This window comes from Macaca fascicularis, chromosome 8 (genome assembly GCF_037993035.2).
Source record: "Macaca fascicularis isolate 582-1 chromosome 8, T2T-MFA8v1.1".
NCBI classification, from domain to species: Eukaryota; Metazoa; Chordata; class Mammalia; order Primates; family Cercopithecidae; genus Macaca; species Macaca fascicularis.
Genome location: NC_088382.1, coordinates 2,394,123 through 2,466,211, shown reverse-complemented (window position 1 = coordinate 2,466,211; position 72,089 = coordinate 2,394,123). Strand labels below are relative to the sequence as shown.

Here is a 72,089-nt window from a genome sequence, read left to right as displayed (position 1 = left end):
ACCTACCTACAGATAAAAAGTAATTTTAATTACAGTGGATTTGTCCCTGGAAGTCATGGAGACCAGAAGGAAGTATCACGTTTCTCAAGTGCTAAAACATGTGTAAATTCAGTTACAACACATAACCCAATTACATGCTGCCTACAAGAAACACACTTCAAATATAATAGAAAACTGATGTATCATGCAAGCATTAATGAAAGGAAAACAGGAGTGGCTATATTAATCAAGGATATTAAAGATTGATAAAAGGGTCAATCCACCAAGAGGATATAGCAATCTTAAATGTGTATGCCCCAAACAATAAAGCTGAAAAATATATTAAGCTAATATATTTTTATATAATCTAACTGAAAGAAGAAATAGACAAATCCACATTAAAGTGAGAGTTCAACATCCTTCACTCAACTAATAAACCAATTTAAAAATAGCAATGATATAGAAGAAATCAACAATGGCATCAACCAATGGGATCTAACCAATATTTATTATCTAACACTCCAGCCAAAACCAAAAGAATAGACATTCTTTTAATGTGTTGAATGGAATATTAACCAAGATAGACCATGTATGAAACCAATTTTAAAAATAGAAATCATACAGAGTGTGTTCTCTACCCAAAAGGAAATCAAACTAGAAATTATAACAGAAAGATTACAGGGAAGTCTCCACACACTTGAGAACTAAACATACATCTAAAACATTCAGAATAAAAATGGAAGCCTCAAATACATTTTTAAAAGGCAGAACAAAAATTAAAAAGAAATATATCAAAACATGTAGGGCAGAGCTAAAGCAGTGTTGACAGGGATATTTGAAGCTTGAAATAAATACATTCAAACACAGAAAATGTCTCAAATCAATAATTCAGCTTCTACCTCAAGAACTTAGGGGAGAATTAGCAAATAAAGCCAAAACAATCAAAAGGAAGTAAATAACAAAGATAATAATACCCCAATGCCTCAGCCAAAACTCAACCAGTGCAACTTCATCTAATTCACCTATATCTTGCCCATCCCAGCCCCACTGAACCCAAATATGTCATGCTTTCATATAACAGTGAGCCCATGATTGTGCCACTTCCTCAACTTGGAATGCACACCCACCATTGTCTACCTGGTTAATTATTCATCAACCTGCAAGATTTCAGAGTCCTCAGAAGTGTTCTTTATCACAGGTTACAGCTCTCTGCAGAGTAACTGATTTCTTACCTTTTTCTTCCTCTTTGACTCAAAGCCTTCTGAGAACAGATATTACTGTCAAATTTATTAAACAAGAGATAAATATTGAAGCATATAAATACATTAGGGTGTGGTAAGTGCTTCTGAGCAAAAGCTTCCAGATGCATTAGATACACTTAATAAATTATTATTGAAATAATTGCATTAATGATACACTTTGCAGTCATGCAAATTGATACAATGATAAGGAGGAGCATATGTAAACACAAAATTATAGTTTTGCCAAAGTTTCTTCATAATCATAAGTAGATTTTTTCATACACAATTACCTTCAATCTTCATTTTCTTGTCAAATTAGTGTTTAAATATTTAAATTTAAATTTGAATTTTAAATTGAAATATAAACATGTTGAATCCTATTAATAATATAATTCCCACAAAGAAAATATCACATATTTCCTACATACACACACAGAGCCATAAAACATTTCTAAGGAATGTATGTAAATATCGATGCTATCGTTGTGTATGTGACTGTATGTGCATATTACAGGCTCACATAGCAAGGCAGAGACCACAGAATATAATGGTGCACAAACTAGTTTTGAGGATCTGGAGTTGAACCCCATTTCCATTATTTACTATTGATAGAACCTTTCTGAGTATGATTTACCACCTGAAAAAAGTGAGCACAATACTCACTGCCTATTTTATAATATTATGAAAACATTTTAAAGATGACACCCGTGAATTTTTTTACAAATTATTATACTGATGTCACATGATATTACTGGAACTATGTTTATTGGTAAGTGAAGCTCCTTTCAAACTTTATCCAATTTCTCTCTCACTCGCACTTATTTCCAACTTGTTTTGTCATATTATGATGTAAATTAGGTGATCAAATCTTTTTTCACTTTGAAAAATATGATGAGTCATTTACAGAAACATTTGTAAGATTGATCACTGGGGTAGCTCATAAATAATTTCTGGCTTACACTTCTTTTGTCTACCCATCATTTATAGACAATTTGAAATATTACTGACCAATTTAGCATTTATTAAATAACCCAACACCTCATCATTAACCTTGAATGAGAGTGGGGTAACCTTTTTTAATAGGAATGTTAGAAATTCCCGGACCCATAGTTCTTATTTACATTTACCTAGCTCATTTAAAAAGCCTAGAGAAATAGTTGCTTTAAAACATCCTATTATTGTATCATATTTTGAAATAGCATTAAGAGGACATTGCAGATACACCTAAGAAATGACAAACACAATGGAAAGAATATTTTTGAGAATTTTTATCCCCTTAAAATCTTATCTTAGAGAAAGAAGCTAAGAAAATCATCTCTCAAACTTTTATCATTAATAAAAAGTATCCTTATTCACTTGACCTCATAAATGCATATTTCAACCAAATGACTATGTTGCTTAAGGCTGCAGAGCTAAGATGCTCTGGAATGTCCCATATCAATCAACCTCAGAACTGTCCATTAAATTTAGAATGCAGAATCACTATCACTAGTTTTTAAATCTGAGAGAAGAACAGAGCTTGAGTTTTCAGATTGCAGGTTAAAACTCGGGAGAAGTCTTTTCATTTATAAGCTAATCTTTGAAATTAAATTCAAGTTAAATTGATATTCACCTTTGCACATGAGTATGCTGAATGTTTTGGTTGCTTTTCCTGGTCCGCCACGAGTAAGCGAGAGAAGACCTCTGTTTTGCAGGTCAGGATTTGCAATCACATGAAGCCGACCACTCTGCACTGCGCTAAGGACTTTTGGTGCAGCAGATAACTAACAGCCCAAAAAGTTGAGGGTAGGAACAATCCAAGATTTGGCTTTAAAATATATATATATAATATATATATAATATTTATTATATATATTTATATAAATATATAATATGTATAAATAACATATATATATATTTCCTTTTTTGTGGACCCTGCAAATGTGAACCCTCTAAGCTCTTTTTTTTTTTTTTTTTTTTTTTTGAGACGGAGTCTCGCTCTGTCGCCCAGGCTGGAGTGCAGTGGCCGGATCTCAGCTCACTGCAAGCTCCGCCTCCCAGGTTTATGCCATTCTCCTGCCTCAGCCTCCCGAGTAGCTGGGACTACAGGCGCCTGCCACCTCGCCCGGCTAAGTTTTTTGTATTTTTTAGTAGAGATGGGGTTTCACCGTGTTAGCCAGGATGGTCTCGATCTCCTGACCTCGTGATCCGCCCGTCTCGGCCTCCCAAAGTGCTGGGATTACAGGCTTGAGCCACCGCGCCCGGTTCCTCTAAGCTCTGAATGATTACTCTTATAAATACTCTTCAGTGAGAAAATATACCTTTTATATAAAATGATACTTTCCTTTATTGCACAAAACGTACTTGTCATTGCAAAACTATAATCTAAAATAAGCACCGAAAATGGAAAGAAAGCATCCTCCTGTTTCTGTGCAGTCTCAGTGCCTTAGTGTCCCCTTTATCGTTTCTCTAGAGGAAGACACACGGTGTTGTACTTATCTGCTCTATTTAATTAATATGTTGTGAACCAACAAATACGTTCTTAGTGATGATTTGGGAGAAGTTCTGGGACAGAGAGTTTTTTGAGTAAGTATACACGGGGCTAATGGGTCCTCATTCATGTCATTATTTTTATCCTATTTGTGCTGTCCTACTAGGATACTCGGCCTGTGTTTTCCTCCAGAAGAAAGTCAAGGCAGAACAGCCTGTCTTTCTGCCTATATATACATATAAATACATATATATATATATAAAATTATATATATAATATTTAAAATATCGTGTTTTCTGAAACTTCTGCCTTTCTGACACCAAGGTCCTCACGCCTTAGATACCCCGTGTCTCCCTGTATCCCCTCACTCTGCATTATCTTGTGGTCTTGCTTCGTTTCTCTTGTAAGTTTTGCTTCTAACTTTGCAATGTGCATCTTACACTCCCTGTGCCTGCAAACTGCCCAGCCATCCTTTCCTCATTGCAGCTGATAATGGGGCATGGCTGTTCCCACGGAAATGCTCCATCTTCCCGTCGCTGACTGACAAGCACAGCGTCTTTCTATTCTGCAGTAGGATGAAGCTCTCTTCCTGTCACTAACCATAAATACCCCTTCGCACCTCCTCTCCCTGCCCAGTGACTTCTCTTCCTCAGTTTCCCCTCTTTCCTTCACTGACCTCTCATCCATTAAAGTGTCCCACCTAGTCCACAAACAGCTCACTCTTCCCCAGCCTCAAATAACAGCCCTCACTGATGCCCACGTGTGTGCAGATATTAATCCAATCCTCCTGCTACAAGCTTCATGACTCAGCCCCCACCACACTGTGTCTGGCACAGAGAGCCCAGGCATGGACAGATCCCAGCGTGGACAACCCCCAGCATGGACAGCCCCCAGCATAAACAGACCCCATCATGGACAGACCCCAGCATAGGCAGCCCCCGGCATGGACAGACCCTGGACATGGACAGCCCCCAGCATGGAGAGCAAGTCTGAAATCTACAGGGCAGATTGTAGGCTAGAAATGTAGGCAAAGAATTGATTGTGCAATCTTTTAGGCAGATTGTGTTCTTTGGGAAACCCCAGTCTTTGGTTTTCAATTAATTGGAGGAAACCTACCCATGCTATGGGGGACAATCTGCTTTACCCAAATTCTCCTGACTTGAAGCCAAGTCCCTTTCACATGGTAACTTCATAGCACATCCAGAGACTGTGTGACGGAACCCCAGGCGCCACCGCCTCGCCAGGCTGATGGAGAATCAGTCGTACACTTCTGAAAGGAGCCGAGTCCGCTCCCACAGGAGATGATCCTTCCCAAGCTCTTCCCTTAGAAGTGCAGGATTGTATTCATCCCGGGCATATGGTCCCTAACCCAAATGAGGTCTCCAGTGTCTTCAAATTTGGCACTTGTTAAATGAAACATGCTCCAACTCATTTTGAAGCAAGGTAGGGTCCTTATTTAAGTTTGATTCACGTGTCTACGTTAGACAGATTTCAGGGAGCATCATGCTCTGTTTCTGTGTATCTACCAGATGTGTATCTGCTAGAATAATCACTAGATTATCATTTTGCCAGGAGATATAAGGGAAGGAAAATAAAAGGATAAATCACATGCTTAGATAACAAAAGAATGGGAGGTGACTTGGTTTTAGGGGAACATTTTGGGCTTTAAATCTCTGCAGACAAGCCAGCTTCCAGCAGAGGTTCTGCAACTCACTTTCTGCATGGTCAAATTACATGATTTACTCATATCTCAGCATCCCTGAGCATAGAAAATAGCTTGCTTTCTTTTCTTGCCTAACTCCCAAGGATACACAGAAAAATCCTCTAACAGTTTCAAAGCTTCTTGAACAAGATGGAAAGGGGTAAACAATGAAATTTTAAGACCTTTTGGAAATTCAAATCCAAATTGTTGATTGACATCAAACTCAGAGAGAAACAAATTAGGTTCTGACTACGAAGCAGCTTATTTTATACATTCTCGTCCAGCATAAAGAAATTATAATTTGACCTGGCTTCATATTGCCTATCAGTAAAATACATAAAACAACTTCCACTTAATCATGTTTAGGAAGGAATAGGATTTAGTTCCTTTGAAATTATATATTTGATTTTTAAAAATTGATGTATCTTCACTTGCACATTTGAATAGATTGCTTTCACAGTTATATTTTATAGGTATTTTGGTTCATGGTAAGGAGGGGATTAAGCTATCTTCCCTAAAAAAAGGATCCATTTTACACTATGTGTAAAGGGAATGGGCTGGAGTTGATATTTCTAGTTTATGCTATTAAAACAAATCGTTGTTTACCATCTGAGATTTCAAATTCACACTTTCAGTTTGTATTATTTATAATTTAGGAAATCTGTTTGCAACATGATTCACTGCCCTACAAAGGCATGCCTCTTGCTAATGAACTGGTGACTCCTTCCTCCTCAACAACATGTGTTTAAAAATTAATGTTTAATTTTCAATTTAGAAAATGTGTAAAGACAAAAAGGAAATTTAAAAAACAGCACGAGAGATTTAGTAGTAAACATTTTTGCCTTAAATTGATCTCCCCAATGGTCTCCTCTGAAAAGATTAATGCCATCTTAATAAAGGCATTGAAAATACCTCAAAGACAGTAGTACAATTTTCTAAATGGCTGTTTAATATTCATGTAATCTTATCATAAGTCATTTTCCTTTAAACTTCATGAACATTTAACGTCATTGAACATTTAAATATGAAAAACGTGACTCATTTTGAACACGTGATTTTTTAATACCAAGCATCTTCATGTTTTTCCCGCATGTGAAAGAAGAAAACATGTTTATTACTATGTGCTAGGATCTATTATTATTTAAAATCAAAGTTCCTTAAGGTTGTAGTGTTACGTATTGCAGCAAGGACTGCTTCAAGTCATTTTGTGAAAATCAGTTGAGACTCCCCCACCCACACCAGCCTCAGAGGCTCATAGCGGCCCCAGGCTCTCGTGACAGCAGCACCACGCCCTGTTCCTCCAGGTTCCAGGGCGAACGCAGGACCAAGACAGCCAATCACAGACCTCGGCCCCATCCTGCTCCCCGTGGTTTCCACTCACAGTGAGTCCAAGGCCCTGTTCCTCCGGGTTCCAGGGCGAGCGCAGCACCAGGACAGCCAGTCACAGACCTCGGCCCCATCCTGCTCCCCGTGGTTTCCACTCACAGTGAGTCCAAGGCCCTGTTCCTCCGGGTTCCAGGGCGGGTGCAGGACCAGGACAGCCAATCACAGACCTCGGCCCCATCCTGCTCCCCGTGGTTTCCACTCACAGTGAGTCCAAGGCCACACCTAAAGTCAGGGAAGTAGGAATGATGATGGTCTATGGAAACGGGAGAACTGGGGATTGTGAATCTCAGTCTCGCCGACCCCAGCCCAACCTCATAGCAGGGCAGAGGCAGAGCCGTGCAGTGGTGAGGGGCACACACTCTGCAGACAGATGGTGAGGGTTGGAAGGTGGATGCCTTCAGCTACTTCCCTACAATATTGGGGCAAGTTGTTGAAGCCCTCCAGACCTCACAGTCCTTGCCTGTAAAGCTAAGTATAGAAAAATATCTGTCTCTGGGGTTCTGCTGAGAACTGAGTTAACAGATGGTAAGCACTGAAACAGTGGGTGGGACCCGTGAACGCTCAGTAATTGCTGGCTAATACTGTGGCATGAGTCCACCAAAGACCCAGCTGTGCCCTACCAAGACCATGTTTACTTTAAGCGCAGTAAATAGAAAAGCCCATACCTAGTTTAGAGCTTCCTCCATCTCTTTATGATAAAGAGCTCAGCATAAGTTTCATTTGGTTTTAGCCCCGAATATAAGATGTCGAAGGGCAATAGGCACAGTCCTCTTGGGAGCCTCTCCTAGGGAAGAGTTGAAAGGAATCCCCCAGGTTCCCAGGTGTCTGCAAGAGGTTGGGGCACAGAAGAGGCAGTTTTGCAGAAGCAAGTGTATTCTTAGAAGAGATAAAATGTTGCCCCAAATATTCCAAATGTTTGCATGGAAGAAATTAAGAAAAAAAGTAGAAGATTATGCTACCAAGCAAAAGACCTCTTTTCTTTTTCTTGGGATTGTATCCATGTTTTAATAAAATGAAGGACCAGCATTTTGCTACTACTCCAAGCAAACATCAAGAAAGCGAAGGCTTTCCACACCTCCCCAGTCCCCGACATTCCAACCTCATTCTCTAGAAGCCACCAGAAGAAGATTAGCATCAGCACACGGCACAGTTAGTAGATGTGTGTGTTGTTCAATTTTCCGTATTTGTGGATCAATGCATTCAAATGTGACATTTATTTTAATGCACCTAGTTTTTCAAAAACGGTATTGCTCTTCTTCAATACTACATAGGGCAATTTTTGTCTTTCAAAACTTCTATACTTTGGTGTAGCAGAATACATCTAGAAAAACATAATAGAAGATCATTTGGATGTAAAAGGATATAACAATTTTATTACTTTTGTAAAAAAAAAAGGACTGGATTTTTTGCATAAGTATTATATCATTATTATTTAAGTAATATTATCAAATAAAATATTGCAACAGGAACTGCTTAAAGTCATTTTGTTCAAATTACTTAAGTTCCCTCAGCTTATGATCTGCCTTAAGTGATTTTAATAATATTTTTTAAATACCTTAAGAAATATATAAACATAAAATGTTATTTAAAATAATGATTTGTAGTTTCATAACTGAGAAGTCTCACTTTAATAGAAAGTGATTTTAATAGAAAGCCTGCCAAAATAGCTTATTAATATATACATTTTTCTGAACTAAAGTCTAAATATAATTTTAATAATTTTCTTAAGTCTTTAATAAATAGTGATGTCTCCTTTTCTCTGTAGGTGGTCTTCCCATTGCAATTTGCATTTATTTGTTTATTTGCTTATTTATTTATTTTATTTACTTATTTTTGAGACAGAGTCTCACTCTGTAGCCCAGGCTGGAGTGCAGGGGTGCTACCTCAGCTCACTGCAACCTCCACCTCCAAGGTTCAAGCAATTCTCCCACCTCAGCCTCCCAAGTAGCTGGGATTACAGACACTTACCACCATGTCCAGCTAATTTTTGTATTTTTAGTAGAGACGGGGTTCCACCATGTTGGCCAGGCTTGTCTCAAGCTCCTGACCTCAGGTGATCCATCTGTCTCGGCCTCCCAAAGTCCTGGGATTACAGGCATGAGCCACCACGTGCGGCCACATAGATGTGTTTTTAAGGCTGAATCCTGTTCTGTTGCACATAGATGCCACATTGTGTGGATCCATTCATCCACTGATGGACACCTGGGTTGCTTCCACTCCATTCATCCATTGATGGACACCTGGGTTGCTTCCACTCCATTCATCCATTGATGGACACCTGGGTTGCTTCGACTCTATTCATCCATTGATGGACACCTGGGTTGCTTCCACTCCATTCATCCATTGATGGACACCTAGATTGCTTCCACTCTATTCATCCATTGATGGACACCTAGATTGCTTCCACTCCATTCATCCATTGATGGACACCTGGGTTGTTTCCACTCCATTCATCCATTGATGGACACCTAGATTGCTTTCACTCCATTCATCCATTGATGGACACCTAGGTTGCTTTCACTCCATTCATCCATTGATGGACACCTAGGTTGCTTCCACTCCATTCATCCATTGATGGACACTTAGATTACTTCCACTTCATTCATCCATTGATGGACACCTGGGTTGCTTCCACCCTCTGGCTGTTATGAATGGTGTTGCTATGAATGTGGATATAAAGTATCTCTTTAAGACACTGATTGAGTTCTTTTAGGTACTTACTCAGAAATGAGACTGGCGAGTCATATGATAGTTCTATCTTCAGTTTTTTTGAGGAACCACCATACTGTTTTCCACAACCACTGCCCCATTAACTTGTTTGTGGTAATCATTACACAATGTATATACATATAAAATCATCACATTGTACACCACGACGTTCTGGTGGTCACTCACACAGGTGCACAGGGCAGGAAGCTTCAAGGCGCCCAGCTGAGGTTGAACGAGCTTCACACAGTGAAACAAGTGTCCTTTTCCCAGTGGATTTAGTGCCCTGCTTTTGCATGTGTGAGTGTGTATGTTGCTGATTTCACTGTTTAAATGGCTCCCAATCAATACTGAAGTGCTGACGGCTGCTTCTAAGTGCATGAAGCCTGTTATGTGCTTTATGGAAAATACATGAGCTAGAGCAGGCAAGAGTTATAGTGATATTGGCCATCAGTTCAAAGAAAATGAGTCAACAATAGATATTAAATCAGGTGTCTTTAAACAGAAATACACATTCAGCAGCAACTTCCATTTCATCCTCCAGCCCTTGGAAGCCACCATTCTATTCTCTGCATCCACAAGTTTGAGGATTTCAGATATCTCAATTAAGAGAACTCACACAGTGTTTTTCTTATATGACTGGCCATTTCACTTAGCATCATGTCCTCCAGGTTCTCTTCAAAGCCTCACTTACGCAAGATGAAAAAGTTCCAGACATCTTCTGCACAATATTTGGCTTTTACTTAATGATACCATACTGCACACTTAAAATTTTGTTAAAAGGATATATCTTCTATTATCTGTTCTGACTACAATAAAAAAAAATAAAATAATAATTATAATAAATGGAATGGTGGTTGCCAATAAACAGGAAGTAAAACAGAAACACATTAAGCAAACTTGTGTGTTGATCAGTGGAAGAAAATGTGACAGAAGCTGAGAGGAACCTAACCTAGTATTTCCCTTAGGAGCAATGGTTTGGTGTTTGCTAATCCAGTCTTTGTAGTGAGTCTGTAGGAGATATTTAACACAAATCATGAGAATACACATAAAATTAACACATAAAAGTCAAAAGCCTTTATACACCAAACTATAATGGGTCAGAGAACACAATGGTAGAAAAAAAAACAGCACAAAGATCAAATACAAAGAAATAAACTTCACCAAAAATACACAAACCAATAGCAGAAAAACTTACAACAATCCCAAAAAGCACAAGAGTCTTTAAGCCTTGAGCCTGAACCAACCCAAAGCCAACCATGCTGGCACCCTGAGCTCCAACCCCAACATCTACAAAATAAATGTCTGCTCTTGACAAGTCACCCCATGTGTAATACTTTATCAGAGCAGCCTGAACAGACTAAGAAGAGGCTGATGAAGAGAGGACTCTGCACAAAGGCTTAGCTCTGCTCAGTGGATTTGCTTCTTAGAGGAGGATACATCGGCAATTCTGAACCCATTTTATGTCTATGCCAGGAATAAAACAAATAAGTAAATATATTGTGGATAATGAGAGTCCGGTTCTCACTGTCAGAGAAGGAAGTTATGAATAAGGAAGGAGGCTTGCTGGAATGATTCCTCTATTGTCAGATTAAAATTGGAGGTGCCAGTGTTGACTCACTCTCTAATACGTGGATATAGATACAGACATAGATACACATAGAAATAAATATGGAAGTGTGTGTATGTGTACAGGTTAATAATATACATGCATTTATTTCCACAACTGTCCACTGAGCAGCCTAGAAATGATGATACCTCAGTAGCAGTGGGCACACCTGTGGAAAATTCATGATTTATAAAAGCCATTCTCTAATAAAAGGGATCAGGTCTGCTTGGAGAAGTGGCTGACTCCACGACCTGAGTCTGGAAATAATGTGTGGTGCTGCAAAGTAAGTATGTACCCACCCCCCTAAAAAAGGGGGAAAAAAGAAAGGCTGGGAGAATGTTAGAAAAAACACTGGAGTCACTCCAAAGCCAGAGGGGCCCCCGGTCACCAAAGCTGGATCAATTGGAAATCAATAATGATAGTATTGCATCATAACCCACAGAATAAAATAAATACCCACAAGTCCATGCCTAAAGTAGTTAATGGAATAAATGTACATAATTGAGTAGAAGAGGTAACACTTCCTTATAAAACAATGCCAAGTAGCAGGTGTAGAGGAAGGAGGAAAGAATGAACTGACCATAACCAATCATCACATCATCACAGCAACCAGGGCAAGACCCGCCATGGGTGCCACTCCCTGCAGGGAAGCTGCCTTTATCTCCAGCTGCCTAAAGAGAGAGAACGGAGGAAGTAAGAGAAAGGTGATATTCAAATTAGAAAGAGCTCAGGATGTCCAAGAGTTGATGAAAGACATTGATCTTTGCATGCTTGGTGACCGGCGTTTCCATGCCCCCCCTCCCACCCTCTGTCTCTCTCTTTCCACTCCCCTGCTCCTGTCTCATCCCAAATGACAGGACCTGTGCAAAACTAAAGGCTTGGACTAAAGCACAGTTGTCCATAACTGTTGCTCTAAATTGTTTTTAACCCCACAAGGTTGGCACTAATATTTCTATGCAGTGTTTATGATATGGATGTGTGTATGTGTATAATAAACATTATTCAGATATGTGTGTCTGTACACATACACACTTCCATATAATAAATGGATTATTTATTATTTTTAACCCCACAAGGTTGGCACTAATATTTCTATGCAGTGTTTATTACACCCAATGTGCTCTATTTTTGTTGCCTTTAAAACTTATTTTGTAGATTCCTTTTTCTGTATAAGTATATCATTTAGAAGATTATGTCTTTAAGTGAGCATTTGTGGTCATTCTATTTATCTAAAATGTCTTTATTCTTGAGACGTAGGATTACTTTTTTTTCATTGCTTGATTGACACATTTCTTCAGCCTTTATTGTTGTGAGGAACTGGGCTGCAGAGCAGGAGGTGAATGGGGGCATCCTCTGTATTTACAGCCACACCCCATTGTTCATATGACCTCCTGAGCTCCGCCTCCTGTCAGATCAGTGGCAGTCTTAGATTCTTATGGGAGTGTGAACTTTATTGTGAACTACACCTGTGAGGGATCTAGGGTATGTGCTCCTTATAAGGATCTAATGCCTGATGATCTGTCACTGTCTCCCATCACCCCCAGATGAGACCATCTAGTTGTAGTTGCAGGAAAACAAACTCAGGGTTCCCACTGATTCTACGCAAAGGTGAGTTGTGTAATTATTTCATTACATATTACAATGCAATAAGAATAGAAATAATGTGCACAATACATGTAATGTGCTTGAATCACCCCTAAACCATCCCCCTGCACACCAGGTTCATGGAAAAATTGTCTTCCACTAAACCAGTCCCTAGTGCCAAAAAGGTTGGGAACTGCTGGGATAAAGAAACAAAAAAAACATCCAGAATTTGAGAGGATTTCAGGGAAAGACTTGAATGCCTGGGAGAGCCAGATTCCTGTTAAAGCAAGTAGGTTAAAGTGTTTCGCTGTGCAGAAGCTTTTTAGTTTGATGTAGTTCCACTTGTTTGTTTTTGTTTTTGTTACCTGTGCTTTTGGCATCTTCTCTAAAAAACCATTGCCAAGACCAATGCCAAGAAACTTTCCCTTAATTTTTCTTCAAGAAGGTTTGTGATCTCAGATCTCATACTTAAGCCTTTAATCCATTTCCAGCTGATTTTTGTGTATGATGCAAGATAAGAGTCCAGTTTTGTTCTTCTGCATGTGGACATCAAGTTCCTGCCACACTATTTGTTGAAGAGATTTCTTTTCTACACTGTGTGTTCTTGGTGCCCTTGTCAAAAATTAGTGGACAGCATACAACTGAGTTTGTTTCTAGACTCTCTATTCTATTCCGTTGGTCTGTGCATCTGTTTTTATGCCAGTGCCACACTGTTTTGAATACTGTAGCTTCATGATATGGTTTGAAATCAGGAAATGTAATGGCTCCAGCTTTATTCTTCTTTCTCAAAATTGCTTTGGCTATTCGGGGTCTTGTGTGGTTCCATGCAAATTTTAGAATTTTTTTCTATTTTTTAAAGAATGGCATTGGAATTCATGATGGGTGTTTTAATTAACTTGTTTGTGGTAATCACTACACAATGTATATGCATGTCAAATCATCACATTGTACACCTTAAACATATTAAATCTTAATTTGATTTTAAATCAATATTTTAAAATACAAAAATATTTAACAGGAAGTAGTTTAAAGGAAATTCCAGAGATTCAGATGAGGAGACTTTGAGAGTCATGATGATGGTCCACATGGTGGAACGGCAAGACCTAAGCAGATGAGTCAGTGGGTGAGATGGAAGCAAAAGAGGTTGATGGGAGGGCTTATAAAGCTTGCAGGATACAGGAGCAATGCACACACAATAAGTTACTAGTGTTGGTAAATACCCAAGCCTTGTATATTTCTTACCTTGGGCCAGGTGCTGTTCTAAGTGTTTTCATACATTTTCACATTTAATCCTGCAAGTGACCCCTTGAGCAAAAGCCAGCCAGTGACACCTGCATCTCAGGCAGCAGGGCTCCAGAGTCCACAATCTTGAGCTCTGCGAGGTTCTCAGTCATGTGCCAGGAAGGATTCTAGTGTGAAGGACAGCATTGATTTTAAAAATCCAAAACTTCAGCCGTGAAAGAGTTTACAGTTTATTAATGGATGCACAGTGGATGATTTCAAACACTGAGAAGACACCGATCAACAGCCCTGGATGTGGAATAGGAGCACTCTTTTATCCTGGCCTTCAATTGGGGCAGGTGTTCAGTCCAGTGCTGAGAAAACATGTAAACAGAGTAATTTTGGACAATTACCCTGCTTGGATATTTGATTTCTCTTGGCTATCACAAATAATAACAGTGATAATTTTGCTTAAGGATTTTTCTTATTTGATCTACAAATACAAGCACAAATTTCTAATAAAACTCTCTTACAGAAGACAATTACATGTTATACAAAAAAATTGTTCCAGAAAGTCAAAACTTTCTTTTTAATAGCACCACAACTACATGGTTGCTGTATTTCTACATTGTGAGAGCATGAGAAGATGGGATTTTGTGTATGTAAATTTGTTTTCCAAATATTCATGTTTAAATGTTGATTCATATCACTTGTTGGCATATCAAGCATGCTCATTTCTAAATTGCCATAATATATCCAATAAGGTAGAATATTTCTGGAAAGCACAATTACCATACACATATTACTAGAAAATGTGATACCATATTATGCTCTGTTGTCATTACAGTGAGAATATGGCACTATGAGGAGATTTTATCAGTGCAAAATTGCATTATGTTCAAATTTATCCATGTGTTAATTCACATTAAACCCCTTCTATTTCTTCAGATGAATGTAAATTCTAGGATTTGCTGGCCTGTATTTTACCTGGAAATTGGTGCAGATAAGAGGCAAAGAAGTGAGAAGGATTGCTGTCTAGGAGCTTTGAAACGAGTCAAAATTATGTTTCCTGGTAGCTGCTATTCTTTTAAAAAGCCAAGATTTAAGGAGAATAATATAGCAATGTAATTTATTATAAATAGGGATGAGGAAAACCATAACCAACAAAACCCTTGAAAATTGGACTCTTCTTACGAATTATACTAACAATGGGAATCAACATTCCCATCAGAATTTGTAGATTTCAGATACTTCCATCAGGCTTGTTTCTTAATTATCAAGGTTCTTTGAAGAAATTTCCTATTTGAATCCCTCAAAATAATGACTTTGGGGTTTATTTTCACATCAGCTATGGGTGCTGTTTTGACAAAGCCTTAGCTGAAAACTTGAGGCCATCAGTATTCCTTTCTCCCCAATACAGTTCCCGCAGGCACTCTTTCTTCCCCACCCATCTTGTGCATAACACCTTGATTTTGCTTAGAGTTCCCCTCGTTATCTCGATGTTTATTGGTTGGTTGGTTGGTTTTGTTGAGTTGGTTGGTTTTGTTCCGTTTTCACAGCCTTATTAAGAAGGAAATTTACATTCCATACGATTCACCCATGTAAGCTGTACAATAGAATGCGTAATTCTAGTATATTCACAGAATTATGCATCCATCACTACTACCAATTATAAAACATTCTCACTACCTGGAAAAGAAACATGATACTCAGCCACAGTCCCTCAACCTCTGGATCCCCCACCCTAGTCCTAGGAAACCACTAATCTACTTTCGTTCACTATAGATTTGCTAATACTGGACACTTGATATAAATAGAATCACACAATACAAGGCCTTTTGTCACTGGCTTTTTCACTTACATTATCTTTTCAGGGTTTATCCAACGTAGCACAGATCTGTATTTTATTTCTTTTCATTGCCAAATCATCTTCCATTCTGAGGCTATACCATGTTTTCTTTATCTATCCTTTCATTATATGCTGAGCATTTGGGCAGTTTCCACTTTCTGGCAATTATGAATATTGCTGCGTATGAACATGCTTGTACAAGTTTTTGTATGGAACTGTGTTTCCTGTCTCTGGACTACACATCTAAGAGTGAGTCATTTCTTTAACCATGTGGGGGACGGCCGCAAACACCTGCATACACTGCGGGACTCTCTGTCCCCGGCGTCGGTCCTCACTGACTTTCCTGTTTTAACTTCGTGACAGGTCTTGTGACTCTCTGCTTTATTCTTCTTATCAATATTATCTTGATTATTTTTAACCTTTTACTCCTTGTAAATATTAAAATCTGCTAACATCTATATGAAAAACATTGCTTGGATTTTGGAATTAAATTAATCTATAGATTATTGGGGGTACACTTGAAAGCACTTTAATATTGAGTACTACCCATGGAGGTGGAATATCTTTCTTAAGATAATTTTTAATGCTTTTAAATAAATGTTTGGCACATTTGTGAACAGTTTTGCACGTATATCATTAGTTTTATGCCTAGATATTTGACAATATTGTCGCTCATAGAAATAGTATTTTTAAATTATATCTTATGATTGCTGTTTGTTTGCAGAAACACTTGCTAGGCCCTCCAATAAACTGTTACATGGGTACCATGAAAGCAGACTTTCTTGTTTGTCTTCCTTACTTAAATAAATGCATCTGTATTTTCTATCAAGACTCTTTTTGTTGTGGGACTTTTATAGTTTTATTTTACGAGGTTAAGAAAGTCTTCTTGTACTAAGAGCTGTCTTTTATTACTTAATAAGTGTCACATGTTATGAAAGCTTCTGAATCAATTGAGATAATCAGATTTTCTCTTTAATCTGTTATTGAGCTGAATAACTTTTCAATGTTTTCTACTACTCATCCGTCTTTGCATTAGAGAGCCAAACCAACTTGGAAATGTGCATATCTGTAATATGATGTTGATTTCCCTTCACTAACACTTTGCTTTTGGTTTTGGAATTGCACGTATCATCGAGGTTGTCCTGCCATTTTCTTTTCTACTACTGTCCTGTGGCTTCGGCATCAATATTGCAATGCTCATTAAATTAGGTGAATAAAATGCCCCTTCCTTCTGTTCTGTTTTGTTTTTCCGCTTGTGTGAAATTGGAACTGTGATGTCCTTTGGCTGTGTCCCCACCCAAATCTTGAATTGTAATCCCCATAATCCCCACATGTCATAGGACGATGTGGTGGGAGGTAATTGAATCATAGGGGCGGTTTCCCCCATGCTGTTCTCATGATAGTGAGTAAGTTCTCACGAGATCTGATGGTTTTATAAGCATCTGGGGTTTCCCCTGCTGGCACTCCTCTCTCCTGCCACTGTATGAAGATGTGCCTTCCACCATGATTGTAAGTTTCCTGAGGCTTCCTCAGGCAGGTGGAACTGTGAATCAGTTAAACCTCCTTTCTTTATGAATTACCAGTTTCAGGTATTTCTTCATAGCAGCATGAAAACGGACTCATACAAACTGTCTTTAGAAGCTTGGTAGAAGTCGTCCATGTAATTATCTGAGTGCTAGCACTCACCTGTAAAGTTATCTGGGGCTGGAAAATCCCTGTGGCAATCTTTTAAACTACTAACTCAATTTCCTTGATAAAACTATTCAGACCGCTACGCACTTAATTCACTTTTGGCAAGGTATACTATTTAACAATTTTTCCACTTTTATAAGGTTTATATTTTATCTGGGATTTATAGAGTAATCCATTTTATCTTGGATTACTAAAAACTAACAAAATTTTTCATATTTTCTAATTTTGATATCTCATACAATTGTGATTATCCCAACACGTTATTCTCTAATATTGTCAATTTTGCTTTCTCTTTTTCATCTTAATCAACCTTGCCAAAATCATGCTCCTTTTGCCTATCTTTTTTAAAACATCTGGCTTTATTAATGCCTTGCTTTATCTCTGCTATTGATGAAGCTTCAGGGCCTTTGTCATAACTGTTGCCTTCTTCCAACTTTTATGAGGTTGGGTCTTGCTCTTTTTCTTACATCTGAAGGTGTAAACTTCATTCATTAGCTTTTAACTTTTTTCTGTTCTTATATTTGTTTCTAAAGCGTAAAATTCTCATATAAGTCCTGCTCTACTGGGTCCTCTGAGTTTGGATGTGTTATTTACTTCTATTGCCTTCTGGTGGCGTCAGTGGGCACAGTGAACACGCCCCACCCTCTTGACATGAACATGTGATGTCCTACTGATCACACCCCAGGGTCCCCACTGTGCTTTTTACTTAACTTTTGTGTGGAACGCATAGATTGTATTATAACCATTATATATAATTATAACCATTGGTCTACATGTCTCAAAACTAGAACTAGAATTTCTTAGGAACACAGTTGTGTTTCTCCCATATATGTATTCAGAGATCCTAGGCCAGCATTGTGCTGGCTCAAAGCAGGCACTTAGGAAATGTTCCTGGAATATACATTTACAATGTAAAATGGGTAAGACAAAGTGTACGTTGATGCAGGAGAAATAAGATGTTTGGTTATAAAGGCACAGAAATGTGTATAAACCACTTCGAAATGTATATTTCTTAATTATATTTAACTTGAAAAGATGCACTTTTTTATATTTAGTGCAAAATGTATATTTATTAATTATATTTAACTTTAAAAGAAGCATCCACTAGGATGAACGGAAATTACACCAGCGTTTAAATTCAGCCATCAACCTGGTCCTTCTCACAGCAAAGTCAAAGGTCAGCACATAATGGTTGTGCATTATAATTTCTCAAAAGCAGCCATCTCACAGGGATGCTGTTTGAATTAGCTAATTGATGACTGCCAAGGGCTTTGGCAAGGCAAGGCTCTGCGTAACTGACAATTACTATTATTATCACAGAGACTAAGATGTTCTGCATTGCTCTGTGAACAAAGGGCCAAGAGATGAATTTGCTATAAGATATAATGTAGCTAACAAAAAAGAAGTGTGAAAAGATAGAACACACAGCATCTCAAGTAGCTGAGATTTGTTTAGAAAGTTGTTTCTGCTTTGTGTTCCTGATAAGGACATCAAAACAGGCAAATAATGGACTTTGTAGATACCCACAAAGACATCCCAAAAGATTGCTCATTTCCTTTGTGTTAAAAATGTGAAACTTTGCATGCAGAAAAGAGTTCTCAAGATTGCCAGAGACTGAGCACAAGTGTTCAGAAGTTAAGACAATAAAGGGACATCTGAAAGACCCCTGAGACAAGATAGAGAAAAATATCCTGCTTTAAAGGTGTCATATCCAATGTGTGTATTTTCCTGGACCAAGTTTTTTTTAAAAAATGGCAAACAGATTATTTCCTTCAATAAATTTGAGACATTCTCACCAGGTGCGGTGGCTCACACCTGTAATCTCAGCACTCTGGGAGTCTGAGGCAGGCAGATCGAAGCCAGGAGATCAAGACCAGCTTAAGTAACATGACAAAACCCCTTCTCTATAAAAGATACAAAAAATTAGCTGTGTGTGGTGGTGCACACCTGTAGTCCCAGCTACTCAGGAGACTGAGGCAGGAGGATTGCTTGAGCCCAGGAGGCTGAGGCTGCAGTGAGCCATCATGGTGCCACCTAGCCTGGGTGACAAAGCAAGACCATGTCTCAAAAAGTAAAGGTAAAATAATAAATTTGTGGCATTCTTTCTGTCATCCTGGCAGAGAGGATTGGTTGGTTTGATTTGGTTTTATTTTTTCCCTGGGTCATCGGATCATGAGAACATACTCAAGTCTTCAGCCTGAATGAGTGGCTCCATCCCACCTACTGGTGAGGTCAGTTTCTCAGCGCAGCTCATTCCAGCTCGCAGGCCTCACCCTCAGGCCTGTCAGGATCGCTGCAACCTGTCTGGAAGATGAGCTGATGAGCTACTGGCTGGGTTTCCAGTGATACCAAGTTGAGCCCTTTTGTCTGACACCACTGTCTGAAGCAGGGAGACAGGAGGAGGATGGAGACCAAAATGGGGAATCCAAGGATGGCACAATTAAAAACAAACACTGCGAGGCCACCACGCCCCACCATGCTGGGTCATGGATCAGAGGGTCGGAGAACTGCAGCTGGGACGGTGACATTATTTTTCACGTGAGCTCACATGGAAGGAGCTGAGCATGGCTCCTGGGGGTCCCGAATCCTGTGCTGTGATGACTCAGGGGAGCTCTCCCTCCTGCCCCAAGCTCCTGAGCCACCCCCACTGAGGACCACTTTACCAGTGTTCTCCTGCAGTGTTTCCGTGGATCCTTTTTACTTTACCGGGCACTAACAGGGATAGGAATGGGAGAGAGAAGAGAGAAGAAACAAAATCCACGACAGAGCCTTCGTCAAATTCCATAATTTCAGAGGCTTCGGGGCTTTCCAAAAGGTTATTGTTGGGGGAGCAACGGCTGATTCCGAGAGCCCAAGCCGAAGCTAATTCTACAGAAGTGTTTGCAGCGATATCGTTGGTCTGATTGGTTCGAGAAAAGGCAAATAAAGAAGGCAACAGTTAAGATCTCCGCTACTAACAACATGGAAACGTCGCTTTCCCACACCCTGAAGCTGTGGCACATTTTCCTCTCGGGGTAGCCAATTAGTAGCATTAATGGGACAGGACTCCGATTAATCATGGCACAAGCCACCCCCTAATGCATTCCATCCATTATTCTCGGCCTTCACTCATCCAGCAGAGTCTTCCAGCTTCCAAGGAAATAATAAAACGGGGCGATCTGAACGCCTCTCATCTCCCTCTTCATCTCATCCACCTCCGGCCGGGTAGTTAAGGAGCCACAAAATGGACAAATGCCAGGGGCTATAAAGGAATTCGAGAAGGATCAGGATAATGGGCAAACTGGTGATGGGATTAATTACAGAATGCACTTACTTTCCCTGGGTGAATTAGCTATAAACCATATGCCTTCTGCCTGCCGCCATGGCCTTCACCTATTTTATCCTCAAGAAGAGATAAGCAGAGAAAATTGCAGCTTTGCAAGAGACATGTGCCCCTTCTTTGGCACTAAGGATCAGCAGGTTGCAATAACACACTCCAGACAGGGCTCCTCAGGCTGCACAGTGCATGTGAGTGGCCAGGAGAGCCGACAGAAATGCAGATTCCAAGGCAGTGAGTTGGGGACCGGGCCAGGTGCCACATGTCTGTGGTCTTTTAGCTGCAGCACAAACCAGACTGAAAGTTCTACAGCTTCCAGTACATCCGTACACATACCATGTCTGGAAAATATGTATGGAACGGAGGAAAGAACAGTCATGGAAAGAGAGCCACTGGCGACTTTTACTTCTCTGTGCAGAATCCTGTAGCCCAGCCGAAGACCACGAAGAGGTTCCTGATGAGAATGTGTGGCTCTATCTGCCTGGTCACTGCTGAGCTGACAATGAGGATTCCCATCCAGCACCCAGGGCATGATGACACCACGCTCGCGGAAACGCCCCAGAACTCCTTCTATGTCCGTGGCAAAGGGCAGGGCTCACGTTCCAAAATGACTCTGGATCCAAGGGGGCTTCTGGTTCACTCCAATGCTGATTTGTTCCCTGGGTTCTCACAGCCTGAGTTACGTTCAAGAAGAGTTGGGTGCCCTAACTCCTGCACATGGGGGCTGCTGGGGGCCTTTCTAACCCTTTCATTCTTGTGGTTTCATAGCCCAAAGACATCGGGGATTTCCCATGCTCACTCGGATGAAATACCTACCATTCTTGGGTTTCGGTTTTTTGTTGTTGTTTTTTTGGTTTTTTGGTTTTTGGTTTTTTGGTTTTTGTTTTTTGTTTTGAGATGGAGTCTCGCACTTTCGCCCGGGCTGGAGTATAATGGCGCAATCTTGGCTCACTGCAAGCTCTGCCTCCTAGCTTCAAGCGATTCTCCTGCCCCAGCCTTCCAAGTAGCTGGGACTACAGATGCCCGCCACCACGCCCAGCTAATTTTTGTATTTTTAGTAGAGACGGGGTTTCACCATATTGGTCAGGCTGGTCTCGATCTCCTCACCTCAGGTGATCTGCCCACCTCGGTCTCCCAAAGTGCTGGGATTATAGGTGTCAGCCACTGTGTCTGGTCCATACTTGGGTTTTAGGTGGATTATTTCGTAGAAGAAAGGTGAAACTATTCTTAGCATTTTATCTACTATAGACAAACTATTATTTTTATGTCTTTTGCAGACCTAATTACCATAGTAAACTCTTTTAATAAGCTTCCTGTTATGGAACATATATTTAACCAACAAGTAGGTTATTTAAATAAGTGCCAAATAGATATCTAAGCAAAATCATTCCATACACAATAAATAAATACATAAACGGGACCCAGTATTAAAAATGCATTTAGCCATTTAAAGCTTTTAACTAGTATTTAAAATAACCGAGAATTCAAGTCCCTGTCTCTAATTTGGCTATTTTTATAAATTTACATCTTTAAGCAAAATAACATTTTCTCCTGCATCGAAAATCACACGTAATGGACAATATTAATCATGTTAATACCACAGCACCGCAGGCTGAAGCAGAAATTCTACCATGCCTTTAAGACAGGCTCTCGGCGCAATCGATTATCGTGTGTGTTTGTACAATGTGTCCCTAATGACAGCACCATCTCTTCGGCCTGAGGTTCTCTTACTCTCCACCACACTTGACACCTTTGAAGGAAGTAGGCTTCAGCCCTGAAGGATGGTGTTCAAGACCCCACACTCCAGGGGCCGCATTCAGGCTGGCTGTGGCTGTGGGCACCTTTCCTGGGGCACCAGGGTCCGTGTTTCCCTGAGCTGTCCGGGGTGACCGGCCCCTGAGCTGTCCGGGGTGACTGTCCCCTGAGCTGTCGGGCATGTCTGGCCCCTGAGCTGCCCGGGGGTGTCCGGCTCCTGAGCTGCCCGGGGGTGACCAGCCCCTGAGCTGTCTGGGGGTGTCCAGCCCCTGAGCTGCCTGGGGTGACCGGCCGACAGCCACTGCTCGGGAGTCCTGCTGTGGACTCACTGCCCATGGCCCCAACCAGCAGACCAGGGTGGAATGAGATGATGGGTATCTCAGCCAGGGACTCTGTTAGAGATTAGAGACCACAAAACCCTTCATTCTCCCCCAGGACCTTCCTGAAGCCCTGTCGCCCCTCTGACAAGACAGCGAATTGTCCTTCTTGGCGCACTCCCTTCAGGAATTCCTCTTCCAAGCTGAGCCTGACTGTCTCCACCTGTGGAGGGGACACAGACTGCACCCCCTGTCTCAGGTTTCCGGGGCTCCTGACTCTGGATCCTAAGAGAATGGGCGAAGACGGCATCTGCTTCTCTGGCACCCTGAGCTGTAAAACAACCCAAATTCTTAAGTTAACAATGTTTCAGAAACTAATGAAATAAAGTGATAATTGAAAAAAAAAAAAGGCTTATATGAACTCGGAGAGAATTTGTTCTATTGATATTAGCACAGTGCCACCTAATGGAAATGTGAAATTAATGTATAGTCTTGAAAATTTAGAAGATCACAAAACACCCTATCAAGTTATACAGAAAGCACTTTTCCTCCATTTGTGTACTCTTTTTCAAGAAAATAATGATCTGTATGCTTTAAATGTTTACAATTTTAGTTGGACAAAAATATACACAGTCCAGACATTCACAGAATTCTTCTAAGCCACCATGAAAAGATACTCAGAATTTTTATTTTTGTTTTGCTCTTTTGTAAAACACACAAATATAGAACTTGACATTTTTCTCCATGTTTTAAAAATACTGGGCTGGAAGCGGTGGCTCACACCTAGAATCCCAGCACTTTGAGACGCCAGGGTGGGTGAATCTCCTGAGGTCGGAGTTTGAGACCGCCCTGGCCAACATGGTAAAGCCTGGTCTCTACTAAAAATACAAAAATTAGCCCGACATGGTGGTGGGTACCTGTAATCCCAACTACTCAGGAGGCTGAGGCCGGAGAATCGCTTGAACCCAGGAGGCAAGGGTTGCAATGAGCCGAGATCATGCCAGTGCACTCCAGCCTGGGCAACAGACCAAAACTGCTTCTCAAAAAAATAAAAATAAAAATAAATACTATCAATGGGGTACTCTAGTATCTTAAAAACTTTATTTTAAGAAATACCACAATTAGACAGGGCATGGTGGCTCACGCCTGTAATCCCAGCACTTTGGGAGACTGAGGTGGACAGATCACCAAGTCAGGAGATTGAGACCATTCTGGCTAACACAGTGAAACCCCATCTCTACTAAAAATATAAAAAATTCACTGGGCGTGGTGGTGGGTTCCTGTAGTCCCAGCTACTAGGGAGGCTGAGGCAGGAGAATGGCATGAACCCAGAAGGTGGAGCTTGCAGTGAACTAAGATCACGCAACTGTACTCCAGCCTGGGTAACAGAGCGAGACACTGTCTAAAAAAAAAAAAAAAAAAAAAAAAAGTATCACAATTAATTTAGCATAAAATGGCATAGTTTTAAACTGAGTTTTTATTAGAAGTAGATTTTCAAAGATGTTGCAAAAGATTTAGAATGAATTTAAGGATATCTGTCTTTACCCACGTGTTATATAAATGACGATTCTAGGTGAATGTTGTAAAGATCAAGATCATCTGTCACCAAATCTTTACCAGATTTGACACATCTGTCTTTAATCCATTTTAAACCTTCACATGGCCTAGGTGACTCAGAATAAAATATACAACATTTTATTGCATATTGCGTTATTTGTAATTTTAAGCCATTTCCTTTACATTTCAGCAGATATTTCCTGATCACTTTTGGTGTTTAAGTACCTGTGTGAACATAATTATGTGTTAAAATATCTCTCTATGATATGATCACTCTTTAAGGACAAGAACTCCTTTAATACACCTCAGGTTTTCCCAGGTATGAAAGATTCTATTAATCACTGGAAGAAGAGTGTCCGGCCAAGTGCACGGCCACTCTCAACTCAGCTTCACACACAAGGCACATTCAGGACAAACATTCTACCTAAAGTGTTTCTATTTAGCCTTTCATGACAAATGTTCTATTCAAAGAATATTATTCTATTTAAATATTAAATACATAAATTAGAATATTAAGTATTCTATTTAAAGAAATGTTCTATTTGAATGCTCTATTTAAATAGCACATTCATGGCAAATTTAAGGTATCTTTCTATTTAGCCTTTCTATTACTAGAGTTAAAGAAAAAATATAAAAACATGAAATTCTATTTTGGTATCTAAACCTCTTTATCTGCTTACTCAACACACATCCACATAGAATCACCATGGGCCACCCTGTGCAGATGAGACGAACCCCATAAAAAAATTGAAGAGTAGAAACATTGAAATTGCAACAGAAAAAAGGAATGATTACTTCAATTGTATCGTTATTAAAAAAAAACTTCTGTGACAGCAAACATAAAAGTTTCCCAGGCCAAGATAATCTGCCAGAAACTAAGCAGATGGTACTGAGCTGAATTACTTTGTAGTTACTTCTTCTGAGGCAGGTTGGAGCTCATCACAGTTACCTAAAAGCTCCCCATATTGTCAAAACATAAAAATGAGACGCACATTGTCGGTCGGTAGTAGCAGCCTCTGCCAACCTTTAATTAAGAGGCTTTCATGTTAAGAACTTTCTATTCCATGAACAATGGTATCCCATAGCTGTTACATGATGCAGATAAAATGTGCAGAAAGATCATGAGGACAATGTATACCATTAATTTGCGTAATAAGAGCAGGAGTAAGTAGTTCCTATAACACTAGAATGTTTCTGTAAAATACACGGTTTACGTTCTGAAAATTCTGCCTTTAATCGCAGTTTAGTATGGCCTTCTAGGAAACAGGGCTCCTCATACGAATTTTGAAGAATCTCACAAATTTGAAAAAGTAAATAAAAAATACACATTAAGCATAGGAAAAGTTTCACATCTAGGAAAAAGGTAAAAGGTAATTCCAAGATGTGTTTTATTAATACAGCAAAAATTTAAAATGTGCTGTAAGCTCAAGATCTAAATGTGGGAGGACCGCTATATTGAATAAACTGATAAGAAAGAGACTGTAATGCTCATTCCATTTATTTATTTTGGTTTTTTTTTTTTTATGAGATGGAGTCTCCCTCTGTTGCCCAGGCTGGAGTGCAGTGGTGCGATCTCGGCTCACTGCAAACTTTGCCCCCTAGGCTCAAGCAATTCCACTGCCTCAGCCTCCCAAGTAGCTGGGATTACAGGCACATACCACCAGACCCAGCTAATTTTTGTATTTTTGGTAGAGACAGGGTTTCACCATGTTGGCCAGTCTGGTCTCAAACTCCTGGCCTCAAGCAATCTGCCCACCTCGGCCTCTCAAAGTGCTGGGATTACAGGTATAAGCCACCGTGCCTAGCCTCTAATGTTCGTTTCAGAGAAATAAAATGTAACACCACAAAATTCAAAATCAAATCTCATCCCCCCCTTGGGGGATGGCGAGAGAAGGACATTTCCCGTTGCAGAACTTGTCCAGAACAATTGGTCAGTTTCAACCTTGCTAGCCTGGTGTAATCGTTTTTAAAGAGTTAGAGAGGCCGTATCTCAACTCGCGTTCATTCTGAAACATCTACCATAGACAAAGCTGTTCAGAGGAGCCACTTAACCTTTTTCACAAAATAGGTCTGATTTTCCAAGTGAGACCTTGGAGGAGAAGGTGGTAACTGGCAGCCATGTGGTCCCACGGGAAGTACCTGTAGAAGAGAGGCTGTCAACCATGAAGACTGGCCATCGGGGTGCCCAATGTCTCTAAGTATTACGATAACACAGACAACAGGCTTGTGGAAAATCTCTAGAAACAAATGTTTTGGTTTTTCAGAAATGGATTTAATAAAAATGTCCCAATTCTATAATTTAGCATGTCATTCATTGCTTTAAACAACAGATAGGTCAATTCTGTGTTTCCTCTAACATAAAATACATGGAAACACACAGGGTAAAATTTGTGTTGTACTTGCGAGCACAGCAGGCTGACTTCTCCATGTGTTCAACAGCACAGCGAATGCCTTCCTTTCCACTTTTATCTTTCTTGTCAGCGCTAATTTATCTCTTCTGCCAGATTTCTCCCGAAATATGACTCTATTCCACTTCTAATCTCCCAAACCCCAACGTTTAATCCCATTACTCTTTGAGTAAAATGTGTTCCTTTCAACTGAATACTCAGTTATATTTTCATGAGATATTTTCTTGTGTTTTTACCAAGTGTTGCTAACAATTGTGTTGAAAAAAAATCAGTGCCGTATATACTTTAAAGTCAATTCTAGTGGTTGCTTAGTTTTATGTGTTGCAAATTTTTTAGATTCCCCAGAATTAGTGTTTGGTTTTAAAACAGAGTTCAGTAGGTCAGAAAAGAGAGATTTTCATGCAAAAATACAACAGATTCAGGAAATCTAACAATATATCTAAATTCTGACTCAATTCAGGCAACGCAGTTACATCGAATGGTGACATAATCAAAGCTAGAGACGCAATGAGGAGTTAGAGAAATGCTGAGCTCTCCAATCTGCTATCATGAGTAATCACTGAGAAAACAGAATGCTCGATTGAAAGATGCTGCGGCTCTGTGACCCTTTCAAAATTATCCAAAGACAGTAAATTAAAGAAGAAATTGCCTTCAGAATGACGGTAGCTCTCACACAAAGAGTCAGGTGTTTTGGCAAAAGCCTGTGGAAACCAGGGATTTCACCCTTTCCTCAGCAAAACTCATGGTCGTCACCACCCCCTTGGCATCAGCCTCAGGACGTGGCTACAATGAATGTCCAGGAAGACCTGGAAGAGCCCAAACCAGGGTTTATTTGTTTATTGTGACAAAATACACTAACACAAAATGTATTGCTTTAATCATTGTAAGTGCACAATTCAGTGGCACTAAGGACATTCACATTGCTGTGCGACCGTCACCAACATCCATCTACAGAACATTTTCATTTTGCAAAACGAAACTCCTACCATTAAACAATAACTCCCCATTCTCCCCACCCCCTGCCCCATGTCACTTCCATTCTGCTTTCTGTCTCTATAAATCCAACGACTCTAGGAACCTAATATAAGTGGGATCATACAGCAGTCATCCATTTGTTCCTTTTGTGACTGACTTGTTTCACTTCACACAATGTCTTCAAGGTTCTGCCCTGTTGTAACAAGGGTCAGAATTTCCTTTTTATATAAGACTGAATAACATCCCATTGTGCCAGGGGATGGTGGCTCATGCCTGTAATTCCAGCACTTTGGGAAGCTGGAGTAGGAGAATCCCTTGAACTCAGGAGCTTAAGACCATCCTGGGCAACATGTGAGACCCCAACTCTACAAAAAGCAAAAAAATTAGCTAGGCATGGGGGTACACACCTCATGTCCCAGATATTCAAGTTGAGCTGGGAGGGTTGGTTGAACCCAGAAAGTCAAGGCTTTAGTGAGCCATGATGACACCCCTTCACTCCAGCACCTGGGCAACAGAGTGAGACCCTGTGTTTAAAAAAAACTCATTGTATGTACAGACTGTATTTTACTCATGCATTTACCCATCAGTGCACACTGGGCTGTTTCCATGTTTTAGTTATTGTGAATAATGCTACTATGATATTTGATATTTGGTCTGCATCTGTATACCACATGATTATTGTAAGAATCTGGAAGCATGACATCACGTACACATGCATTAATCCCAGAAATACTTCCAATCAAACCCTTGAATCCTTGGGATTCTGAGAGGGAACAGGTAAAAGGAGAAGAAGATACCTAATGCACATTGCAAGCTGGGCGTGATTGTGAAGATAGCTAATGCACACTGCAAGCTGGGTGTGATTGTGAAGTTATCTAATGCACATTGAAAGCTGGGTGTGATTGTGAAAATATCTAATGCACATTGAAAGCTGGGTGTGATTGTGAAGATATCTAAGGCACATTGCGAGCTGGGTGTGATTGTGAAGATATCTAACGCATGGCTTCTCTTCCTGCCATAATCTTTGCAAAGGCGGTTTCGTGGGTAAGGGTGAAAATATTATAAGCTTTAGGGACAATTAACTACTTATGGTACACCTCCTCCAGAACCTCACTGCAGTAGCACCAAGCTTTACGTACCAAGACAGGAGGGTGGGTTTTTCACAGGCTGATCAGATGAATTCCTGCTGCAGTGAGGGTCCAAAAAGGACGTGAGTCTCTCTCCTCAAGAAGTTTGCAACCTGGATGAGGGGTAAATCGTGCCAGATATGATGGTGGGATGTGCAGTCCGAGGACATCTGACTCAGATAAGAAGGACTTCCTGGAGGAGGCGATGTTTTCGAGCTGGGTCCCGAAGGATGAGAAGGAGTTACCCAGAGAAAGAGTAAGGTAAATATTTCACATGGAAATGGAAAGTCCAGAACTCTAACCATAAAACTGAGTGAAGTAGATTTGAGAAACTGCAAGTTAAATATGGCTAAGGAGAGAGTGCAAGGTGCAGACGGTGATGATGTTGAAGGAGATGCAGGAAAACACAGGAGGTCCGCAGGGGTAGGGAGCCATATGGAGGAGATGGGCCTCCACGCTGGTGGTAGCGGGACCACTGGAGAGGACTGAATGAGATTTAAATTTAGAAATGTCCTTCTGTCTGCAGTGTAGAGAATCCCAAAAGCTTGCAGGCCGGTAAGGAGGGCAGAGCTTAGGAGACCAGGGACAGAATCAAGGTCAGCGATAATGGAAGCCGGGCTGGCCGTAGAGAGAAAAATGCACATTTGGAGTGTTCTTGAGAATCCAAGTCCTCGCTGATGAGTTCACGTGGGAAAATGAAGGGGAGGGGGGCTTCTGGGGTTCTTTGGCTTGTGAATAGAGAAACTGGGTCCCTGGTGATGCCATCTCTTAGACAGGGAGTACCCGGCAGAGGCGAACACAAGATCAGAAAGGTGATAAAGTCTGCTGCTGTCAGCCTTTCCATGGTGCACCCTGAAAGCACAGGAATATGCGCTTTGGGCATCGTAGGCAAAAACAGAACTGGGAGAGGGACTATTGGGATTAAATGTCCTCAAATTTGTGGGACACGGATTAGTTGTCTACCAATAAAACAGGGGCCAGCCTTTAAGAGTAAAGGGTTCAGTTCTCAACCCAGATTCTTCCCTTCCTGATCCACATGGCTTGGTCCTTAGTGCTTCGCTCCTGGGCAGAGCTTATTTCCATGATCGGGGTTAAGCTAAAAGTGTTGTTTGCATCAAATATAACTCCATCTGCGTGAGTTCTCACAGTCTCCCACACCAAGAAAAAAAGTTGTGCATCCATCGTGTCTCCCGACATGAGGTGATTTTATTTCAGTTTGTAAAGTCATTCTTTCTGAGATGTTCTCATTAAATAGCTATAGTTAAAAGTTAGATATTTCCTACTTTATTAAGTTACTTATTGTTCAATGCCATTTTCAATTATTGAAAGTTTGTTTTTTAGTGTTTCTCATTAAATTAAGGGACAGCTCCTATAATTTCTCTATCTCCAGTTTAATATTCAAACCGAAAAGGTACAGGACTTTTTTTTTTTTCCAGAGAGTTTTGAGATTTGAGGATACTAGTCATGAAATATGCATCATAGAAGAGGTTTCAAAGCAGTGGCCAATCTGTATGCAAAATCCCATGCTAAAACCCGTAACTGTCTAAGTCAGATACAAAGTAATTCAGGAAAAAAAATAGGATATTGCAAACCACAAAGATCTCAGGTGGCCTTCTGGGGCTAGTAAATCAGTTCTGAAAATGCACTCTGGCTGGACTCCTGCTTGGAGCTCTGGGTTGAAGACTCCAAGCATTCATTTTACCAACTACGAAAAAAGTCAGCCCAATTTTAAGTTACAGAAGAGAAGAAAAGGAACCCACTGCTTTCAGATGCTTTGGGCTCAGCTGTAATTCAAAACCAGCCTCAATACTTATGCTTAGCTTTCTGCTAGTATAGCTTAGAGTACAATCTTCAAATCCTCATTTTTTTTTGGTACAAAAACCATAAAAATTGTCATTACTTATTGCAAATACCTATACCAATTCTTGTTCCTACAGATGATTTTTGCCCGGTTTTAAAACCAAACTGTACATCAAATAGTGTGTTATTAAGGTGAGCTCTTACTAACTCTCTTAGCTTGAAAATGGAAATGTCTCCTTGATCCAATTAAAGCTTCCACTAAATTTTGGCAACACCAATCATAAGATTTGCATCTCCTCTGTAGCAGACAGCCTCAAACTCAAGAAGCTTTTAGGGCCTATGTCTGGCTGGGCACAGTAGCTCATGCCTGTAATCCCAGCACTGTGGGAGGCTGAGGTGGGAGTATTGCTTGAGCCCAGGAGTTCAAGACCAGCCTGGGCAACACGGAGAACCCTCATCTCTGTAAAATGAAAATAAAAATAAAAGAACTACCTATGCAAAGGCTGCCCATCAAACCAATTGCACTGAGACTTCTCTGTGAGGGCTCAGCATCTGTCCACATGTTTCTGAACTGCCTAGGGGTTCTTATTGTATTGAGAGTTGAGGATCATTGCTCTAGCAAGTGATATTTCTTTTCATTAAAATTGAAGACAAAGCCAATAATTTACTAAGAAATTGAAAACCAATGAATAAATAATTAAAATGTCAATGATATAGGAAAGCTTTATGCTTTTTCACTTATCTAAATTCACGAAATTGTTTGGACATTGTATCTTTTTTTTTCTTTTTTTTAATTTTTGAGACTGAGTTGTGCTCTTGTTGCTCAGGCTGGTGTGCAATGGTGCAATTTCAGCTCACTGCAACCTCCACCTTCTGGATTCATGCAATTCTCCTGCCTTGGCCTCCCAAGTAGCTGGGATTACAGGCACCTGCCACCATGCCCGAATAATTTTTGTATTTTTAGTAGAGACAGGGTTTCACCATGTTGGCCAGGCTGGTCTCAAACTCCTCATCTCAGGTGATCTGCCCACCTCAGCCTCCCAAAGTAGCCATCATGCCCGGACTCCTTTATTTTTTCTTTTTCCTAAGTAAGCCTGATCAGAACCTTTGAAACCCCCTTTGGCTTCTACTCCAGTGACTGCAGTCTGTGGCCACAAGGAGACCAACTGTCCCTTCCCCTCCTCTCCAAACCCCTCCACAAGTGCAGTCAAGCCGAGCTACACCTGTTTGCCCAAATAATTTTTGATTCCCTCTACCTCATTAATACACTGTTCCTGATTCTCTGATTGCAGATGGGCAGACAAAATGCACCCAGGAAAAGTGACACTCTCCTATGAGAAAACATGTGGTGGGTTCTCTCTGAACACCCGCTGTTAACTTTCTACGACAAATGCCCTTTCTGATGCTGGGAGTGCCCCTCAGGGTGGCCACACCCTCACCTCACTTCTGAGGCAGTGTCAGTGCTCAACACCTTCTGCTGATTGTGTCGTTTTGAATAAGAAGAGAAACAAAAACAAACATGTTTCTTCTTTGTGAACCCCAAAAAGAGCATGCAGGCTTTGAGGCGGGTCATTGATAAGACAGCAGGTCATACCTGAAATCAAACAACCCTTTAAAGGCACAAAGAACTCCAGAAACTGCACTTCCAATCTCCATTTTAAATAAGCCAAATTCTGTAAAATATTTGAAGAAGTTTATTCTGAGCCAAATCTAAGTGACCACAGCCTGTGACCCAACCTCAGGAAGTCCTGAGAATTGGTGCCCAAGGTGGTTGGGTTACCACTTGATTTTATACATTTGAAGGGGACAGAAGTTACAGGCAAAGGAATAAATCAATACATGGAAGGTGTGTACATTGGTTTGGTCCAGAAAGGAAAGACGTCTTGAAGCTGACAGGGGTGGGAGGGGTTGGTTACAGGTCACAGGTGGATCCAAAGACTGAGTGAGTCAAGCTTTGCCTAAAGAGTTGAAATGAGTAGAATGAAATGTTTGAGTTAAGATAAGGGGTGTTGTGGAAGCCAAGGTTCCTGGTATGTAGATGAAGCCTGCAGGTAGCAGCTTCAGGGAGAATAAATGGTAAATGTCTGTTATGGGACCCTAAAAGGTGACAGACTCAGTTAAGTCTCTCCTGGATCAGAAAATGACCTAGAAAGGGATGAGGATTCTCTACAGAATGCAAGTTTCCCCTACAAGAAATAGCTTTGTGGGGCCATTTCCAAATATGTCAAAAGATATAGTTGGGGATAAAATACTCTGATTTCTTCAAGGCTTGCTATCTATCATGTGATGCTATACCAGAGTCAGGCTGGAACTGAGTGTCTTATTGCTACCAAGAGTCTGTTTTGTCAGTCTTGGGTTCTCTGTTGTATCATGTAAATGCTGGTCAGTTGCACCTGAATTGCAGTGGGAGAGGGTGTAACGAGGTTTGTCTGACGCCCCCTTTCCCGTCACAGCCTGAGTTCATTTTTCAGGTTTCTTTCAGATCCCCTTGGCCAAGAGCAGGGGTCCATTCAGCCAACTGGGGCTTTAGAATTTTATTTCTGGCTTACACCAAATACCCAAACTTTGCATGAAACTTTTGAAAAGATCCCAAGTCTTTGCATTGAAATTCTAAAAAAAAAAGGTATCAAAGAAGAATGGCAATGCTCCCAACACCTGCATAAAGCAAGCAGAGAAATCTGACACATAGATCAAGCATTCGATAAAAGATGCCAAGATTTTTAATACACCATTACATATGAGGCAGTGTGAGAAGCAGGCAGAAACTCGCTCGTCATGAGGCCTGGAAGAGTGTCATGGTGGACAAGGCTGGGGCAGCCACGCTGGAAAATAATCCACAAGGAGGCATCCCAGGAGCAGCTGCTGAGCCAGCAAAGCAAGTCCTGTCGGAATCTACTCAGCTGTGATGTAAGTGCAGTTATAGGAGCGCTCATTAGCATAATACTGAGCAATAGACCGGTGGAGATGAGAAGTGAGACCCCAACCACAGGGAGAAATCAAAGTCACTTCTGCTTCCGTGGCTCGTGCTGAAAACGGAGGTTACAACACGCTGATCCTCTTCATTGCCGAACCGGATAAGATGTTTTTTGTTTTCCCTAAGTGATTTTTGCTTTCCCTAAGTGATTTTTGCTTTCCCTAAGTGATTTTTGCAGCTACTTGAAGAAAACAGAAACCTGTTGCTGTTGTTTTGTTTTAAATGGACATAGCTATTTTACACAGAGGATGCCGTCACCAACAGTGGCTGGACGGGGCCCATGGGCTGATGAAGGTGAGACCACTTTTTCCCCTGTGCAAATTTCTGCTGATGACGCCCAGACAGAGCTGCTTGGTTAAGACGCAAACTGCCTTTCAGATTTTAATGTTCAGGAAGGAGAGATAAACCCACTGGAGTTTATAAATAAAGACCAGAATGGCTTTCTCATTTGCTGTGATAAGCTTTTGAGATTTCTGCAACAGATGAAATCATGAGGTATTTGTCTTCACATACAATGTTGTAGAAAATAACACTTTTTTTTTCTCCATAGTGCTCTGGCTGATATTTCCAGTCTTAGAATTATGTCAGGAAGAAAGTTACAAGTAGGTGCTAAAGATCTTCAACACCCCCTCCCTTTAATTCTTGCTAATTCCGTCATAACAAAGAAAATAAGTTCAACAGGAGGAAACCAACATCAGAGCTACACACAGGAGATACACCCGACGAATGTGAAATGAAGCCCTGCATTCATTCTCCTGGAGACGACCAGGGTGGGCACTCGATGCATGTGAACCCAAGGGCTTCGAAAACCAATTAACCATGTGATTTTCTTCTGCTAGGAGGCCACTCTACCTCCTCCAAATTCTGGGTTTTACCTCTAACTTAAATCCACACTCCATAGAGTCTTCCTAGTTGTACAAAATCACTATTGCTTGCACAAGGCTGTGCAAAGTTTTCAATGCTTTGTTCTATTCTATAGTGTAATGGTTGAAAACATGGGCTTTGCACTTCAGAATGATCTGCATCTGAGCCCAGCTTTGCCACTTACTACATAGATGACTTTCAGCTTTACTTGTTGTTTTGTTTTGTTTTGCTTGAGATACAGTCTCACTCTGTTGCCCAAGCTGGAGTGCAGTGGCATGATCTTAGCTCACGCAACCTCGAACTCCTGGGCTCAAGTGACCCTCCTGCTCCAGCCTCCCACGTAGGCACATGCAACTGCACCTAGCTAATTTTTTATTTTTTGTAGAGATGGGGTCTCACTTTGTTACCCAGTCTGGTCTCAAATTCTTGGGCTCAAGCAATCCTACTATCTTGGTCTCCCAAAGTGCTGGGATTACAGGCATGAGCCACTGCACTCAGCCAACTTTGAGTTTTAAAAAAATCCTGCTTTACATTACTCACAAATGTATTGGAGATAATAATATTTATTTCATCGAGCTTTTCCAAAGACTATATAAAAGAACACAAGTAAGATATTTCTCTAGAACTCAACACATATTATAAGTTCAGCAACTGTGAGATAGTTGGGCAAATCAAAGCCAGATACGATCACCCCCATTTGACAAATGAGGAAAGAGTCTCAAATACTGTGAGAGATGAAAAGAGGACTGGTTTGTTGGACTCACTGTCCTTTCCTGAGTGTGGTTCCACAGGTGCAGCCGAGCCAGCTGCCAGCCTCCGCGGCTCCTTTCCTGGAATTCAGAATTGGCATACTGGGATGCTAGCGAGTCTTTGGGGGGCACCTGAAGTACGAGGCTGTGTTTCCAGCAGTTGAGAGAGAGACAGAAGCAGAGTCAGAGAGAGGATGGGAGGGAGAAAAGGGAGGGAAACATGGGGAGAAACTGACAGAGAGGAGGCAAGAAAGGAAAAGCCTGTAGCTAAGACAATTCTATTAAAGAGAAACCTTGCTAAATGGTGAGTATAAGCACAGGAAGCTTCTGAGACCCACTGGAACCTCCCTCAACCCATCCCTGAGCTTCTAGCACTCCTCCTTAGGATGGCAAAATTCCAGGCCCCTGGAAATCCCACACATCCTTTCCAGGAGCTCCTGCTCAGTCTTAAGATCATGAAATGGCGTGGACAAAAGATGCATCTCTCCAGAATCCACTGTTGCATTCATAGTCGGGTCTGAGCCACAAGCTGGATCTACAAACCCACAGATGGAGAGGAGTGAGCTCCCCAAATCGTATCTGGGTGGTCACTTGCAGGAGAATTCTAAGTGTTTCAGGCATGTTCTGATCCCACTTCCCTCTTTTTACGAAAACAGCCGTGGGATTTTGCACACATGTAAAATAATGGTCGTGTGCAATAGCTGGAAAAGGTGATGTCGAGAGAGCCAGCACCGGGCAAGTCTCCTGGCTCCAATGCTCAAACAGGCTGCAGTCAGGACGGTGGCTTTCAACTTTTTGTGTGAGCCCTGGACACACTTTTGAGAGTTGTGAACCTTGGAAGCACTCTTGTGGGGATTAAATTGCACACAGAGTATTCTACCTTTCCTTTAGTTGCCCTGCAAAACCAAGGCATTACTTGAAGAAAACTATTAATTCCCTTGACCATGGTCTCTTATAAGCTGGAGACCTTGTTCTCCATGTTTCTGTAAATACACAATATTCTGGGGTGCTGGCCTGACAGCATTCTTTGCCTCTTCAATCTCACTGAAGTGAATTCTACTCCACTCTGCCCCGGCATGTAGGATCGGCTCAGCTCACCAGTCAGTCAGACTCATATCACTCTTAGCTGATGCAGCCTCACTTCTTGCAAAAATAAACTCTGCCTACAGACAAAATTTGATAGCCCTGTTGTGCAGGGTTTGGGAAATACCTGTGTTCTTTAGAACCCAAGTTGAGAACCCTGACCATGGAGACAGTTCACTGGAGTGGCCAAGTGTGTGAGTTTTTTTAATGAGCTAAATCTGGTTTCAAGGGTGGCGTGACCTTGGATAAATTTGCCAACTTTCTAAGCCGGTGGGTGTACATGAAGTGCTCACAGAATGTCAGACAATTCATAACTATGAAAAAGTAATTGCACATATTTAGTTTTACTTTATGTCTACTTCCTGGCTATAGTGGCACATGCCCTGGGGGCCTGCATTAATATTTAAAGATCATCTGGATATACACCTTGGGTTGAAATACCTAATACATTTCCAGATTCCAAATGGAGTGCAAGTTGGGGGAAGCTGTTAATATCCTAAACTTAAACATCTATTTCCATAATTTACAATTAACATTTTATCTGTTTTAGTAGTTTTATTTTTCTTCCCCCACCCCCTGCTCCCACTATCTGGGGAAACTTTAGAAGAAAAAGAATGCAGAATGAACAATTACAAAAGGCAGCTAACTCATATCAAGGAGAATGACTGTCTTTGTGGAAATTAAATGCCTGTTTCTAAGTACCATGCATATTCATAGTGCTTATTTATGTCCTGATAATGGAAGTGTCATCTGCTGTGAATGCCCAGATTCATCCTCGTTTTCCAAATGAGTCCACGGTTGATGACTAAGGAACCCTGTGGTATGTTCATCTTTGCTGCAGTGACACTTAACACCCCGGCCCTTTAGAGCTTTTGAACCACTTTCACTAAAATTGCAAACAAACTCAACTATCTTGTGATTTTAATTAGTGCAAAAATAACCTATTTTGTTAACAAGAAAGAAACTGATTTTACAACAAAATCGGGCAGGTACATTTGAAAAACTAGCAAAATGAGGTAACTGCAGAGAGAAATATTACCCTGCATGGCACCAGGCCCGTGAGGGGGCTTAATAAATATTATTTGATGCTGATGCTGATAAGGGTAACACTTCATAAGGCAAAGAAAACAATCTTGGGACACTGGTATCATTAGATTTTCTGATGGATACCTACTCTCTGTTTTTCAAGAAACTTAGAATTAAGCTGAGGCATTTTGGATACAAATGACAATATCAGGGCTCAAAGGCTGTGCCAGTTGCGTTGCATTCATTTTTGCAGAACATGGTGAAAACGAGATCGTAAATCTGGATTTCATCTCTGAACTCATGTTTAGAATCCCATGCAACTCCTGAGAATTCTGCTACAAAACACTTCTGCCAGAGATATTTGCTGAGGAGAGAATCACGCCCACATGGAATTCCCTGCAACTGGCCTCATGAGACAGTTCTCGTCCATATTGAAAATGAAGCAGCCAGCACAAGGCACAGCCTCTTACTTGGAATATGTTCTATGCAACAAATTCGTCTTTAGGGTGGACATTAGTACTGCATTAAACACTGTTACAGCCATTGTAATTTTTGTAGCAATAGAGTGAGTATAAAATGAAAGTCACTCCATTAACTAACAAGCACTTTTTTACAAAGGTCTGCTTGTGAGTGTGTGTGGGAGTGTGTGCATGTGTAGGTGTGTGTACGTGTGTGCATGTTTACTCATTTAAATCCTCCCCTATTGTGTTGGGGTCATTCATTACCATGCACCGCCCCCCACTCCCACACTCACATGCTGCTCTGCCCATCTGAAGACACCAGCAGTCACAAGAGGGCTTTCATACGAAGAGAGTTGGGGAGGTGGAGATTTGCCAACAGAGGTCTTCAACACCTAGGAGAGTGCTGGAGGTCCATTTTCACAACCAACTGATGTGCTGGGTGGTGTCATAAAAGAGAGAATGACCAGAACTTCAAATGAATGCCAACCTACCTTCGATCATACAATGATGCTTGCTTGGAATGTGTCACAGAAATGATGATTGCTCACCTAGTGATTTTAGAAATGCTAATTGACGTCATAATAATTTGGTTTTGAACAGTTGTTTATAAACTGAATTTCTGGCTTTTCTAAATACTTAGAATTCTACCCCCGACCCCCCTTTGAGGTTTATTTAAATACATATGGCTGCTGTAGACAGAGAAACTAGCTCAGAAGAGTGTGGTTGTGCTATGATCTCTGGAAATGACTGCACTGTCTGTTAACAGTGCATAATCAGGTTCACCATTACAAAAAGGGGACTTAGTCCAGTCTTACTTTATGTAGGAAATTATCCTGGGGCTTTAAACTATTAATATACTAAGATATATACAAAGATAACATATACAAGAGATGTTGAATAACCAACCCAAGACCACATTGGGGCAAGGTACACTGGGTATAAATCACAAAAGAGCAGGGACTGTGACTCTTTCTTCCACATTACTCCAATGTCTGTTTTATTTCCTATTATACAGCTGGAAAAAGCTGCTGAATTAAACTGGACTTGTAGCCCCAGAGCGAGGCGTCACACCCAGGAGGCCATCAGCAGCAGGTCTTTGTTGAGCTGCTGAAACGGAACTCTCTTCTAACTGGAAGCAAGTATGAGAAATTTCCCCAGTTCTGTCCCACGCCACAGCATCACATACGGGAAAAGCTAACATCAAGAATGGCCTGGGATCTGCAGGGTCTTCTCAGTTCTTCATCCTCAGTGCTTGACTGTGGACAGTCCCAGAGAGTCACAGCCATGAGTGCAAGGGAGGCTTACTCTTTTTTGAACATAGTTTAGAAAAGCAGGAGCACATTTCTAAACAACTAGCTCCTTTCCAAACTGCATTAAGGCCAGAAGAATGCAAAGTATGAAGTCAAGCAAGACTCCAGCCCAACTGAGATCATCTGTGACACGCTTTAGAATAGTTGGAGGGACATCCACATTAAGTGAAACAAAAACATTAACTATGAGGTCCAGCAACCCCACTTCCCAGTGTTAAAGATTTGGAATCAGTGGGTCCAAGAGATATCCATGCTGCTTAGTTCATTGCAGCACGATTCCCAATAGCCAAGTTACGAAATCAGCCTAAGTGACCATTAAGGGACAAATGGATAAGGAAATTGTAGCTTATACACACAATGGAGTATTATCCAGTCCCTTAAAAGAAAAAAAAATAAAATCTGTTATTTGTGACAACATGGATGGAATTGTAGAACATTACGGTAAGTGAAACAAGGCAAACACAGAAAGACAAGCACTGCATATCCTCACTTGTGGAATTAAAACAATTAACTCAGAGCAGCAGAGAGGGGAATGGTGGCTGCAGAGGCCAAGGGCTGGGAAAGCGGAGATAGGACAGTCAAAGGTACAAAGCTTCAGTGAGATCAGAGGACAAGTTTGATATTTTTTAGATCAATAGCACAGAATGCTGAATATTCTGCATTGTCTTAAAAGCTCATAACACCACTTTGTACCCGTAAGTATATACAACTATAATTTGTCAATATGCAATACAAATTTGTTTTGAAATATTAAACACTAAGAGTTCTTTCCTACCTTTTTATTGTAATCACCAAGAGTCAGGCTGAATTGCTTCATGGTTGTAAGATGCTCTCATCTTTACTATTTCATTTGGAAATTAAAGAGCTGGAAGGGGTTTGGCTTCTCGGTGTCTCCTTCATTTAATTTCTCAACAGATTTGTCATAGTAGGGAGGAACGTCTATAAAGATGGTACACTACCAGAAATGTCTTCAGAACGTCCTGAACAAACGTGACCTTCATTTCATCAGGAAGTCCTTGATGAAAGTATGTTGCCCTAAATCCTTAATCCAGAAGCTGGGTGGGAGTGGAGCATCCCCTTGGGATCAGGGATGTCCGGGTGGGAGTGGAGCGTCCCCTTGGGATCAGGGATGTCCGGGTGGGAGTAGAGCGTCCCCTTGGGATCAAGGATGTCCGGGTGGGAGTGGAGCGTCCCCTTGGGATCAGGAATGTCCAGGTGGGAGTGGAGATTCCCTTGGGATCAGGGATGTCCGGGTGGGAGTGGAGCGTCCCCTTGGGATCAGGGATGTCCGGGTGGGAGTGGAGCGTCCCCTTGGGATCAGGGATGTCCGGGTGGGAGTGGAGCGCCTCTTTGGGATTTTCTCTGGCTCATTTCTTAATGGGGCACAAATGGAAGTTTCACAATTGAAGCCTCTGTTAGATAAAGAAATGGAGGTGAAGGAAGTGGAGGAGGAGAGGGAAATGGGGAAGAAGAATTGATTGAAGACAGAATAATTGGAACACACTTGAGAAAGCAATATATATTTCCACAGGAGTTATTTTAGTCAAAACTACGTTTGAACTAATTGCTCATTGAGTAGGTATCAGAGCTTGTGTTAAACACTTTCCTGGGTCAGGCACGCTGGCTCACACTTGTAATCTCAGCACTTTGGATCACTTAAGGCCAGGAGTTCAGGATCCACCTGGGCAACATAGTAAGACCCCATCTCTACAAAAAATATGAAAATTAGCAGGACTTGGAGGTGTGCACCTGTGATCCCTGTTTGTTGGAGGCTGAGGCAAGAGGAGTCCTTGAGCCTGGAGTTCGAGGCTGCAATGAGCAATGATTGTGCCACTACATTCCAGCCTGGGTGACAGAATGAGACCCTGTCTCCAAAAAATAAAAATCTTGTCTCACTAAATCCCACACACCAAACAATTCTCCAGAGGACACCAGATGGGTGTCCTGTAATTGAATTTCACTCTGACCCTGTCTACCTAGAGAGAGCATCAGATCCCACAGGTTAAAGGGCCCAGTCCCATCAGACGGTCCCCATGTCAGATACCAGCCACCGCGCTTCTGACTGAATGGCCGCAAATCGGGCTCCCAGCATCCCCTTCTTGAGGTCAATTCATTTGCTAGAGCAGGTCACAGAACTCAGCAAAACTCTTTACTTACATTTGATGGTTCATCAATAAGGTTATAATAAAAGACACAGACGAACAGGCAGATGAAGCAATTCAGAGGACGGGGTCTTAAAGGGTGCCCTGCACAGGAGCCTCTGGCCCCATGGAGTTGGGATCCACCCTCCTGGCATGCAGATGTGCTCACCAGCTTCTTAATTTTTTTTATTTGGTTTTGTTTGTTTGTTTGTTTTTTGAGACAGGGACTTTCTATGTCACCCAGGCTGTGGTGTAGTGACACAATATTAATTCACTGCAGCCTCGACCTCCCAGGCTCAAGTCATCCTCACACTTTAGCTTCCCAAGTAACTGGCACGATTGGTGTGCAATGCCATGCCTGGCTTTTTTTTTTTAAAGTTTTTGTAGAACTGGGGTGTCACTATGTTGCCTAGTCTGGTCTTGAACTCCTAGACTCAAGTGATCCTCTTGCCTCAACCTGCCAAAGTGCTGGGATGACAGGCATGAGCCACCGTGCTCGTACGTATTTTTTACAAGTACAATGACAGTATTGAAATTTTACCAAAAATTTCACCTGATAATTATTAAAAATTTTACTGCCTCTGTGTCCTTATTTATTAGAGTGGGGATGATACCCTCACGTTAGATACACAGCGGTGAGTGAGATGGGCTTCACTCAGGATGGTGTGGTATTCAGTACATATAATTTATTTTCTTATTTTTACTTTTTGAGACAGGATCTCACTCTGTCACCCAGGCTGTAGTTTAGTGGTGCCATCACAGCTCACTGCAGCCTCAACCTGCCGGGCTCAAGCGATCTTCCTGCCTCAGCCTCCTGAGTAGCTGAGACTACAGGCGAGTTCCACCACACCCAGCTAACTTTTGTGTTTTTCATAAAGGCAAAGCGTGTTTTTGTTTTGTTTTGTTTTGTTTTGTTTTGTTTTGTTTTGTTTTGTTTTGACAGAGTCTTGCTGTGTCGTCAGGGCTGGAGTGCAGTGGTGCTATCTCGGCTCACGGTAACCTCTACCTCCCGGGTTCAAGCGATTCTTGTGCCTCAGCCTCCCGAGTAGCTGGGATTACAGGCGCCCACCACCACACCCAGCTGGTTTTTGTACTTGTAGTAGAGAGGGGGTTTCACCATGTTAACTAGGCTGGTCACAAACTGCTGACCTCAGGTAATCCACCCACCTTAGCCTCCCAAAGTGCTGGGATTACAGGAGTGAGCCACGGCATCCGGCCAGGCAGGGCATCTCCATGTTACCCAGGCTGGTCTTGAACGCCTGAGTTCAAGCAAACCACCAGCCTCGGCTTCCTGATGTCCTGGGATTACAGGCCTGAGCCACAGCTCCCAGCCAGTACACGTAGTTTAAATGTTTTACGATTAATTATTTAAATTAAATGACTTAAACAAAATCATTCAAATGATTTAAACATCCTAAAAATAAATCCGAGTGTTAAGAAGGAAGAATCGCTTTCTGAGGGAAAAGGAGTGAATATTAATCTAAAACATTTGGTGCACACGCAGTTTATGCACTATATAGAGTTACCTAGTGTATTTACTAAATGTAGTGTGTTTATATAGTCACCACATAAGTACATAAAGAGAGAAAGGGAGATTGAGGTAACGTGACTTTTAGAAGTCATCAGAGCTACTCGGGAAAGGCTCAACACTAACATAAAGGATACATCGGCCAGAGTGGCCAGTAGGGCATAGTGAAGACTGTGGCAAAATGAAGTGTATGCCTGGCCAATGTCATGCTCAGATTACTTCTCAAACCAGCCAACACCTAAACCACATGCCTCTGTGGGCTGACAATAAATACATGTGTGGGCCAGGTGAGGCCTGCAGACCATCAGCCCCTGAAGAGTGCCTGGTGAGAAAGCTATTCTGAGCTGAGATTGGACAGCCGAGAAGTGTTAGGGAATCATTAACACTTCCTAACCTAAACAACAGTTTAATTCAAGCTGGACAGAGCTGAGGCATGGGCAGGCCTGGAGCACAGTAAATGAGAGATGGAGAAAAGGCTGTCTATAACAATTAAGTTAGAACCCACAGAAGCATTTATAAGCTTTGGAAATAAGGGTTTTTAAACTATTGCCCTGGTAAGTACTTTTTACATCATATAAGTAAACCTTAAAATGGCCAACATATCTAGGTTTAAAAAGCAATATTAAGAAAGCACGTTTTCTCCATTTTCCCTGCAAGAGATAATCCTAAACATCCGTTGTATCAAGCTCGTCAGTCTCTACCTTGAACGTGGCTGTAACTGCAGGTGGTACAGATACGATGTTCGGAAGAATTAAGTTCTTATTTTAAAAAATCCTTATTTCTGAATATCTATGGGACATTTTGGAAAGAGCTATAAACATGGATTTTTTTATTAGAGATTAGATGTTTAATCATACCCTCAAGATGATCCATGTAGACCAAAATGTGAAGATGTGCTGGTCTATAGCGATGTTTTCCAGCTCTGGGTCTCCCTGCAACAGCATCCTGATAACCCGTGAGTTAATCAGAAACTGAACAAGCGGATCCACCTGCCCAGCAAACCAGGCTCTGTGGAGTGAGCCAGGGGGCTGTGGACAGGCTCCCCAGGTGAGTGACCCAACGCAGCTAAAACGTGTGACCTCCGGTCCTGGCTGTACATCCTCAGAAACTTCTCAGTGAAGTAATTCGGTACAGATTTTAGGAAAAGATATTTATGTCGTCTTTACTAGCCACAACCATTTTAAATATAGTCTTTTAGAAGCAGAGGAAACAGAATCCATGCTATTTTTCCAGAGGTAACGTTTGTGTGTGTGTGACTCACACCTGTTTTCTGTTTCCCATTCGGAAAATGTCTCCAGGGAAGTGGCCTGTACCCTGTGAGCACGTCCGCTAACCAAATGAATGAGAGGTGTTCAACCACTTAGGTTAGTTAAAGTCTGTGATCCCCAAGGCTTAGCTCACGGGTGAAAGGGCACAGGCTTTCCATTAGATCTATAAGTTCTTGGCAAGTGGCTCGTAAACCCGAGAGACCCTGTGGTTCAAATGCAAGCGCATGTGTAGGGCACACCCATACACGTAGCTGTGCAAGTTTTGTGGACGCACTTTCTCCATCTGCTTTCGAGAAGTTCACTACATCACATAGTGAAGGGGAAACCACATGTGCAGAAAAGGTTCTCCGTGGGCGGAAAAGGCAAACAGAGCTGGTGTGTTTGCTCCCCGCTAAAGCCACTGACACGTAACTCTGTTGTCCGTAGAGTCAACAAGATGACTCTAAGGGGAAGGAGGGAGGAGGAAAGGAAAAAATCAAGGCAGAGTAAATCAGCTTGGGCACACACAGTCGAGCATCCATCCATATTCTATTCCATATTATCCCACCTGCTCCACAGGTACCTCACAGCAGATACCACTGACTGCCTGACTACACACGCCAGGGGCATGTTGCTGGATAGCTATGTGTGTTTCTTCTCCATGTCTGTTTACACTTAATCTTCAAATTACTTATACACACATTTATATACACAAATGCACATATACACATATACATAAACACACCTGTGCAGGTATACACACAAGGGCATATACATGATAAAGTCTAGTTGAACTACCTTAATCATGGGTATATGCATGTACATACATGCACACGTAAGTATATGCTAGAATCCACTTATGCTGATTACATTAATCATGGGTGTATTAGTCCGTTTCCACACTGCTATAAAAAATAACCGAGACTGGGTAATTTATAAAGGAAAATGGTGTATTTGACTCATAGTTCCACATGGCTGGGAGGTCTCAGGGAAACTTACAATCATGGCAGAAGGTGAAAGGGAAGCAAGGCACCTTCTTCACGGGGTGGCAGGAGAGAGAAATGCAAGCAGAGGAAATGCCAGATGCTTATAAAATCATCAGACCTCATGAGACTCACTCATTATCACAAGAACAGCATGGTGGAAATCACCTCCACAATCCAATCACCTCCCTCCCTCCGCATGTGGGGATTGCAATTCAAGATGAGATTTGAGTGGGACACAGAGCTAAACCATATCAATGGGTATATGTGGGTACATATATACACGCACACACGCAGAGACACGCTAGAGTCCAGCTACACTGAATACATTAATCACAAGTGTATGCGTGTACATATATATACACACTATGACATGCTAGAGTCCAGTTACACTGATTACATGGACCACGCTTGTATGCCTGTACATATATACACACACACAGACATGCTAGAGTCTAGTGACACTGATTATATTTGCCACGCCTATTCCTGTACATATATACACACACGGACATGCTAGAGTCTAGTGACACTGATTATATTAACCACGGTGTATTCCTGTACATATATACACACACAAGGACATGCTAGGGTCCAGTGACACTGATTATATTAACCACGGTGTATTCCTGTACATATATACACACACAAGGACATACTAGAGTCTAGTTACACTGATTACATTAACCACGGTGTATTCCTGTACATATATACACACACAAGAACATGCTAGAGTCCAGTGACACTGATTATATTAGCCATGGTGTATTCCTGTACATATATACACACACAAGGACATGCTAGACTCCAGTGACACTGATTACATTAACCATGGTGTATTCCTGTACATATATACACACACGAGGACATGCTAGTGTCCAGTGACACTGATTACATTAACCATGGTGTATTCCTGTACATATATACACACACAAGGACATGCTAGAGTCTAGTGACACTGATTACATTAACCATGGTGTATTCCTGTACATATATACACATATAAGGACATGCTAGAGTCCAGTGACACTGATTACATTAATCAAGCTTCAACGCACCTTCTAAAGTCAGTATTACCCACACCAAATGTTAAATGTCATATTTCAACAATATAACAAAATTCTCAGACAAAATGTATCCAAACCTCAAAACCATGCTCTTTCCACACAAGGTACTACCTCCTCTGTGGATACCCCTGATATACTTTACATTCTTTTTTTTTTTTTTTTTTTTTCCATTTCAGGGTTAATTATACTTGTTAGTCACATTTTTACTTTTTATTAAACAAAAATGTTTGTAAATAGATAAAAATTTAAATTTCAGAAAGCTACTGCTGCCTGGACAAGGCTATCTGAAGCACACGTGGGTCATTGGCAGGTTCCAAAGGGCAGTATTTGGGGTAAATGGAATAAACTCTCTAAACTAGTTCAGCCGGAGCTGGTGATGTGGAGTAAGAATTTGGGAAACGTGAGGGCGTCCCCTACCTGGAGCGGGATAGACAGACGTAGGGAGCAGAGGGGAGGACGTCACTGCAGATCCAGAGACCGATGTTGTCTCGTAATGAAATAAAACTGGAGAAGGACTAGGGACTTCAAATCAACCAAGAGGAGCCTGAGATGAAGACTCATGGTATGAAATTTGGGAGAAAAACAGCAAAAGGCCAGTTGAGGATGCATTTCACAGCCACGTGCCCAGTGGCATGGAAGCACAGATGTCTGAGGTCACGGCAATCTCCCTCTGCACCACCCCAAAGGCCTGCTGCCACTACTGATGTATTCTCTCTCCACCCCCGCAGACATCACCAGAACTTTCCTGACAAAAAACAACATATTTTTACTCTGCAGATGACAAATGTCTCCACTGCCATTTTCTCATTTTCTCGTTGTTTTCGCACGTACAGAGACCCACAAGCGCGCCAAATGAGGACGGCCGGAAAGATTTTCCTCTGCAGATTAGAAATTAAGTCTCGGCTTTCTTTCATAATAGGTAGGTACAGCCACATTACCGATGTATTTGGCTTTTGTAGGAGGTTAAAGTTATTGACAATGAACTGTCTAAACATGCATGCAAGCTGCTTTATGGAGTGCCTTTAACGACAAAGGAGGGAGATGGAGCTTCCGCAAACGCCGCCTTACAGATTAGGAGAATTGGAAAACCTACGTCACCCCATGGCATTAACCGCAAACGAGGCACAGCGCGATGGTAGGTAGGGAGAAAGTTTTCCATTTTTAAATTAGTTAAGGAAGACGAATCATGAATTTTTCGGCAAATCTGAATTTTTAGAGATGTAAGCCTCCTCATTGGAAGGACCCAGGACTGATGGTGTTTCTAAGAAGGGTTCCACTGGGGCCTTCTCACTTCACGCCAGCCTCTCCGTTCAAGCCAGGGCCTGCCTGAGCGATGCAGGACCTCAGAAGCAGAGAAGCCCATCCATGCCACAAACCCCATGCCCTCATTAGAGAAACGGACAAATCCCATGCCCTCATTAGAGAAACGGACAAATCCCATGCCCTCATTAGAGAAACGGACAAATCCCATGCCCTCGTTAGAGAAACAGACAAACCCCACGCCCTCATTAGAGAAACGGACAAATCCCATGCCCTCATTAGAGAAACGGACAAACCCCATGCCCTCGTTAGAGACATGGGCAGTATCCCTCGCTCACGCTACTCAAAGCTCCAAAATAATTTCAACACAGAGACCAAGAGCAACAGACAACAACGAGAGGCCACCATCCAGTGGGTTCCTTAAAGGATCATCCTCCACTTTCCAGGGAAATACTAAGACATCTGTCCCCCCACTGTCATCCGAGAACCACGGATGCAGTGCCATGTTCGTTTTAGGAGTGAAGAAACTGAAGCCAGGAAAGGTCCTGCCACCTTACTGAGTGGTTGCTTAGGGAGAGAATCTCAGATCTTCTGATGGGTCCAGGGGCTGCTGCATCCTGAATGCTTCAGCCCTTGATACCTGGTGTATGGGAAAGGTCGGACCAAATAGAGAGCACCCTGCCCCCACCCATAACAGAATATATGAAAGGTCTCCAAGTTTAGGAAAACTGCCTAGAAGACGAGCCTCACGCATCAAATGACAGCCGGCAGCTCCATCACAACCCAGACCCACTGCAATTCCAGCCTGTGTCAGCAGCTTGCAGAAGTGTGTGGATGGGACTCCAAATGGTTCATACCAAGGGAGATTTCCAAAACATATTTCCTTACCTTCAAACATGGTTTTTAAGAAAATTGGTTTAATGCAATTATCAGTGCGATGTCAGGGAATCTGAGATTGCCATGGACACATACAGACACATGCTCCTACGCACGCTCATACACACGGCTATGTGAAAACACAGGCCACACTCACACACACTCACATATGTTGCCGGAATGGACATCTGCTTTACTTGCATTGAGGAATTGTCTTACACTGGAAAAGGCTGAAGAAAAGAAATTACAACAAAACATATATATATATTCCTAGATTTTACTATCATCATAAAATTTGACATGACCCACCTCTTGGAGCTTTGTACATAGAAGAGTTGTTACCACTGGAAAAGTCCCAGCTACATAGCATTTGCACTTTACATCGGACACACAGATCTTTCTCTGCAAAAGAAGGATGACTTAATTAACAAGGGTGATAAATTTACCAAAGTTTGTATTTGTGTCATCTCAAAATCTAGGTTTTGATGGATCCCTTTCAAGTTGTCTGCTCAATTAATAAGCAAAAGTAGGCACACGAGATTCAGAATGCCATTGTGAAGCCATGTGCCCTGCAAAAGTTCAAGCTCATTTGCAGCTTACAGCAGAGAAAGAAAACTGAAGCCATATCTCTGCAAATTGGCAAACCCCCTTCTAGAATTTAGGATATGTCCTTTAATACAAAGGAACTGGCAGTTGCAGGCTCCCAATCAACATGAAATTCAATGAAACACAGGCTGTCTCAGGGCAGCAAGACACACCACCGAGGCATCCCAACCCCGTTAACCGTTTGTGGAAAGTGCTCCGCTGTTACCATCCACATGGCGAAGCAATCCTGCTGAGAGCATTCCTGACTTCAAGGCTGGGGGAGGCCTGGCCCAGAACACCTGCTGCTGATGCTTTAACCCTGTCTGGTTCGGTTGTGTTGTTCAGGGATGAAGACCCACAAGTTTTTTAATCATTGTAGGTATTCTGCCTCTGACGGCGTTGATTCATACTGAAAAACAGCCAGCATGCATCGAGTGCATCCACCAGGCTCTCTGCTGCGTGCTGGAGGTGCTTTATCTGGTAAATCTTCAACATACCCCGTGAGCGTGAGCGAGGTCACGTTACTCCCCGAGTCTTACAGCAAGCCCTCTGCTGCCTTCTGGAGGTGCTTTGCCTGGTAAATTTTTGCAATACCTTATGAATGAGGTCACAGTACTTCTCCACTCATAGAGAAAGCACTTAGCTGCATTCCAGAGGTGCTTTACCAGGTAAATCCTCCCAATACCCCATGAGTTAGATCATATTACTCCCCCACACCTACAGCAAGCCCTCTGCTGCCTTCTGGAGGCGCTTTACCTGGTAAATCCTCGTCATACCTTGTGAGTGGGGTCACATTTCTCCCCTAGTCCTAAAGCAAGTGCTCTGTTGCATTTCGGAGGCTCTTTGCCTGGTAAATCCTCGCAAGAGCTCGTGAATGAGTCACATTATTCCCCTAGTCCTACAGTAGGCTAAACTGAGGCTTAACATCTTTTCCACAAAGTAAAGAAGTTAGGATTTAAATCAAGATTGAAGTTCCCAGAAGACACCTTCAAGAACCATGCGGTCAGAGAAGGGGCCAAGAACCATGAAATAAACCCAGATACCTCCGAGATAAATGGCAGGGGATAGGTCACAGTCTCAGGGCATCAACCTTTGAAGAAGTTTTGCCAAGAGGAGAAAAGGGGGAAAAAAAGTTTATCTCTTAAAAAAAAAAGTCACTTTAGAAAAAAAAAATTAAGACAAGGATACCTGAGAACAATGAGAGCAGAGGGAGCTATTCATGATGAGAACATCGGTGGTCAGTTCATCACTCTGGTCTACACCTGCAGGCGCCATCTAGTTTAATGCTATTTAAAAAGTGTCTCTCCTTTTAGTCAAGATGAGAGGCAACTCAATGGACGCTGAAGGTTGGACCAGGCAAGATCACTCTTCGTTTGAAGAAGTGGTAGCTGAGGTTGGAGTTCGTCTTTCCCCTGCAATTAGAATTATTCAGACACGTTATATAAAAAAGCAATTTTTTTTTTTTTTGAGACAGAGTCTTGCTGTGTCACCCAGGCTGGAGTGCAGTGGTGCAAGCTCAGCTCACTGCAACCTCCGCCTCCTGGGTTCCAGCGATTTCCTGCCTCAGCCTCCCGAGTAGCTGGGATTACAGGCACCTACCACCACACCCTGCTAATTTTTTGTATTTTTAGTAGAGACAGGGTTTCACTATGTTGGCCAGGCTGGTCTTGAACTCCTGACCTCAAGTAATCCACCAGTCTTGGTCTCCCAAAGTGCTGGGATTACAGGCGTGAGCCACCACACCCGGCCCGCAAAATTCTTTCAAAAGTTGTTTTGCAACAAATAACCTCAAAATCGAAGCAGAAACATGTATTGTTTTTCTTACTAACTTAGACAAGATAAAGGAGCAGTGCATGGAAGCAGGAGCTCTGAGGCTGAAGAATAAAGGACAAGGTGTGGTGTGAACTAACTTGGGGGAGTCCTGTGTAGTTCCAGAGCGTATTGATGAATCCTCCTACCCTGATTAAGAAAATACAACCGATGGACACTCTGATCCTGTTGGCTGCCACCAACTGTGGTAAAGCTACATCTTGAGCGTCGACTGCCATCAGAACAAAACCCTGCCCTGGACTCGATGCCGAAGGCTATACACGCACACAAGCTCAGAGGCCACCACCTGCCTCAGAATCCACTGCAAAGCAAAACCAAAGGTGAGTTTCACTGGAATTTCTTCATTTTAGTTCACGTTTCAAGAAGTGGCCACCCCTACGTTTTCTGAAAACTGTGAGACACTTTTCTTCATAAAATGCATCTAAGTATGTTTCTGTGATGGCTATGATGACAATTTAAGGCAAGTAATGACAGGCAACATTAAGTGTATTTTATATTTAAGAATACCATATTGCATCCGATTCTTGAAGTGGTTAGCAATATGGAAATATTAAGAAGAGAGCTCTGCTGAGCGCTCAATATTAAATATCAGGATTATCTGCAGGAGACAGGCACAGGGAGAGAAGCTATTCCAAACATCCTCTTACCCAGAAGACTTCAAATGTCCTCCTACACAAAAGACTCCAAATGTCCTCTTACCCAGAAGACTCCAAATGTCCTCCTACCTGGAAGACTCCAAATGTCCTCTTACCCAGAAGATTTCAAATGTCTTCTTACCCAGAAGACTCCAAATGTCCTCCTATTCAGAAGATTCCAAATGTCTTCCTCCCTGAAAGACTCCAAATATCCTCCTACTGAGACAGTTTTATTCTTTCTCAATTATCTCTGACCCCTTCAGTCTCTTCAGTGGGCTGATCAATACAAATGCCTTCAGAAGCTTCAGGGTGGAGTATACCATGACTTCGCCATACATTTAAAAGGACACCATTGGGATAAGAATTAATCTACTTGAGTTTTTTTTATTTAGCCTAATTCTGAGAAATTTATATTCACCATGAGATTTGTAAAATACTTATAAGCAGCATTCAGAATGTGTAAAATTACACTCTATGTGTGACTGATCAAGGGCGAGCGTGCAGAAGAGTGGCCACAGCAAGGTCTTAGAAAATTACAATCTCCATGTTTGCTTATCCCCACCCCTAGGTACACTTCTTCTTTGAATCCTCTTTTCCTAAGGAAAGATGTTAAATTCCATAATTAAGTCATTCCCATTAAGCTGTAGGATCATTAAGTAGAGTTCAAACTAATCTTTGGTCTTTATGTTGAGGCATAGAACAGGTAACATTTCATTCTTTGGGGACAATCATAATTATATGTTAAACATTTTTAAATAGGATATATTGTATTGACTCACAATGCATGATCAGATTTTAAAAAATTATTTCTCTCTGAGAGAAAAGAACTTTAAGGGTTGATCAATTCATACAGGTAAACTGCAGCATGCTGATTCCATGGCCATCCCTCTGTCTTCCTCTCTCCCCCTTCCTCTTTCTCACTCTGTCTCCCTCCCTCCACACCTCGCCCCTAGACTCTTGCTACCCAAGGCAGAGCATGCAGCAGCAGCAGCAGCAGCAGCAGCAGAAGCATCACCTAGGGGCAGGTGAGCTGGAAATACAGATTCTCAAGCCCCACCCAAACTTGCTGAATCCAAGCATGCATTTGGCAAGGCCCCCAGAGGATTTTCATGGGCTGCTACTTAAGAAGCAGTGTTGCAGACTGCATATTTTTTACCCTTTGCCTTCTTCTACATTTAAGAAGCAGTGTTGCAGACTACATATTTTTCACCCCTTTGCTAGGTCCTGAGCTACCCACAATCTGAAAAATCCAGAGGAGCCGGCAGAGGAAGTGCGGAGCCTGGGAGAGCCAGGTGAGGGTGCTGTCCCGCGTCTGAGGCTTCCTGGAGTTGAAGCCAGTGGTTTCCACCCCCGTGGTTCTACCGTCTGTGGCCCAGGAACGCTGAGACCTTCGCACTCCCCTGACTGCCAAGCGCACTGCAAGCAGCAGCGAGCCGGGAAACGAACAGCCAGGCGCTGGAAGCATCTCACATATGTGGGAACGTCCGCCTTCTCTACAGGCGAATCTGTCATATTACTCAGTCCATGGGAGGGAACATGTGACATTGTTTCATCCTTTACTAAACCCAAAGTTAGGATTCTTGCCTGGAGATTTCCACAGAATACAGCACCATACACGTTCCCTATGTCTAGATGGAGGACAAGGTCATCGAGGGACCGCTGTGACCGCCTCAGCCCCGGACACAGCCCAAGCCGGCCTGCTCCAGCCGCCCATGGTTCTCGGCAGCCCGGACCTGCCTCCTGGGCTGGCTTCACCCCCCACCACTTCCACAGACCAGCAGGGCCCTCCAGGCTCCACCGTCACTGTGTGTTCCCCGCGCTGCTGACGGACAGCTCACCGGGTCTTCCTGTTTGAAATTCCTGGGGACTCGGTACTTGAGGCTGCGGGTGCCAGGAGCTGAGGAGCGGAGGGTTTTCCGAAAGCCCGTCTGCCTGGACCCTGTCTGCGTTTCACTTCTGTGTCCGTATGCTTCCCCACAAGGACGTTCATTGTTAAGTTTTAATGTTAACTTCGTGCTGCGACACTTACTATTTTAAAGAGAAAATATCTTAGATCTATTATGAACTTGTAAGAAAACAGTCCTTATTCACAAATTTGCAAAAGTATTCTGTTAATTGTAAGTGGATCTTTATGTTACCTATCAATCATCTACCAATCATCTATATCTGCCTATCATTCATTTATCATCAACCTATGATCTATCTTCTATCTGTTATCTATCTATGGAATACATACATATATATATAGAGAGAGAGAGAGAGTTGGAGTCTCACTCTGTTGCCCAGGCTGGAGTGCAATGGTGCGATCTCAGCTCACTGCAACCTCCGCCTCCCGGGTTCAAGCAATTCTCCTGCCTCAGCCTCCTGAGTAGCTGGGATTACAGACACGCCACCATGCCTGGCTAATTTGTGTATTTTTAGTAGAGATGGGGTTTCACCATGTTGGTCAGGCTGGTCTCAAACTCCTGACCTTGTGATCCGCCTGCCTCAGCCTGCCAAAGTGTTGAGATTACAGGCGTGAGCCACCACGCCCGGCCTATCATCTGTCTTTATCTATCCTCTATCCATCTATCTTCCTATCTAATTAATACAGCTATTATTTATTCATCTCTCATCTATGTATGTTCACCTCTCTATCTCTCTACCAATCTGTTTCTACATCTAGATCTACAGATAGAGAGAGGAATAAGAAAAGTGTAAGCTTTAGAAATAGTATCTCCCAGCTGGGCGCTGTGGCTCACACCTGTATCCTAGCATTTTGGGAAGCTAAGGTGGGCAGATTACCTGAGATCAGGAGTTCGAGACCAGCCTGGCCAACATAGTGAAACTCTGTCTCTACTAAAAATATAAAAGTCAGCAGGACATGGCGGAACGTACCTGTAATCCCAGCTACCCGGGAGGCTGAGGCAGGAAAATCGCTGGAACCTGGGAGGCAGAGGCTGCAGTGAGCTGAGATCATGCCCCTGCACTCCAGTCTGGGTGATAGAGTAAGACTCTGTCTCAAATAAGTAAATAAAAATAAATAAATGAATAATAAAAATAAAGAAATAGTATCTCCTGTCTTTTGGCGTCTAAATGAAGGCCACTTTCAGAAAGGGGTTGCAGCGTTTCTTCTGCTTGGTCCGCTTAGGATTTTTTTACCCCGTCTTCTGCATTTCAAGTGGGACGGGAAAGTTATAATGGGTGAAAACCATAGGAGTTCAGTTTATTTTACAGAGGAAAATAGAATGGGGAGGTTTCCCCAAAGTGTCCTTCTTTTTAAGATGATTGCTCATCGATCATGTTATTCATATAATCTAAAAGGGTGAGTTTTTAATCATGCCATTTCCTCCAGTGGGAAAATTAATTTCCACAGATGTTACTAGGATGTGGGCATAGAGTGATCTGAATGAGGAACTTTGTAAAGTCTGCATTTAATCTTCTGGTTATTTAATGGGACAGAGCCCCTGGCCCATGTGAGAGGAAAACACAGAGGGGGCAGGTGCCGCACGCTACATCCTCTGCGTGGCACATGAGCCGTCCAAATGCCCCTGATAACAGGTGGGTTGGCCGTCAGCTTGCAGCCCCAGTGGAGCTTCTCAGACTTCCAGACATCGATGGGAACGACTCAGCCATGGCCTCCAATTCACATCTGCTTCTTTTGCTAAAATAAAAAATCCTGCTTTACTTGTCCTTTAATCCCCCCTCTGAAGTTCTGTGTCATCCGTGAAGTCTTCTCCGTTACTCTGGTCAGAATTAATCATGTCTCCTCTGCAAATCCCCCCAGTTTCTCATCCCCATCAGGCACACGACTTTCTGTCTGGCACTGTTGCTGGCTGTTTCTGTGCCCATCTCCTCTTCAACATGGCAAGCTTCTCGAATGCTGTCTGCGTCTAATTTATCTTTGTCTTCACAAGAGGCTCAGTAATGCTGCACATCCCAAGAAATGGCGCTGACTGGAGCCCAGCTGAGTTGTGCCTAATTGAATCCAATGGATATGCTGGGCAGAGGCTGCAGGGTCTATAGGGTCTCTGGGCGTTTCGAGGAGTCCTATTGAAGACCTTCTAGCACCAGAGAGAACCCCAGGCCTAATGCTCTCCCAGCTGAGTTTTCTGAGGACTGGAAAGGTTGTGTGAGTGCAGAAGGAAGCCCTGGTCCTCGCCGTCATGGAAGACCTCCCACGCCTGGGCAGAGCCTTGTGGGCACAGTCAGAGCAGCCCTGTGAACTACTCGTGCATCTTGCAAACGAGGCTCCCTGGGAGAGGAGACCTGCACAGCAGGTTTCTGCCTTTGGCACCATCTTGCACTCCAGGCTTGGGCTCCTCCCTGCAGCCGGGGACGGAGGCCATGTCCCCTGCGGAGTTCACTGCAGCCTCGGGAGGTCTACTCCTGTGGAGTCTGCCTTTGCTGCAGGTGGGCTGTCAGGATATGGCAGGCCATGTGGAGGCCTCTCTGTCACAGCACACCTGGACTTCCACACAGGTGTGTCTCCCTGCTCTGGGCCCCTGGGTGCCACCTTCCCACAGAAGGTTGAACTTAATTGAAGGGCCAATGCAGTCATCCTCCTGCTCATTTTCGAGACATCTCAGGCCTCCATGTTCCCTTCTGCCTCTCTTCGTGCTCAGACATTTCCACAGAATAGCCATGTTGCCTGACTTCCATTTTCCAGGCAAGCTATGCCCCACAATGCAGCAGCCAGTATAGGGTACGTTTTTTATTTAAAGGAAATAATTCTTCTCGGGGTTAACTGCTCAACAGAGAAATGGAAGACAGATTTGTTACCTAGCACAGCACAACACGCAGTGATACAAGTGCACGGGCCTAGCTCCCGGCCCTTGCTAATCCCATGTTGGCGCTCTTTGAATTCTTTTGTGCTCTGGACTTGCTCCAAGGAGTTTTTTAAACAATTTATTTCTGAAGGCCAGGGACGGTGGCTCTCGCCTATAATTCCAGCACTTTGGGAGGCTGAAGAGGGAGGACCGCTTGAGCCCAGGAGTTTGAGACCAGCCTGGGCAACTAAGTAAGACCCTGTCCGTACAAAAATTTCTGGGCATGGTGGTGCACACCTGTAGTCTCAGCTACTCAGGAGGCTGAGGCGGGAGGATTGCTTGAGCCTGAGAGATCAAGGCTGCAGTTAGCTATGATAGCACCACTGCACTCCAGAGAAGACCCTGTCTCAAGAAGAAGAAAGAATTCTTTCTGGCTGAAATTTTCTTTCTCTCTATACACCCCTTTAGTGATGAAATTTAAATATGCAATCTTCCAACTAGCCCTTGAATAACACATTATTAAGAGCAAAGACACAGAGCACCTTGCTGGGAAACACGGATCATAAGATCAAAGTTACCAAATTCAGTAGAGAGACTCACTGGTCAGCAGGACAGGCCCACCAAATGGCAAACACAAACACAGGACAGGAGCGAACGCACCGGCCCTGGCAACGCTGTGTGAGCAGAGTGTGGATGTGTCTCGTGGACTTAAAGGTATGTGTACAGGAAAGAGAAAACCTCCTGGAAGAAATAGGTTCCTCTTGAAGGTTAAAGAAGCTTCAGCTTCTCTCTCTCTCTCTCTCTCAGCCACTTCCTGGGCAGGAGGCCAGAGGATTTCTCCTAGGATGACAGTGGACTATGGGTGGAGGCCTCTTTGCCCCTCCTGTGGATGGAGAGGAGTCAAGCCTCAGGTCAGCAGAAGGAAGACGTTTCTCCTGCAAGTTAGCTGCTCACTCAAGCACCTAGCGCCCTGAGTTTCTTCAGGGGTTCCTGCTGCCAGCCTAACATTTCTAACTAGTGTGCTCTAGGTTTCTGGCATCAAGGCTATGTGATCAGGTGTGGGGCAGGTACAGGGTGCAGCTCATCACTCTGGAACAGCTCCTCATTCTGGAACAGCTCCCCATTCTGGAACAGCTCCTCATTCTGGAACAGCTCTTCATCCTGGAATGGCTTCTCGTTCTGAAATGGTTCCCCATTCTGGAATGGCTTCCCACTCTGGAACAGCTCCCCATTCTGGAACAGCTCCTTATTCTGGAACAGCTCCTCATCCTGGAATAGCTTCTCATTCTGAAATGGTTCCCCATTCTGGAATGGCTCACCATTCTGGAACAGCTCCCCAGTCTGGAATAGCTCCTCATTCTGGAATGGTTTCTCATTCTGAAACGGTTCCCCATTCTGTAACGGTTCCCCATTCTGGAACGGCTTCCCACTCTGGAACAGCTCCCCATTCTGGAACAGCTCCTCATCCTGGAATAGCTTCTCATTCTGAAATGGTCCCCATTCTGGAATGGCTCACTATTCTGGAACAGCTCCCCATTCTGGAACAGCTCCTCATCCTGGAATGGCATCTCATTCTGTAATGGTTCCCCATTCTGGAACGGCTTCCCACTCTGGAAAAGCTCCCCATTCTGGAACAGCTTCTCATTCTGGAACAGCTCCTCATTCTGTAACAGTTTCTAATTCTGGAATGGCTCTCCATTCTGGAAGGACTCCTCATTCTGGAACAACTTCCCATTCTGAAACAGCTCCCCATTCTGGAATGGTTTCTCATTCTGAAACAGCTCCTCATCCTGGAACATCTCTTCATTCTGAAATGGCTCCCCACTCTGGAACATCTCATTCTGGAATGGCTCCTCATTCTGGAACAGCTCCTCATTCTGGAACAACTCCTCATCTGGAATGTACAGTTGCTTTGCATTTTCTTCTGTCCTCCACTCTATACTCTCGGAGGCCATCGATCACAGTTAAAGTTGCACATCCCAGGTGGTTAAACCATAGAAAGATCACAAAGGTCTATTAGTGCCCTGTAGCAAAATGGGCCGCACTTCTCTCTGCAATCAGAGTAGAATTCCTAAAACCCCACCAAATACTTCACCTTGAAAACACATGCAGGCGACTGAAAGTGCAGTGGCTGAGCCCCCACACCTGCATGGAGGAGCTGAGGAAGAAAACCAAATTGAGATTTAAAGGATGCTAAGATCTAGGGTAGCTGATTCCACAGGCAGCCGATTCCACGAAAGGATGCTAAGATCTAGGGTAGCCAATTCCATGACTGCACCTTTTGGACTTCTGATTTATTATGCCAAGAAAGGGCAATCAAGATGAGAGAGGTTCTCATCTCTCAAAAACAAAGAAAAGAAAAGAAAACAAACAACAAAAAGACGTAAGGGCTTTATTTTTGGAGATTTCTTCATTGCATTAAATTAAGCTCTCCATAGCCTGATAGGAAACTTACAATCCAATCCTCATAATAAGAAAGGTGTCAATGCAGCTGGTTTGGAGGCAGGTGCGGTTCTACAAGAAACAAGGCAGCAAGGAGAAAACCCAAGGGCATCTTGACTGGCAAAGGGTCCGGGCGCACTCACCCGCACACTCTCCGGGCCTCACGTTTCCCCTGACTCTGGCCCATACAGCAATGAAAGGTAGGCAGTGCCAGGCCGTGGGAAAGGTGCTTGCTAACATCAAGCCCGTGTTCTTGGAACAGTTCTAGGACTCAGGACAGGGCACCAGTAGTGCCTTCGCTCTTCTGTTCCTCAGTCTCCTCATCTGAAAAATGGGTGTAACAAACCCTCTCAGATCTTCCTCATAGGGTGTTTTGATTTGGGTTTTTGACCAAATGAGGCAATTCCAGAGAAAGGGATTTGAAATCTTTGAAACTTTAAACCAATGTAAGGTTTAAAATGAGGAATTTTTGAACTGCATTCTTGAAGTCTCAGGTGCAAAAGAGAAGCAAGAAGAATCCTAAAGTCACTGAATTCTTCTTTTATTTGCAGGTTCTTTTGTCGTGTGGTATAAAGCCCGAAATTCAGGTTGTATTCACTGGGGCTTCCGGGCTGACAATTTGGACTAAATCAGAATCTATGAGAACTCTTGTCAAAAGATTCAATTTTCTTTTACTAAAATAAAGATCTATAATACTTGTTGCTTAAAAAAAAAAGAGCACTGACACCTCTGAGCTTTGCCTCCTTGTGCGAGAGTAATGCATTTATAGTTGAGGAAAGATGGCACGAAGGTAAAAAGAGTACAAATAGAATTCCTGGTCCTAGCCCTGAAGGAGTTCACTGATTCTAATCTTTCCTGAAGTTACAACACTGTCCTAGACAGGCACACAAACACACAGAGCAAAGAAACGAATTTCCTTGTTGAAAACATGCCGACGCTTGCTGTGTTTACACTCATGTTCACTCCAACGTCCAGCTCCAGGCTGGAGACCACACGAAGGAGGCAGAAGCGGGAGGCAGAAGGCAGGTGAGCTTGTCTTGAGCACAGCCATACTTAATGCAAACATAACCACTATGTTCCAGTTTTATTTACCACATTTCACAGATTCTAAGATGCCCTTTTTTTTTTTAACTTTTATTTTCACATCTCTGAGGCTGGAACGCATTTTATCATGGATGGCCTCACGCAGTCACTGTTCACCCAGCAAGGTCCCAGGTTTCTCTCCCAGTCACTCCAGGAAGATGACAGTATGTTTGTCAGACCTCAGCCATGAGGCAGTGGGAATTCACAAACAGAGCCGATCGCCACCAAGAATCCTACAGGTGAAGATGCTCCCTGGAGCCCAGAGACACCCTCAGGGAAGAAGGAGAGACATGTGCAGCTGGCAAAGCGTCATCTGAAATAAATTCCCATATGCTCCGAGGGCTTGGACCTGAACGACTGGGAGCGAGCTGGACAGAAAGAGCCAGGACTTTCCTGTCATCCAGGACAAGACAGGACAGCCACAGCCCGGACGCTTCAGGCCCCACACCACGCAACAGCCCTGGGAGAAAGAAGGAATGCGTTCGGAGGATCTTTTCTTGACACCTTCTGGTAAAATCAAGAATTCCAGAGCGCATCAGCACTAAGTGTGCAGAGCCAGTGTTGGGGCTGGAACTGACTACCAGGGCACCAGTGCAGGCTTGTACAAATGCTGCATTTTCAATACTCTTGATGGCAGGAAATAATGAATATTCATGAATCTGAGATTTAAAAATGATTAAGAAAAGGCAGATTCTGTGAAGTTTCAGGAATTCCTTTATCAATGTACTATAAGATACATATAGATACACACACACACTCATATGTATCATTTATATGCAGATACATGCCAACAGAGTTAGATTGGAATCTACATCTATGTATGTCTTAAAGAGTTCTTTAAAATGTGTGAATTAAGCATGGTCATGACTGTATTAACAACATTTTTTTCAGTCGTGCGTGCAGCTGTGGTGTATCTCACCATCAACGTTTTTTAGATTTAATGGAATAAAATATTGGATTTAATAGAATGAAGTCTGATGTCTGTGTCCTTCTAAAACTCCTACGTAGAAATTCCTACCCGAAAAGTGATGGGATGAGGGGGTGTTAAGGGGTGTGGCCCTTGGGAGGTTATTAGACAGTGGGGGTGGAGCCCTCTCAAATGGGTTTAGTGTCCCCATAAATGAGGCCTAAGGGGGCTCGTTCACCCCTTCCGCCATGTGAGGATGCAGCAAAGAGCCTCCATCTATAAGTCAGAAAACCCTTAGCAGACACAGATCCTACAGCACCCAGATCTCCAGCTTCTGGCCTCAAAACTGTAGGAAAGGTACGTCTACTGTTTCATAGGCCCCAGTGGTGCAATTTTTGTTACAAAATGCTGGATGGACTAAGACCTATGGCTTCGGGGTTGACCCATTTTCACATCAAGAAAGTGGTACAGTTATGACAATCCTCATCAATCATAGCCTAAATTACCCCTGAAGAAATTTAGGGAGGTTTCCAAATATGTTTTCATCTCAATTAAAAATGAGTTTTATCTATCTTTAGGCTTCAGAAATTAAATTTGCATTGTGGACAAATTCAGGAAAGGTATATTTTAAATGTCTTAAAGTCAAAGTAGATTTTTTTGATCTACCTTTACAATACATCCCACAAATACAGTCATGCACCCCATAACAATGCTTGAGTCAATGACAAATCACATATACTACAGTGGCCCCACATACTACAGTGACACACACACACACACACACACACTCATGTGTGGTACATATATGCCGATGCATGCCAAAAGATGTAGGTTACAATCTACATGGAGACAGAAAAGCAGACGAGTTTATCTTGAGCACAGCCATACTTAATTCAAATATAACAATGTCCCAATTTTACTTAAGAAATTTCGCTGATTCTAACATGCCTAACACCACATTGCTCTGTCATTAAATGAGGCATGACTGTACATGCTAGCAGGCAAAGAAGACAGTAAATGTTCAATTAATGTTTGATGATTGACCAAATCAGGTGGGATGGTGGGGAGTGGGGGGTGGAGGGTAGGGGAACGATTTGTCAGACATTTTGGTGAATCCAAAGTTTCACTCAAGTCAAAATAAAAATATTCATAGAGCCCAATGCAAACAAGAAAACACACAGACAACAAAAACCACAAAACGACAGTGAGTAAAAGGCCAAGCGGGAGAGCAACACGTGTTCCTGACCTGGCCGCAGCTGTCCCTGAGGCCCAGGCTGTCCGGGACTTCCCACTGAACGCCACATTATGGCCCCATCCTTCCTCGGCCTCTCCTACCCTGACCACACAGTTGGCCAGGAGCCTTTCTTGATAGGAAAAGGAAATGGAAAACTTAGCTCATTTTAACGGAATCAAAACGACCTAGACCTTCACATGTTTGTGTCACAAGAGCTAAATCACATATTATTTGATGATCTTCCTTTATGTCCAGATTGGGTTAAGTGAAGCATTAATTAGAGAGGAAAACTGTTTTTTTAAAACACAAATTAACACTAAGTAGGTGAGTTATTTGGTGTCTGAAAAAATAAAACCTAAATAACTCTAACTTCAGACACACTCAAACTTACTCAACTGACTTTTAAAGTCAGTTCTTTCCCATCGGCACTTCCTAAAGCACCAGAGAAATCAGCATCTCTGTAGGATCAATGTGTTTGTGTCTCCAGGAGCTCAGATAAAGCCCTGGTTGTAGCTAAATGATTTGTTGAGATACCTTTTAAATGCTCTTTTGGGTATAGAAATGTCGACTTAGAATTTATGATAACAGAAATCAGCTTATAGAAATATATGAGAACTGTCATATCCAGGAATTAAATGAATCCACTCATAAATAAAAACATATTGATATCCACCTATTAAAGGAGAGGAAATCGATATCTTTCTCACTGACAGATAGCAAGACAGGCACACGGAAATTTTATGCTTGCATACACTATGCTTAGGGAAAACAGGAAACAAACTTCTTTTTAAAACTGTCTTATTATTTATAATTAAGAAGCTTGCAAAAATTCTCTCTCCCATTTATTTAAATATCTGAATTATTGTTGAAGGTCATATGTTACATATTTTCATTTCTTCTGCTGCTTGTTTTTGCATATGTGGCAAAAATTGTGGGTAAAACTCTTGAATGGTGTTTCATATCAAACACAAATCCTCATGTCCAGCTCTGAGCAAAGTCGTGAGAGGAGAAAGAATCTCCCAGCTAGATTATTCATTCCTTCTGTTGACATCATCTACCCATCTGTGCCAACTCTGGCTGCCCAAGGCCACCAAACCAATGTCACTCAATGGTGTTCGTGTGCATCCTCCCTGTGGACGTGCCAGCTCCTAACCACCCGACCAGAGTGGGCCTGTCTCCTGCTTCCCACCCTGCTCTCTGCTCATTAAAAGCTGGCTCTTCTGTGCTACTGGCTGGTTTTTACTAAGGCATGCATATGTTTCTCCTCCCAAAATACAGATGTGGATATTCACATGGGCCTTTGGAATATGTCCATCTCCTGCGCAGCCTAGAAGTTCCTCCACATGGCTCTGTCCACCCAAAACATATTAGGAGTGACTGACAACTTCATTCAGTTCTCACTTCATCTAGTATCAGCCTTTTCTGAAATTTAATTTCCTCTCAAAAAGAAGCAATGACGCTTCTGAGATCAAGCAACCTTTCTCCTGGGCAAGTGACAAACCTTTGTACTTGACAAATTTCTTCCACATTGAATATCGATCCATTGGAAATATTCATCATTCCAATCAATAGGGAGCTTGTGTAGGAAAATATATGCGACGGGGCTGAGGCGGGCAGATCACGAGGTCAAGAGATCGAGACCATCCTGGCCAACATGGTGAAACCTCATCTCTAACAAAAATATAAAAATTACCTGGGCATGATGGTGCACGCCTGTAGTCCCAGCTACTCAGGAGGCTGAGGCATGAGAATCACTTGAACCCAAGAGGCGGAGGTTGTGGTGAGCTGAGATCACGCCACCGCACTCCAGCCTGGGCAACAGAGTAAGACTCCGTCTCAAAAAAAAAAAAAAGAAAAAACTGTGCTCGTGTAATCATCCTTGACCAAAAGCAAATGACTATTTAGAGACTAATGCGAGTATTTGGGCTCTAGTGGATCTGGGGTTAAAATTTGGAAGCTTGAAAAAGCTAAAGGTTTCTCAGAGCCTCTTTTTAAAAGTAAGCTGCATAAGTTGCTATTCTTTATGAGGCCTCGTTTCATTCCCCTTAAACATGGCCTTGAAATTCCGTATGTGGGAGAATACATGAATATTGAATCAAAGGTGCATGGCTGGCATATTTTATGAAGATTCCCTACAATCTAACTATAAAGCACCACCAGGAAAAAAAAAAAAAAAAAAAGATTACTTTTATTCTGGTTGACACAAAATTATGCATTAGAGCTTCCAGTCAAAACAGACATTGTTAGAAAATGTGATGATTTTACTCCAACATTTCCCCTTGCTTTCAGAATTTTTACAAAGATATGGCTCTAGCAGGCACAATGTGGGGACTCTTTTCAAATATGATCAACCAAGCAATTCGTAAATTAAAATAATAAAAGATGAAATCGCATTTAAACACCACCACCACCTGGGCTTAGTAAAGTTGATATTACCCCTACTTGAATGGTTAGGAGCACAAAATATTTACATAAACCCCAGGGATCACAGCACGCTTCTTAGTCACCACGGTACCCAAATCACTTAATAGAGGAATAGCTCAGAACGGCTCTCTCTATCACCGACTGATCCCTCACAAGGCAAATGTGTAGGAGGCCACCGTGCGCTGGAGGCCGTGCAGGTGACGAGGAGGCTGTGAGGAGGGCCACGGCCCCTGCTGTGGCCAAGCTTACAGGCGGGCTGGACAGGTGGACGTTTGACTGTTAATTAACCAGAATTCCATAGAGGAGCTTATTGGGGGAAGCCTCTCCTGGTTCAGAGATTAGGAAAAGCCTCTCGGAGCGGTGTTGAAGCTCAGGTATGCAGGAGCAAGTCACGTGGAAACGGAGGAGATGGTGGGGAAAGCCACGACCAGCGGAGCCGTTCAAATGCCCGAGACGCAGGGCCCTGAGCTTTGTGTGCTCAGCAATCAAGAGGCGCCACGGATCTTGAACTTCAGATGACGTCGGGGCTGAGGGGACGAAGTTGGAGAGAGAGGTGGGCTGTGAGTTTGAGAGGGTTTCGTAAGCTATGTTAAGGGATCAGGACATCTTCCCAAGGGCCAATGAAAGTTAAGAAATGAATTTAACATAAAGCCATTATGGAATGCACAGTTTCCAGTGACTATTCTCGTGGTTGTGTGAAGACATAGAACGCTCCCAGTGGTCAAAGGGGGTGCAGAGTGATGACTGAGATGCTGCCATCCCTGGGGGGAGTGACTTTGGGGTGGCAATGGAGATGAGAAGAAGAGACGTGCTTGGAAGCACGTGCAAGAATCAGAGCCTCAACTTACAGCTGATTGTCCTTGAAAAGCAGCACCCCACATTAGGCACAGTCTATCCAGGGTGATGAGAAGCAGGCTCCCAGCCACACCAGGGTGAGGACAGTCAAGCCTCCGGACTCAGTATCACGTGAGAAATGCTGACAGAAGAATAGTCCAGGTGGTACCTGGGGAAAGCCTCGTTGATTTGGGAGCAAAGATGTGTAAAAGCGTCTACAAATACAGGCAAAGCTGCCCTATCAAGAGTAATCTCGCTTGGCTTCAAAGAGCAGATCTAGGGTCTCCAGGGAGAGGCAGCCGGGAAGCCAATCTTACGTCAGCCTGAGGGAGCTTTCTAACAATCCAGGCGGCCAATCACGTTCCTCCAGGACAGGGTGACGTCAGCCTGAGGGAGCCGTCTAACAATCCAGGCGGCCAATCACGTTCCTCCAGGACAGGGTGACGTCAGCCTGAGACAGCTTTCTAACAATCCAGACGGCCAATCAGGCTTCCTCCAGGACAGGGTGACGTCAGCCTGAGGGAGCTTTCTAACAATCCAGGCGGCCAATCATGCTTCCTCCCGGACAGGGTTTTGTCAGCCCGAGAGAACTTTCTGCCAATAGAGGCTGTGAATCACGCTTCCTCCTGGACAGGGGTTTGCTCCCCAGGTGCAGGGGTTCAGGTGAAGAATAAGCATGAGGTAGGGAAGCACAAACATCAGCGAGTATTTGACTTAAAAATTAAAAATTCAGTTCAGAGGGAAGCCAAATTAGGCTCTAGGTAGCAGATGTTGGGTGGATTCTAACATAAATCTTTCTAACAGTTTGTGTTGCCGGGAACACAAAGAGGAAAAGGCTGTTCAGAAAACACTGGGGTTCCTACGTTCATGGAATCCAATGTGAAGATTTCTTACTCCTTTGGATACTAAGTGAAATATGAGCCATGCTTGAGAATTACAAATAGGAAACACACAATGCAGGACACTATAAATATTGATTCTTAGGCCAACCGAAACCCCCTGAGGGTGATACTTCCAAAGCTGCCACTGGGCTCACATCAAGTCAGAGCAAAGAAAAGTCATCCCAGCCCAATGCCCCTGCTGGAGCATCTGGGTCCCAACAGCAGGAGAAGGACTGGATGGCTCGCCCAGGCAGGGGTGTCTCCCAGAGCCTGTGGCTGCAACACCCATAAGTGCACTTACCAGGATTTGCACAGAGGGTGCCATTTTGTTGTTTGTAGCATCTCAAGCTTCCCTTCTTGTGCTCCTCCCTTGGGTCATCAGAACCATCCTTGGACATCAGGGGAGAGGGTTCTTGCTCTGGGCCTGGTGCTTGAAAGCTCCTGTGCTGGTCCTTCTTCTGCTCCTACAAGGCAAAGAGTCCATTGAACAAAAGGCAAGCCCCCACCTGGAAGCTGAGCCCCTTCCTTGTACACTGTGTGATTGTGTGTGCTATTCACACACACACCAGCCCCTAGCCCTTATCACCCAGGTGGCCCATGTCTGACCCAGGCTCACCTGGACCTCTCCCATGAACCTGGCTTCATCACATCAGGCCTTAGGCCTAAGAGCTAGCTGGGCTCAGCAGTCTATAGAAAGGTGTGATGGAGCTTGGGTGCATGGTCTTGGATGGGGTGGCCACACACATACACAGGAAGCCCCTGAGTGGGGACCTGGTGATGGGCAGGATGGGAAGGGGAAAGGTCCCTGCTGGGGGCTCACCCTCCCCATGCCCCCACTCCCTGGCACGGAACTCTAAGAAAATAAGAATTCTAAACGCAGACCCATCTAGTTGAGGAGCTGGCAGACTCTTTGCATAAAGCACCCAATAGTAGACAGGTTCGGTTTGTAGGCCACACAGCCTCTGTCTCAGCTGCTAACTTGGACTTGTAGCATGAAAGCAGCCAGCACATAGGTGACTGAGCATGGGCCCTGCACAAACAGGACGCAGATGGGAGCTGCTGCTCACCAGCGCCCACGCTCTGTATTCCTGCATGTGTGTTTGTCAAGCTGAGGGGCTGGAACACATGCAGCAGTTACTGACTTAGTGATAATCTCTAAAATATTGAGACAAAATACATGGGGGCCTCCCCGTGTGCCTCTGCCCCATCTCCCACGGGTCCCAAGGGTGTCCTCGAATCTTAAAGAACCCAGGCTGGGAGCGCCCAACAAGGGATCTTCTGCCAGGAGGGCAGCAGCTCAGATGAACACGGGGACCATGGAAGAGGCAGAAGCCCCGGAGACACGCCGCTTGGGACCTGACCACCCTCACAGGATGAGAGTAAGACGGGGTGAGCAGGGGCTCTGATCCCAGAACCTAACTTCGAAGTGTGAAGAAAATGCTGCATCTCTCCCTCAGAGACACAACTGACTTCACCTCTGCCTCCTGCTTTGGACGTGGCTGTGCTGGCCTTGGAATGCTCACAGTCGGTCCTCTCCTTCTCTGCCTCTCCACAGCTACCCACACTTGAGGGCCAGGCTTGCATCCACGTTTCCCTGAGAGTCTCACGGACACCGCCTCTGCCCAGGCTTCTCCGGCTCACTGCAGCTCTGTGGGGCCAGGCTGCCGTTCATTGCAGCACCTGATGTGCTGTTTCTGGGAGACTCATGGGCGTGTGTCTTTCCACATAATATACAGTCCTGTGTTGCCCTTACCGTGACCTTCATGCCCATCACCACCGCCCACCCCTGCACCAAGCCCAGGGCCGGGCACCTGCCAGGCACTCTATAAAGGCTCCCTGGGTTGGCACAGCATACTCGCAGAAAGGAACGAACTGTGAAATTTATATTGGCGTTGGCACCGTCTACCCTACGTCCCGTGTCGTTGGGATGAGAAGGGGAAGTTTGGTCAGCAACCAGCAGTTCATTTCTCACCATCATTTAGGCCAGTGTTAAAATTCTGTTTCTGTTTCAAGGAAAACACAGAAGGTCTGTTTTTAAACAGATCACTTTGCTGCTCTTGCTGGTACCGGAGCAGAAAAACCCAACCCCGCCAGCTTACTTTCTCTGCTGCATGAAGCCATCTTTTCAATAAGAAAGGCAATGTCTGCCTTCTTCACAACCAAATCCACTCACTGCATCCACTCAGGGAGAATGTGGCAAAATACATTTCCTTAATTGTTAGGATTAATTATCGCTCTTTAAATTCACCCTAGCAGTTGAGATCTGGCTGTTAGCCCTAAAGCCCACTTAGCAGTTTTGGGTTTTTTTTTTTTTTAAGTTGGATTGAGCTGTTCTAATACTCCTTTTTTGGGAGCAGTCCAGGCACTCCAAACAGCAGCTCACTCTCACTGATAAATGTCGTCATGTCAAAAATAATTACCGAGTACAGACGGAGCCATCAGAAGGAGACTGGGACCCGCCTTCCCACTGCCCTGGGCCCCAGAGCCCGGCTGAGACGAAGCGTCTTCACCAGGGCAGACAGCCCTCCTGGGAAAGCTGCAGAGACCCCAGCACTGCTTTCCCGACTCATCCTCAACTTCGGAACCTGATGATCACAAAGACGAAGACAATCAGGGCAGCGTTCTCTCCGCCCCATGACCCCGAAGACGACACATTCCATTACAAATGCTCACACTCGGAAACAGAAGCACAAGCTGCCTCACCAAGTAAACATGTGTAACTCATCACGGTTTTCACAGGCCTCGCAGGCCAGGCCTTTCTCCCCAAAGCACCTGATTCGGCCAACGGAGGCTCCCGATTCACAAGGCCAGAGCAGGGTGCCAGCCGTCTGCAAGTTCCACAGGTGGCGGTCAGACGCGGCCACTCGGGTAGGGATGGACCCGCCTAGCCCTGTGGCAGCCCCTTTCTTCCCACCGTTAATGCAGCCCCACTCCACTCAGGGTTGAGAAAACATACGACCGACGGTTCCCCATAGCTCCAGTCACAGCCCGAATCAAGGCAACTATGTCCTCATTTGCATTCATGGATCCTTCCCTGAGCCCCAGCACCAGCCGCTCCCCCAACACCTGACGCCGGGGTCTGGGGGGTGCGAGAGGCCTGTTCATGGGCACCATGTATGTGTGCACATGTGTGTGTACATATCCAAAAACACGCTTAGGATGCTCCAAACAGAAAGAAGAGAAGACCGGCTCCAGCAGGCATACAGCCAAGTGTGCACTTGTACCTGGGTTCAGGGCAGCAAACTGGGGAATTGGCAGCGATACTGTGTAAGAAGGCAGGGCATCTGTGAGTTTGTGGAAGAAACTCAGAAAAATTGACCATTGATAATTGTCAGTCTCCATCAAAATTGAGCAAAAACCATATAATTTCCCCATGGCCGTAACCTATTTGGCTAATTTTATCCTCCTTGATATTCCATTTACTGTTAGCACCTGGACCATCACAGCCTGGCACCCAGCACCATGCCAGGCCCGGGACTGAGTCCTACAAAAGTCGCTGACCTGGAATGAAGCTTCGGAGATGAGCAGGAGCGCTCTGCACACCTGAGGAATGGACACTGCATTCCATGGAGCGTCTGTTTTGCGCACTGTGACAGAGGGGCACCCTGTGATGTAGAAGAGGCCACACCTGCTGAGAGAGTTAATTCCAACCTGTCCACGGGACTGGGCTAAGAGAGGCCCAGGTTGCTGGCACTCCTGAATTTCTGTGTCTGTGAAGGAGTTTCTGGAAGGGGTGAGCGTTAGATTCGGTGGACGGAGTAAGGACTATCCCCCTCCCCAGAGTGGGAGGGCTCCATCCAATTCATTGAGGACTCAGATGGAACAAAAAGGTACCCGAAGAGTAAACTTGCTCCTCCTCCTGGAGTTGAGGCACCCACCTTCCCCTGACTGTGGACACTGGCCCCGGTACTCAGGTCTGCAGTCTGGGGAATTACACCAGTGATATTCCAGGGTCCCCACCGCATGGACTGTGGGACTTCTCAGCCACCATCATTGCATAAGCCAGTTCCCATAATAAACTTCCACCTGTGTCTCACTATTTGTCCCAATGGCTCTATGTCTCTGGAAAACCCTGACTAGTACATCTATCCGTCCGAGCCTAGCTTCCTGGAGGAAATTATAACCCTATTGTGTCCCGAGAGGTGAGCAGGAGTGAGCCAGGGGAGAAGGGCAAACATGGAGAAAGAGTCACCCAAGGTGACTGTCACCAGGACTCACCATCCCTTCCTGATGGCACTTGATAACACCCGAGGCTTCCGGAAGGACACTCACCAACCTGAGGTTGCCATCTCTGTCTATTGCAGGCCGGTCCACAGGACTCTGTGTTGCAGTCACACAGCTGGCGCTTGTGCCTTGGCCTACACACACTGGAAGAAGCACTTCACCGCCTGGGAGTGGAACTGGGGAAGAATGATGTGATTTAAACAGCCAGACTTTGAGAATAAACAACCAGACCTTCGACCGCATCCCGCGAACCAGGAGAACCATCTCTCAGGGCTGAGGCCACACTCCAAGGGAGATGCAGAGCAACCCTGGCGCCTTCCCCTCAAGAGCCTCCCAGTGCCACCAAAGCAGAAGGGAGGTACGTGGGGACGCCCTGCAGGGAGGGCCTGGCTACCTACACCTTCTAAATGCCCACATCAGGCAATGGCTGTGAACTGGCAATGCCAACCTCTCTCGTAAGTCCAGTCTCTCAAACCTGAGCAATGCAGAGGCCACTTTGATGGAAAACACGTTATTCTGAGAATATATTTTTAGGTTCCGGTTTGAGGAACACTGACCTAAGAAGCTAAAAATACATCCAGAGGGGGAAAATAGGTGCATTTGCATTGCAAATTACCTCTTGCAAAGTGATTAGCCTTCATGATTGGTAAAGGCAATTTTATTGGACTCTCACTGAAATGAAAACACAACATTTTAAAGGAAAATCTTTTTTGTTCATTTTTATTTTGCAGAGAATCTGAGGATTCTAATTTGAGAACTCCTGATCTCAGGGATGTATTTGTAAGACTTGAGGAAATAAGAGAAGCCTCGGTGTAGTCCAGCTAAAAAATAGAGTTGAGGTTTGGTTAAACAACCAAGGAATTTGGGGAAGGAAAGCATAATTTGAGCAGACTTCAGCTTTCTCAGTCAAATTCCATAATTTCCACTGACTCATGACCAACTCCTGTGTCAAAGGCTCTGCCGGGAAAAGCAAGTAACATTAATAGCATGGAGTGGCCTTATTCCTAATGAGACATGCAAACGAGCCTGCAAGGAAGTAGAACCCAGTGGTGGGGGATTTGGGGGGCAGGTTGTCCCGGGCTCAGGATGTAACCAGGAGAGCACAGTAGCCCACAACCAACATTCGGCTAAGGAGCAGAACCAGCAGAGGACAGCCCTGAGTAACATTTGGATGGTCAGGGACAGCATGTCCGGGCCCACAGGCCTGTGCTGGGATGGCCTGGACCCCAGTGGCAGGTGCCTGAGACCCTCTGTTTTGTACAGAAGAGGAAGAGAGGGAGAGCTGGAGGCGGAGGGTTCTCCTCGCATGCTGGGACTCAGAGGGAGTGTCCTGGCATCAGGGCTCTGTGGACCCGAGAAACCACTCCCGTGGAATACGATGTTTTGTTCTTTTTGGGAGGCTTTTCCAAGGCCCCCCATCGCCTTGCTACTGGGGCCCACAGAAATCTGAGTAGTGTGCAAGATTATAAGTGTAATTTTTATCCCTTACAGTAAATAAAAGGAGTCTCTCGGCAGCAAGATGCCCATTTAAACAGCCCTTGTAGCTGCCATCTATGAACATCTACTGCCCGTGCTTGGCAAAAATACTGCAATGAGTCCCTCGACGTTGTCAGAACCTTATTAGTGTCCACAACAGAAAACGTAACGTGCTCTAAACATAAAAGGAATCCCCATGGAAGCATCCAAGGAAAAGTTGGGGCTGCCTGGGGTTAGCGTCAGACGTATTTACTGATGTCTTCAGGTCCTGACTTCTACTCCGGGGCCCTCAGCCTCAGAAGCTCCCCTTCATCCTGGACAGACGCCCTCCCCACCAGTGAGCTCTCCCGCAGGCCGCCTGCTCCCTGTGCAGCTGGGGCTCAGGGCCAGCTCCACCTGGGCTCTTGGGTTTGTCAGAAATCACACCACCCCAGCCTAAGGGAGGTTCTGCCCTGCACCCAAGGACAGTGCTCCTTCGCCACGAACCAGACAGGTACACGGCAAGAGTGGCTGATCCAGGAAG

At 43.4% G+C, this 72,089-nt stretch overlaps 1 long non-coding RNA gene across 1 annotated transcript; it reads right to left on the bottom strand.

The window, feature by feature from the left end:
• Window positions 1-21,589: 21,589 nt before the first annotated feature.
• On the bottom strand, window positions 21,590-49,348 carry LOC123575150 (uncharacterized). Its single transcript, XR_006700280.3, has 4 exons — window positions 49,075-49,348; window positions 48,573-48,665; window positions 38,145-38,286; window positions 21,590-23,158 (listed from the first exon to the last, which is right to left on the bottom strand). It is a non-coding gene; the product is annotated as an uncharacterized lncRNA (long non-coding RNA).
• Between the last annotated feature and the right edge of the window lie 22,741 nt (window positions 49,349-72,089).